General features: G+C 36.0%; 1 pseudogene; it reads left to right on the top strand.

Moving 5' to 3' along the window:
* The first annotated feature begins 49,994 nt into the window (after window positions 1-49,994).
* Window positions 49,995-50,908, top strand: LOC128626004 (peroxisomal membrane protein PMP34-like; annotated as a pseudogene).
* The last annotated feature ends 21,181 nt before the right edge of the window (window positions 50,909-72,089 follow it).

The raw sequence follows: 72,089 nt of genomic DNA, 5'->3' as shown, positions 1-72,089 counted from the left end.
GAGAGAGAGGGCCTTAGGAGTCCCAAGCATTCCCCAAGGGCTTACAAACATACTTACGCAGATTCACTTGCTTTGAGCTCAAGCACTGAGGCAGAAGCTCAAAAAGCACCAAGGAAGTATGGGAAGGAACTGAATTATCTGGCTTCAAAACAAAGGGTGAGGGGGCAGCTTTCTCCCAGACAGAAATGCTGACAGATGCCATTGTTCCTTTGGTGATACCACCAGCTGTGGAGCCAGCAGGCAGTTGTCATATGGGATTGATTCTCCATCAACCTGGCTAATACTATTCACTCCAATCTGATGATTCACTGAGACACTGCCCTACCCAAATTTTGGGCCCACTCAAATGATTTTCAGAGGTTTTTCTATACAAATGGCTTCCATTGACTCATGCTTTGAACTTCCCTAAAATCTCTCAAACAAGGACGACCTGGCCTCTGTGTACCCTTACTTCTTGCTAAGTGGCCCAGGGCCCCAAACTACAGGCAACCAACTTTGATTCACAGTATGGCCTCTCCCAGGCACTTCCAAGTCCAGCACAGCATTGGCCATCTGCAGATCACTCTGTAGTTCATGTTGGGTGGCTCTGAGCAGGGCCCAGGTCACCAAACCTAGAGGACTCAGAGCCAGTGAACCTGGTGGACAACTGCAGACCAAGTGAAAATACAACCTGACCACTTTCACAAGCAACATACTAAAGGGGAAGACTTGGCAGGTGCCAAAGCCCCACTGAACAAAAACATTCTCTATGGGCTCAGTCCCTATACAGCTGACCCTCTACTGTAGTTGTAGCCGATCCTTGTAGCCTGTCAAGCCCTCCCAGTGAGGTTTCAACAGCAATTAAGTCTCAATTACAAAAGGATACAGCCTGCTTATGGGGGGGGGGGCACCTGGAACAAGCTCCAGTGACTGAAGAATCTGTGCCATTGGGCCCTATAGGATACCTGCTGTATTAGGTCACTTTGCCAAGATTAGGAGTCATAGAATTCCTACCCAATACATAGAAATGAAAACTGGGAAGCAACCAAAATGAGGAGACCAAAGAAACAGATTTCAAGTGAAAGAACAGGAGAAATCTGCAGGAAAAAAATCTAAATTAAATAGAGGCAAGCAAATTACCCAATATGGGGTACAAAACAATGGTTATAAAGATGCTAAAGGAGCATACTGAGAACTTCAACAGTATAAAAAAGGACATGAAAACCATAAAAAAGGAACTAGTCAGAAATGAAGAATGCACTGAAATGGAGAATATGTTATAGGGAATCAAAAGCAGACTAAAGGAAGCAGAGGATCAAATCAGCATTCTAAAAATAACACAGCAGAAAATACCCAATAAAAATAGCAAAAAAAAAGTTTAAAAATGAGAATATTATAAGGAGTCTCTGTGACAACTTTAAGCATATTGACATACACATCATTGGGGTTTTGGAAAAAGAAGAGAGAACAAGAAATTGAAAACCCATTTGAAAAAAAATAATGAGGGGAAACTTCCCTAAACTGCTGAAGAAAATAGACATACAAGTCCAGGAAGCATAGAGAGTCCCATACAAAATCAGATCAAAGAGGCCCACACCAAGACGTACCATAATTAAAATGGCAAAGTTTACCTGGCTGGTGTAGCTCAGTGGATTGAGCTTGGGCCTGCAAACTAGACAATCGGGGTTCAATTCCCAGTCAGGGCATATGCCTGGGTTGCAGAGCACTTCTCTGCAGGCCAGTTCCCAGCAGGGGACGCACGAAAGGCAACCGGACATTGATGTTTCTCTCCCTCTCTCCTTCCCTTCCCCTCTAAAGATAAATAAATAAAAATATTTAAAAAATAAAATAAAATGGCAAAGTTTAAATACAAAGAGAGAATCTTAAAAGCAGAAAGAAAAAATCACTTAGTTACCTACAAGAGAGCTCCCGTAAGACTTTTAGTTGATTTCTCAAAAAAAACTTTGTAGACACAAAATGACTGGCATGAAACGTTAAAAGTGATGAACAGCAAGGACCAACAACAAAATTACTCTACCCAGCAAAACTATTGTTTAGATCTGAAGGAGAGATAAGAGCCCAACAGAAAAAGATAAAGGACTTTATTAGTACTAAACCAGTATTACCAGAAATGTTATAGGATCTTCATTAAGAAGAGGAAAAAAGATAAAAAATACAAGAACTAAGGGGGGTGGAAATGGGAGGGAGGTGGGGAGCACAGCGTGAGGTGGGCTGGGATGGGAGAAATAGACAGAAAACTGTACTTGAAAAATAACTAAATAATTTTTTTAAAGTTAAAAAAATAAAAATTTATACCTGAAAAAATATGAATAAAATCACAATAGATATACATCTACCAAAAGTTGTTATTTTTTAATTTTATTCAGTTATTTTTCAAGTACAGTTTTTTGTCTATTTCTCCCATCCCAGGCTCCCCCACACCATGTCCCCACCTCCCTCCCATTTCCTCCCCCCTTAGTTCTTGTGCCTGTGTCCTTCCTATTTGTTCCTCCAAATCCCTCCCCTTTTTCCCCCTTAAATTCCCTTCCCTCTCCCCTCTGGTCACTGTCCCCCTGTTCTCTATTTCAGGTATTTGTTTTTATTCTGCTTGCTTGTTTGTTTTGTTGTTTAGCTTCCTGTTAAAGGTGAGATCATATGGTATTTGTCTTTCAATGCCTGGACTATTTTACTCAGCATAATGCTTTCCAGTTCCACCCACGTTGTTGCAAAGGGTAGTAGCTCCTTCTTTCTCTCTGATGCGTAGAATTCCATTGTGTATATGTACCACAATATTTTGATCCATTCATTTACTGATGGGCACCTAGGTTGCTTCCAACTCTTGGCTATTGTAAATTGTGCTGCTATGAACATTGTGGTGCATAGGTTCTTTGAAATTGATGTTTTAGGATTCTTAGGATATAATCCTAGGAGTGGAATTGCTGGGTCAAAAGGCAGGTCGATTTTTATTTTTCTGAGAAAATTCCAGACTGCCATACCAAAAGTTATTTTGAAAGCAAATAGACAAACTAACACCATCAAAAGACATACAGTGTTTAAATGGATAACAAAACAACTCCCTTACATATGCTGTCTACAAGAGACTCACTTCAGATCAAATGACACACACACACTGAAAGTAAAGGGATGGAAAATGTTATTTTGTAACAACTGAAATGGGAAAAGCAGTTTGGGTAGCAAGTCTTATACCAGAAAAAGTCAAATTTAAAAGAAAATCTATAACAAGAGACAGTGAAGAACCCAGCTACTTCATTTCTGGGAATTTACTTGAAGAAAACCCAAACACTAAATTGAAAAAAACATATACATCCATATGTTTATTGCAACATTATTTGCAATAGCCAAGACATGGAAATGACCTAAGTGTCCATCAGTAAATGAAAGGATGAAGAAGTGTTTGCATATATCCAATGGAATATGAATCAGCCATTGAAAAGAATGAAATCTTGCCATCTGCAACAATATGATTAGATGTCGTGGACCCTGTCCAGCAGAGTCCGCCTGTTGTGGTATACGACGAGAATCAATGCACAGGTGACAACAACCCTGTGTGGAAAAAGGGAACAGGCAGGACTACTCTCTCTCAAGGGGAGAGTGCCTATGGTGCCTCGGCCACTCCCTCAAGAGGGGAGCGCCCCGACCCTTGCCTAGACAGGCTTTTATTGTTTTCCTGGGGATTACATCATAGAAAGATTTATTATCTATTACATATAATATTATTGTCTACATTCTAGGTACAATCAAGGAAATTAAAATAACATGCAAAGGGGAATGACGATGAGTTCATTAGCTCTGTCCTTGGGAGAACTCATACAGGCTTTGGAAATTACCTTGATGATAGACAATACACATTTGTTGTTTCACACCAGGGCAATGGAGATTTAGCAAGAGCAAGCCATAACAATCTGTATGCATTTTCTAGGCCTGATTCCCATGGGAAAACTCGGTTTGGAGGTCTGGCTCCTGCCCACCACCTTGCATCTGTAGGTTTTCCATACAGAGCTGAGTCACATTTGCCAGGCCAAGACAAACCAGTCCCCTACAGTTAGACATAGATAATATTTTGCTAAGAGAAATAAGTCAGAGGGAGACAAATCCTAGATTATTGGACTTATATGTGGAAACTAAAGAACAAAATAAACAAATAAGAAGAACTGAAACAGACTCATAGATACAGAGAACATTTTGGCCATTACCAGATATGAGGGGATTAGAGGGATAGACAGTGACCGAGACCATCAACAAAATAAAAATATAACCCATGGAATGAGAGAAAATACCTACTAATACATTTGATAAGGGATTAATATCCAAAATTTATGAAGAACTTAATAAAATTCAACACCAAAAAATAGTCCAACTAAAAATGGGCAATGGACCTGAATAGACACTTTTCCAAAGAGGACATACAGGTGGCTAATAGGCATTTGAAAAGATGCTCAACATCACTAACCATCAGAGAAATGCAAATTAAAACCACGACCTCAGAATGGCTATCATCAATAAATCAATGAACAACAAGTGCTGTTGAGGAAGTGAAGAAAGGGAACCCTTTGGCACCATTAGTGTGAATGCAGATTAGTGGAACCACTGTGGAAAGCAGTATGGAGATACCTCAAAAATTAATAATCTACGTGCCTTTTGACCTTAGTTCTGAGAATATATCCAAAGTAACCCAAAACAGTAATTTGAAAGAATATAAGCATCCCTATGTTCATTGCAGCATTATTTACAATCACAAGATATGAAAGCCGTGCAAATGTCCATTAGTAGACAAGTGGATAAAACAACTATGGGACATTTAAGCAATGGAATTTCACTCAGCTGTAAAAAAGAATAAAATTTTACCTTTTATGACAGCATGGATAGATGTGGAAAATGTTATGCCAAGTGAAATAGGCCAGTCAGAAAAAAACAAACACCATATTATTTCACTCTTACGTGGAATCTTGTTAAACCAACAAGCAAAACAGAGACAGACTCATAGAAAGCAGGCTGACAGCTAAAGGGAGGTTTAGGCAGTAGAAGGATTGAGCAAAAAGGAAAAAGGACTCATGAGCATGGACAGCAGTGTGTGATTGCATGGGAAATGGGAATATAAATGGTAAAATGGTAATGGGAAAATACAATAAAATTTTTTTATAAAGAAGTACAAATTGGCAGTTACAGAATAGCCACAGGAATATGGAGCACAGCATAGGGGATACAGTCAATAATATTGTAATAACTATATAGGGTATAAGATGTATATTAGATTTATGTGTGTGATCACTTCATAAGTTATACAGAGTGGAGAAAAAGCAGGTTTACAGTTACAAAGCAGAGTTTATTCTGCATTATTATTCTACAGCCCCTTGGTTCACATGCCAGTGCTCAATCAACTGAGCCACACCAACCAGGTCTATCCATCCTTCTTGATGTAGAAAGCATAGTTGGAAGTTTTTAACAGAACCATTCATTGTAAACACACACACCGCGAGCATGCGCACGTACACCTTAAAATGGGCCCAGCTTTAAATCAGACAGATCTAAAATGCAGTAGGCAACAATTAAAAGTCAAGTAAAAGTAGACCAGCTTTGTTAATCTTTTAGCACCCAAACATTTTCCATCAGTTGAGTTGGGCAGGATATGAGCAAGAAAGTGGTAACCTATTTTTTTAGGGACTTCTCTGATGACTACAGACCTGGCTGGGGCTAAGGAAAATAGCTAGAACTTTTAATTATATTGAAGTTTTTACTATTTCATTAGACTGGATATTAAGCAAATAATTGGTGAGGTGACAGAGTGACTATAAACCTTTATATCACTTAATAGTGACCAACAAGAAATGATGGCTCTGCTAGAGTTTTCATCAAAGATCAGAGGAACATTCCATCTGGCTAAAATTTAAAAGAACAATGAGAGAGTAAGGTTGCTTTGTGATTAGTCATTGTGAACCATATTAGATGCCAAAATATCTCAATTTGTGATACTTTTTAATGCAGTATTTGTACAACTAAGGATTTTTTATTCAACAAATTGCTGTGTATGTTATGTGGTCACTCTTCTAAGAATTGGAGAAACATCAGTTAACAGAAGTAATCTCTCATAGATTTTTAATGGATTTTTCTATCTAGTGTTATAGAAAAATGCATAGGCTCAAGAGTATTGCAAGATAGAACTATGGGGATACATAGCAGTTGAACCCAATTTGGACTTGGGGAATGAGAAAAGCACTCCCAAATAAAGTTGCATCTAGAGAGAGACTTGAAGAAAAAGGAGACATTGGCATAATGGGAAACCCGTGGAAGAATGTTCCAGGCAGAATGACTACTTCTGAGACTGAGAAAGAACATGGATCATAGAAGGATTAAAGTCAAGGGGTAGAGGGAATGTGAATCTTATAGAAAATAGAAAGAAGTTTGGAATGATTCTGGAGAGAATTAAAAAAGAACAGAAATTAATAAATAAATATTCCAGATGATAAAAAGTCATATAAAAGATGCTAGTCATATATGACTTCATTTAATGGGCAATTGGCAGTTATTGAAGAATTTTTAATAAGGAATGTAAATATTTTCATATGAACAAAGAATTTTCTGAAATAATAGTGGAAATTGTTTTTACACCTTCAGGCTATAAAGGAGCTGTTTTACATGGGCAAAGAGCTTTTGCCCACATACGTAAATAATTTAAACATACCAAATTAAAAATTTACTGTCAGAAGAATTACAGATATTTTATTTAATCTCTTATTTTGCCGGTATCTAATTCATCTTTTGTTATCTTCATCTTTATTGATAATAACACTAACTTACAGGGTGGCAAATGTGTAGCTCAGGATTATACAGCTCTAAAGTGGTGAAGCAAGAAATAAAAATCAATTCTTTAACTCCAAAATCTAGACTTCTCTCTTATCTACTGCCATGCTTCTAGCCAAATGTGAGGAGAAGCTGAATCATTTAACCCAAGGGTAATTGATTCAAATTTTAAATTCAACTAAATGCATGTCAGTTTAATAAAGCAAGGTGACTGCTTTTAGCATCTAAAGATTTTTGCATCATTTTCACTTTCATGAGCATGGATTTATAACCACAGCCTGCCTTTTCTCTTTGGTTGTAAAATTATTCCCGCTTACCTTTGACAATGCCCATGCATTTGTATGGTTACCAATCCACAGACTCCCTTCTTCCTAATGATATGTATTCTGGCAATCTTTGAGGCCTTTCATGCACAGTTCTAGTTCTGGGACCGACTGGTTTTATTGCATTACTCTAATAGTAACATTACACTGTAGACCTGTACATTCAAATGATGGATCATAGTAATTCTAATGCAGTTATTCTAGTATGATTTAGATTGTAATGCTAAAGCATTATCTAGATATAACACTAAAGCCATCTCTGAGGAAATTTTTTCCTTCCAGTCAGGGAAAAGAAAGTCCTATTCATACATAATTATTAAATATGTACTTAAAGGGGTAGAAGCCCTTTTAATTTGGCAAAGCTCATTGATTTAATTGGTAAAAGTGACAAATGACCTAAAGTTTACAGTATCCACAATCAAGAGAACAGAAGAAAAGGAAGCAAAGAACACAAACTTAGCTTAGAACTGAGTTGTGTCTCAAAAAGAGTAGTAAAAATTTCCAGCAATTGTTTGACAGAGCTGTCAGTTAGTATCCTACTCCATAGAAGAAATCATAAATTTTAAGGGATTTGTGCACAGTTAAGGGATATAAATGTAGGCATTTTTATAAACTGCAACTCAGAGAAAATAATGTGTCAGGCCCTTAGAAGTGACTGAATATGCTATTAAGGCAAATGAAAATCCCAGTGGAACAGTACTTGCTTGTATTAAGATTAGGAACACCTATGGTCCCAGATTTTAGTATTTCCAGTTTTATTTTGGTGGCATTTATTTTATCATAGTTTAACCAGATACTAGCAGAATACAGGACAAAGAGCAGCTTCTGTTCTATATGCTAATGCTTCTAAGTCTCTCCAATCATCTTCACAGCGTTCTAGCTCGATTTCTTCAGAATAGTAGGTGCAAAAAATAAAAAAATAACTATGGATAAATGTAAATAAACAACTTAGCACATTCAGAATTCCAAATATGCAACAATTCAGAGGGTGGTTTTCCTTTACTTTTGCTGTCCACACCCAGGCTGAAAATCTTAGCCAATGAAGTCATGGTGCCCACAAAATCTGGGCACCTATCAGGCACAGAGGAGAACCTACAGTATACTTTTTCCTATCTTTTTATTATAAAGTTTTTCAAACACTCAGAAAAGTTTAAAGAATATTATTTCTATACACCTCATTATAGATTTATACTATACACTATAGATATTCCTATACACCCCATATAAATTTAACAATAGTTAGAACTTTTAAATTTGTTTTATCTCAATGTGTGTAGAAATACACGAGCTATAGTTATTTTGGTTTCTGAACTATTTCTGAAGAATTTATATATATAACTACACTATATCCCTAAATATATCAGCATCCATATCCTAAGAAAGAGACTTTCTTCTACATAATATAATATGGAGTATATAATTATCACAGCCAAGAAAATTAACAACAGTTTTATACTGTAATCCAATATTTATATAACATTCAAATTTTCTCAATTGCCTTTGATTTATTTTCTAAACCAAAATTAATCAAGACCCATGTATTACATTGTTATTAATAAATTTTATTTTAGGACAGTTTTAGGTTCAAAATTAAATAGAAAGTAAAGTCTCCAACATATACATTTTTATGTTTCCTCTTGATATATTTTAATGTAAAACATCCTCTTTTTTTCCCTAATGACATTGTCTTTTGAAGGAAACTAGGTGTCTAGGATGCCCCACAGTCAAAATTAATATGGTTTCAGGTAATATGTAATTCTATCTTATTTCCTTTAAATAAAGAAATGGCTTTAAAGCCTTAATTATATTCAAGTTAAACTTTTTTTTAAGCAACAAAATTTTTAAGAGGAGAGGGGAAGAGAGAGAGAAAGAAAGGAAGAGAAACATCAATGTGAGAGAGAAACATTAATTGGTTGCCTCTCGTGGGCTCCCTGACAGCGAGCTAATCCATAACCTAGGCATGTGCCCTGACCAAGAATCAAACCAATGACCTTTTGTTTGGTGGAATGCCACCCAATCAACTAATACACACTAGCCAGGGCACCAACATGACTTTCTTTATTGGAGACACTTCATAAATGCATCACATTAGGAGTCACATATGTCAGATTGTCACAATATTAGTGATGTTGAGTTGGATCACTTAATTAAAGGATAGCTGCAGGTTTCCTCATTTTAAACATCTGATTTCTCCCTGTGCAACTTCTGGTTGATGCCATGGCACTGTTGGAAGATCCTTTCCCCCAAGAATTATTATTTTGTTTTATTTTTGTTCTTCAGTTACAATTGTCCTACCTTCTTACCTATTGCTAACCTTTGCCCTGCCCTCTCCCTACTCCCCACCTCCCTTCCACAGTCAATTCCCAACCCACTGTCCTCTATTCACATTTCTTGACTTGCCCCTTCCCCTTCTTTCCCATGTTATCTCCCTCATCCCTCACCTCTGATACCTGTCAGTTTGTTCTTTATTTCCATGTCTCTGTCTAACGGGTTTCAATTCACTGCTAAACCATGCCTGGAACAATGGTGAGAATTGAAAATTAGTAATTTAATATATCTATCATTTTTAAAGAATTTATTACCTGAAATTACTCTGCAGAGGGTCTTTCCTGATAAATACCTTGTCATTTTTAAATATAAATTATTTGCTTGCTTCTTTGAAAATCAGGGTGAGATAAACTCTTTTTCTGCAATACTTTTAAGGAGGTTATTTATTTTTGTTATAAAATTTTCAATGGTTTATAATAAGTTGAGTTCACAAAAATATTGTAATTACAATCATGAGATATTGAAATTTTATTTTTTCCTCCAACTTTAGGTATTATTTAATTTCTCGGTTTGGGAATAAAAATCTACATATTTTGAGCACTTAGTAGGTGCTGGTCAATTTGTAAATTAATAACTATCCTTGCAAGTAGAAATCACCATTTTGTAGAAGAGAAAGTATATAAGAAAAAGTATACAGTAAGCTTTTTGCCAAATATTTAGTTACCAAATAAGTTTCGGAGCCAAGATTAGAACCTAAACATTTCTCACTTCAAGAAAACTTTGCTTTCTGTAGTGTCCCTATTAGCTCTCTTCTACAGAGCCATAGGCTTCATATCATGCAGATCAAACTTTCCAATGCACAAAACTGAGGTAGCCTTGGAATCTACTGACAAAAGTGGATTTCATTAGAGTTTTAAAATATACCCAGGGTTTTGTGATTACTCAGGTCATTCAGGCCAACAGATGAGGAGACTAGTGCCGAAAAACAGTTACTCAGAGTTGTCCAGAGGAAAGGGTGAGCCACACCACTCAGGGCCTCATGGGGAACACCAGCATTGGTCCCCAGTTAGAAGGAGAAAAGATATAGCATGAACCAGAGGCTTTTTTGTGGTTTTTACAGAAAGGAACTGGCAAAGCAGAGTAGGCAAGATGAGCAGGTTTAGGATTGGACAGTTTGAATAACTACAATGGGATCTGGAATAGATGAGTAACTGGCCCTGTGGTGTGTTAGAGCAGAGGAATAATGTACTGGGATGACAGGAGCTTAATAAGGAGTCGTATGGGGAGAGGTTATGGATTTGGTGTTAGTTGGTGATATTTGGAAGGCTTGCTTCCTGGCAACTTGTGTGCAAAGTTCCCAAACATCAAGACATAATAAAATATGAATAATAAACAAATTAATAACAATGTACATTGTTCAAAAGCTAAGGAACTTTATATAAATGGGCTAGATTTCTCTATAAAGTTATTTAATATTATGAGATTCTGCCCTATGCTAACACTTAAACATAACCCATGCAAACTTATTATGTTATGCACCAATTAAGAAATTTAGACCACATTTCATATCAGATGATTAGTTTATATCAGGGACTGGATTTTGTTATTAATCCATACAGAAGTATAAAATATATTAGCAAAGAAGAAATATATTATAAAAACCTTGCCAATAATATAGCTAATTTTTTATGTTTAGGGAAACCTAAATATTATTTATGTGAAACTATCAGCAACTTTTATTGCAGTTCATTGTGCTGTATATTAGCATATAGGTTCTAGATGTTTCAATAGTTTTATTGAAAAAGACTAATGCTTATATATCTACTGACTGTATACTTTGTGTGTCATATGAACATATCATTTAGTTTACAATATTGGCATGATAGATCACATTTGTTCCAAAAAAAGTAAAAAAAATATTAAACTTCCCTACCAATGTATTTATTAATTTTAGTAGATATTCTGTTATTGGCATAGAGTGACAGTTATACATTTATCAGATGTCAGTGGCAACAATATAAGATTTACAAGATGTTAGGTGACTTCCATCTGGTTAACACTAGAGCATCTGCCAATGCACACGGTCAAGCAGAGGACACAGACATCAAGTGCTAAAAGGCAGCGATCTGACTCTCATGTTGTTGGATAACAGGGTATTTTTGGCTCCACCAATGTATCAGTGGAACTAAAATAAATCTCTGGCAATCAAATTCATTTCTATAAATAGTGACAACTTTATTTTAAACATCAAGGATATTAATATGGAAATTATAAGAAATCATTTCTCTGATATTTGTTACTGTTTATTGGATCTGTGAAAGCATCAGAATTTCTTCTGTTGTGAATAAGCACTTCTTTAGAAATCTGAAGCTGGCTCATGGTTCTGGGGTCAGGTTTCCCCATTCAGGTTTCTATATGCTGGTTATATAGTTAGGTTTTCTCTGTTTCTTTCATTTAACATTTAATGACATATGCCTTTCATACTCCGGCTTTTCAAAAAGAAGATTTAAAAAAAGCATAGATAGATGAGAAGAAATTCACCATTTCTGTTGTTTGTTAGGTTTATTGCTGTTCATTAATTAGACCTAACCTCACTCAGAATCAACAGTTGTGCTTGCTTTCAGAGATGCATAACTATAAAATAGTAAAAATACAGAGAAATAAGACAAGTGATATAAAGATAGTATTTTAATAAATAAGAAATCAAATTGAAGCCAATGGCAAGACTGATATGTAGAAATTTCAATTTTAGCCAGTATTTGACCACAAACTGAGATGGTGTGTTTTCCCAGGTTGAGAAAACTAGAGGACAACTGGCTTTGCTAAGAGAGGCATAAAAACCGTAACTGATGAATGGCAGACAGTCCCAAGTAAAGTTGACAAGGTGTGATAAAGTTAAGAGTAGAAAGATGGGTTTTTAGAGGCTCTATACCAATGTTATTTGATGATTTGTAACTGATGGCGTATATCTTGTTAAAAGTTTTTGAAAATGCTTTTCTAAAAATTATTAAATTACTAACCAACAGTGAAAGTAAGTATAAATGGCACACACACAACAAATTTATATTTTAAATATTGGGTAATTAGTCCAAAGTGATGAGTTGAGTTCGGGCAGCTTTCCTGTTCTGGTCATTAAACTCTGGGACACTGAGCCCTGGTCCAGTGGCTTAGTCAATTGGAGCATTGTCCCATAAACCCCAGGTTTCATTCCTAGTCAGGGTACATTCCTGGTTTCATTCCCAGTCAGGGTACATTCCTGGTTTCATTCCCAGTCAGGGTACATTACTAGGCTGCAGGTTCCATCCCCTGCTCTGGGAATGTATGGGAGGCAGCCAATTGATGTTTCCCTCTCACACCAATGTTTCTCTCTCTTTCTCTCTAAAATCAATTAACATATCCTTGGGTGAGGATTAAAGATGCAAAAAAAAAACTTTGAGACACTGAAACACAAGCTAGGGGAGATCTTTTGATAGAAAGCATTGTTCCCAGCCTACGTAAATGAAGAAGAAATAGGGTAATTAATAAATGATAGCTCTTTAGGAACTATATTTTTTTCTGTGGATTTTGTTTGTTTAAGGACAACATTCCATTAAAATGGCATAGTAAAGTTTAAGTGTAACCAAAATATAGAAATGGGTCAGGTTTATTGATGACATCTACAAACCCAAAAGTGACCCATGTCTCTTCTCATCATTGTCCTTCAGGGTTTCTCAATTTATTGTGGCACAAGGAAAAAGATGAAATAGGTTGAGTTAGAGCATGTGAATTTGAATCTCAGACCTCACCTGATATCATTCTTCCATTCTAGGCGAATAAATTTATTTCTTCCCCAAGGCTTCCAAAACTCTTTCTTGCACATGAGTTTTCTCTCTTATCATGGACAAAATTTGGGGAGCATTGTAGTTCAAGTAAATACACGGGCTTTGTGGCTAGCTAATTCTGCTCTTCACTTCCACCACTTTATAGTTACTTGGATTTAGGCAAAGTGTTGAATCTCTCTGAGCTTCCATTTTCTATTCTAGAAATGGAGGTAATGATCCCTACCTTTAAGATTGTGCAGAGTATTAAACATATTTAAAATGTATGGCGTATAGCAGGTATTTGTTGAATGTAAATAAACATTGAGACTATATCTGTCATTACTAATATTATTATTGCAGTTATATATATGTATTTGGTGATCTAATTTTTATTGTTTTTAATTTTAATTTAATTTAATTTGGGTGACACTCATTAATAAAATTATATAGGTTTCAGATGTACAATTGTATAATACATCATCTGCATATTTTATTGTATGTTTATTACCCCATCTCAAATCTCTTTCCACCACCATTTATCTGCCATTTGCCCTCTTCTACCTCTCCTCACCCCCATTCCCCTCTGGCCATCATCATACTCTTGTCTGTGTCCATGAGATTTTCTTTTTTTTTCCTTACTTAATCATTCCACCCTTATCACCCAGCCCCCACCTCCTCCCCCTGCTCTGACCACAATCAGTCTGTTCTCTGTATCCATGAGTTTGTGTCCACTTTGTTAGTTCACTTCATTCATTAGGTTCCACATATTAGTGAAATCATATGGTATTTGTTTTATTCAAGGTGTTACATACTTTCTTTCCTTAACCTTAGGCATATTAAATATTTCACAGTCCCTTGGAGATTTCACAGTTTAGTGGGAACACTTTAGGCAACAGAATTTACAGTACATAAAAGAAACATCAGAATAGTCCTTGATTGAAGCAGACAAAGGGCCGGGATCTCCACCTGGCTGGCTTACTCCTCATTAGGTACAGAAACCCCTGAAGCCATTCAACAGAACCCATAATATCTAAGTAATATATTTTGGAAAATTTTAGTCTAAAAGGTTTATTTTATAGATATAAAAATTGATTCAGAAAGGTAATGTGATTAACTCTAAATCCTGCAATTAACTGATATGAAACTGATGTCAGATACCAATTTTGCTAGCTTTTAGTCCAGGATACCTTCCTCATAGGGTCTCTCTACTGTGGACTTTTGTATTCATATTCACTGTCAGTATTTCACATGCTACCCCTTTATGCTAATTGAAATGTACATGTAAATTGGACCTTTTATTCCTTTTAACAAAAGAAACAAGTAAACAAAAATTAAGGCTTTGAACAAGATATAATATATAACTATTCTATCCAGAAATACTTAATTAAAAAAATAATGTAACATCAATTGATGTAAATGCATTGTCTTAATAAGGACATATGAATGAAAAGACAATGCATCTCCTACTTTATTTATAGGAAATATATAGAGAAATCATGAAACCAGAAAAGTCCCACACAACATAAACTTACATATCACACCACTATATTAGAAACCATATTCCAAGTTTTTAAGAAATGTAAATATGGTAGGAGAAGAAAGTGAAATTTTTTAAATCACTTAGACAAAAGTGATTTCTATCACTTTTTGGTATTTAATGTGTTCAAGTAATTTCTTAGAGCTTATTTCTTAGAGCTTTAGGCTCTAGTTCTGTAAAGCAGAGCAAATAATAAGTACTCATCAGCTATAATATAAGGAGTAATTGAGGTTTTGCAGCATGCTGAAATGGAGTATGCACTAAAACATTAGTTTCACTCATTGGTAGCTGAAAAGGACTGCATACTGCAAAATCCTGAAACAAAAAGACACATGATGAAGCTTACATGTACATGAGTCAATTCATGTAAGCAAAGTTCACAGGTATTTATATTACTTTACATAAAACAAAAACATATATATTCATATTTCTTTTAAAGTTTTTTTGTTTGTTTTAACATTCATTTTTACTCATTTAGGCTATTATTTTTGTCATAGATATATTTAGTGAACTTTTTTATATCTTAAAATGAATTAATTTTATGATAATGTAAAAGGTAAGAAAATGTGCTTAAGGCTTTATCATTCTATACTTATGTGTATTTTATTATGAAGATTTAAAATATATAAAAGACTTGAGAGTCAGACAAGGAATTTTCATTTAACCTACAATATAAACCAGATTTTTAAATTACCAAGATTGTGCTGCACTTAATTAATACCAATCTTTTACCTATTTATTAATTTCTGTTTGAGGGAATGTAAAAAGCAAATCCCCTATGCCATCAGAGCTACTTACATTTTTGTCATTAATAACATAAATACTCCCTTATATAGTCACAAAGACATTATTATATATAACAACATTAATGCTTAGTCCTGGTTTTCTTCTAGCTTTAAATGAATAAATGGCCTTCAAAGTAAAAGTAAACTTTAATGATGTTGGGTTCTATTCTACAATTAGACTGAATCATGTCATAGGCTCAAAAGATTACCTTACACTCATCTAAGTGAAAATAATTATTCATAGCCCTAAAGTATATAAAATATTCATAGCAGAAACAAATATGACTTTATATAACACAAGATTTAATGAGTCAACAGTCACCTTTAAAAAGTACATTTATAGAACAACCCATCATAAAATATTAGAATGCATAAACATTTTAGGGATAATTAAGAATAGAACATGGAGCCCTGGATAGTGTAGCTCAGTGGATTGAGCACAGGCCTGTGAACCAAAGGATCACAGTTCGATTCCTAGTCAGGGTACATGACTGGGTTGCAGGCCAATTCCCAGCAGGGGATACACAAGAGGCAACCATACATTTGATATTTCTCTCCCTGTCTCTTTCCCTCTAAAGATAAATAAATAAAATCTTTTAATAAAAAAGAATATAACATTGAGTTGATAATGCACATTTATAGACCTTTGGTCGAGGAGACTTACTTTTCACCCACCTTTGGTATATCTTCTTGAATATGAATTCCTTCTGATAATTTCTTGGATAAATAAGTAGTAGAGAGTAAATCAGAAATGGGGATTATATATTTTCCTCAGTTAAAAAAGTCAAAAGGTGACACAAGATAATGAAATAGCACTGAAGTTATGAGATGTGCTTTATCATTTAAGCACATGTGACCTTAAGTTAGTCACTTAACTTCTCTAAGGTTTGATATATTCATCTATTAATTGAGAATAATCAGATCTGCTTGCTATCACCTGTTACAGTGGGTTGCTTTATGAATAATGTAAGAAATATGTGTTTGTAGTATATATGGTATCATACGAGTGTCAGAGAAATGAATGACTCCCTTTCCAATGTTGCAAGGCATAACCAATATATACATTTAGAAAATTCTAAGACAATCAGCAATCAATCACATTGTCCAAAGCAATTTCTAACATTCAAAATGTTTCTATCCCCAGCTTCTGAAACACTGGCTTTTGATTATCTTTAAAACAACATAGTCATGTCAGAGATGTAAAAGGAGTAGGACTGTCAGAATACAATCTTTATTCTTCCTTCACCATGGATGGCTCATCCTAAACAAGATTGCAGGAAACACCTGCTTGGTCTCAGACTAGGCATGAACAACCACTTAGTCTTAATTTTATCATTCACTGAACAAACATGCATTGAGAAATGAGTCTCACTCAGTAAGTGAGAAACAGACTGAGGAATCAGCTACATGGTATATGAAAGGAAACATAAGCAGAGTATATAATGCGGAGTATTATTCGGAAAATCTAAGCTTGCATATAAAAGTGACTTCAGATACTTTCTATTGAAGTCTGTGATTTGAGGTGCAGTCTTCTGCCTGGGGTCTACCCCTCATGGATTCAACCACACTGCCACACTTCTTGAGGGGTCCCCAACTTCTTCCTGAGGTATCCTTTCCCATGTCCTCAGGGAACAGCCCACAAAAGTATGTGGGTTCTATTCTCTCTCACCTTTTATTTCCAACTCTTTAGTCTTGTAATAATTTCTTCCTGCAGTTTCCCGTTACTCATAAAGGTGTTTCTAAAAAAAATAATTTCAGTAATTGTAAGCTTTCATTGAAAAATCAGGTTTTAGCAATTTCTTCTTTTTGTTCTAAAATTAACTGAATTAATCAAATAAACAGCAAAGAGTTTTTTGAATGAAAAATACTTAGCTACGTACTTTGAATGGGGTCATAGGACGAGAGGAGGAAAAAAACATAGAATATAACATCTTGGTAAATGTTTCTACTATGCCTATGGAGTAGAAATTATGAGAGTTGGAGTTTCTGTGGAGGGATAATATAAAGAAGATAAAACAAAGGGGAAAGAGATAATTAGTACTTTTATAATAGAATCATCAACACATAGATGAATTGAAAAGGAGTGTAGGAAATGAGGGGGAGGAATCGATATGAAAATATGATGGGTTTTGTTTGAATGTGCTGAGTTTGGTTTTCCTTCTGTTAGAAAACATGCCTGGAAAATATATATTACCATGAACATATCTTTGAGTAAACAAATGCACAACCACTTTCTGAACCATGGTTCCTCTTGTATATTGGAACCATTTATGGAGTGAAAAAGCCAAATTCTGTCACAGTGAAGTATACACACACACACACACACACACACACACATACACATATGCCCCTTGTGGCCTAAGGTGTCAGAAATATTTTGAGGGCTACATTGCATTCCAGGGCACAAATTTGGGTTGCATTTCATACTATCACCAAATGTCCTTCATGGGAATTGGTGATTCTCAAAATTTTTATCCTTTTTTTTTTTTAGATTTTGAGGGCACAAAGACAAGGCAGTCTTAAATAATGCAACTAGTGCAATCTCCTAGACAAATGGTGAATTAATCAGCCTCGAAATCCTTGTTTTTTGAAGACTTGTGCATTTTTAAAGAACATGGAATAATTGTTTAGTGACTTGGTGCCATTGATTTTCATTATGGATGGTGTTGACTGGGTCTGTGTCAGGTCACCAGGGAGAGATAGTCTTTGCATAGCTAAACAAAATGGGGGGAAAAGATACTTCTGATTTCCTATTCACAAGAAGAAACTCTAATCTTTGAACAAGTTTTGCATGACCTTCCTTTAAGAAAAATATTTGCCCATTGCATGATTTTCAGGAAATGACAAAAATTAGCATAGATATCAATAAGATATCTTAGCTTCAATGGTGCAAAATTTTCCCCACCTGGGACAATTTTAGAAGATGGGTCTAAAACAATATGAACAAGATGATTTAAAAATTTTATTAAAATTCATAATGAATGTCATGGCTATGGTTGAACATGTTTAGAATAGAACAATCACATCAAATGAACATCACCTGCTTCAGCTGACAGAGCAGTGTTTTTATTTTCAGAAGTTCCATTTAACTTAGGTTTTCTGCTACTTTATGAAGGTGTAACCAAAAAATCTCGTCTACTGATCCTCAATTGTTAACAGTTAAAATGCTTCCTGTTTGTTCAGAGACAACAATCCTTTCCTATATTTTCTCAAAGGGATTCTCACATGTTTGGCTTTGACATGAACTTGTTTTTTTAATTTATGTTGAAATTTCTCTCATCCTTTCCCATTTTGCTGAAGGATGGGTTAAACTTTGTTCACTGCTGATTCAGTATTTCTTTAAAACATAACTAACCTTATTTATCTACCCCCCAATTCCTAATTTATTTAGTTTGGACTTTGGCATCAAATTTTTTATAAATAAAGTGTTTTCAGAGACTTCAATATTTTTGAAATAAAATCTATAATTTTTGTGCCGTCCAATGGCTGTTCCTTTTTTATGAGAAAACACACAGTTGCCATATTGAGACAATTTATTGAACTACTCCAGAGAAAAGTGTGACTCTGAAAGAATGTATGCCTTCATAGATATGTGTCACAGCAATCCCTCTTTTAATGATAACTAAATGATTTCAGTCAGTGAGTTGTTACACAGCTTAATAGAAATACAGGTGTTGTGCCTTGCTGGAATGGGATATTTATGAACTCCAAACCCTCTAATATTTGTGATAATTTTCTTCTAAATATAGTCATTGATAGCTATTAAATAAATATATGTAATAAAGATACATTAAAAGACTCTAAATAATGGCAAACAAATCTTATTAGGAGGGATGTTAATATTGCAGAAAACTTGACAGGTAATTTAAGAGTTTGCAAAGGTTTTTATAGGAACTTCCATGTAGGTAACAACCTGCTACTTCTTTCTACTTTTAAGATTATTAGTTTATCTTTAACCTGGGGCATTTTAATTATGATGTGTCTTGGGGTGGGACTCTTTGAATCCTTCTTGTTTGGGAATCTCTGTGTTTTCTGGATTTGTATGTGTATTTCCTTCAACAAATTAGTGAAGTTTCCTTTCATTATTTTTTCAAATAGATTTCTAATTTCTTGTTTTTTCTCTTGTCCTCTGGCACCCCCATGATGCAAATGTCAAAATGCTTGAAGTTTCCCCACAGGCTTCTTTTGCTATCCTCATTTTTTGGATTCTTTTTTCTCTTTGTTGTTCTGATTGTTTGTTTGTTTGTTTGTTTGTTTGTTTTTGGCTTCCTTACTCCAAGTCATTGATTTGATTCTTGAATTCATCCACTCTACCGTTGTTTTCCTGTTAATTGTTCTTTCATTTCAAGTTGTGTACCCTTTATTTGTGATTAGATCTATTTTATGCTTTTGAGGTCCTCATTAAATTCCTTGAATCCTTATAACCAGTGTTTTGAACTCTGCATCTGATAGATTGCTTATCTCTATTTTGGTTAGTTCTTTTTCTGGAGTTTTGATCTGTTCTTTCATTTGTACCATGTTTCTTTGTCTCTTCATTTTGGCAGCCTCCCTGTATTTGTTTCTATATATTAGGGAGAGCTGCTATGACTCCCTTGTCTTGGTAGCATGGCCTAATGCAGTTAGGTGTCCTGTAAGGTCTACTGGCACAGCCTCCCCTGTCATCCAAGCTGGGTACTTGAGGTGCATCCTTCGTATGGACTGAGTGCATTGTTCTTCTGTAGTTGACCCTGATTGTTGTTGGCAGGTCAATGGGAAAGATTTAACCAGACCAGTCAGATGCAAGGACCAGCTGTTACCAATGACTACCAACCAGCACCCTCTGTGGAGGATCAGCTGTGCTGGGGCAGGATAATGCTGCTCCAACATGATCTGTAGCTGTCTACTGTGTGTGCAGGCTCTGGGGTTTCTGAGGTGATGCAGGTCAAGGTCAGCCCCCACCTATATTCTGTTCAGGGCCACCCTGCATAAGCTATAATGCAATCTGGGATGTTTGCTACTCATGCTTGTCTTGGAGGTTCCCAGGCAAAGTGAAGCTGTGAACCTAGGCTGGCTGTTACTATTGCCTGGCCTGGGGCCACTTATATAAGAGCTAGGGGCTCACTGAAACAGGCCTTTGATTGTCTGATAGGTTTTGGAATTTGTTAAGCATGAGCCAAGACTAGCCATTCATATGGAAAAGCCATTGTTAACAACTTAGTGGTCCAATAAATTGGGTGGGAAGGAGTCTCAGGGAATCTCCAGGGTGAGGCAAACCTGGTGAGGCCAGGTTGATAGAGTCACAGACATGGTACCTGCCTGCTGGCTGTAGGTGATTTCTCAAAAGAATCTTTGCAGGCTGGAAGGTATTGGTAAGAAATATCCCAAGTCATGAAAAGCAGGGCACTACAGCCAAAGTTGCTCTACTCAGCAAAGCTATAATTTAGAATTGAAAGGCAGATGAAGAGCTTCCCAGACAAGAAATATCTGAAGGAGTTCAATAGCACCAAGCACTTATTATATGAAATGTTAAAGGGACTTATTTAAGAAGAAGAAGATCAATACCATGAACAAAAAAATGGCAACGAATGTATATCTATCAACAACTATATCTAAAAAATTAAGCAAACAAACCAAAGGGAGAGAATCATAGATATGGAAAGTATTTTAATAGTTGCCCGATAACAGGGATATGGGTGAAGAGGTGAGGGGATTAAGAAGTACAAATAGGTAGTTACAGAATAGCCATGGGGATGGATGTAAAGTATAGTATAGGAAAGGGAGTAGCCAAAGAATTTACAGTCATGACTCATGGACATAAAGAATGGTAGAGGGATTGATATGGGAAACTTTGAAAAACCTCTGTTTGACCTTTATTTGCCCAGACCCCAGGCGCCCTGGAGAGAATGATGGGGCCCTCTGGGAGGGCGGGTGGCTGGATAGTGAGGGCTGGAAATGAAGGGAGAGGTCCCAGGAGACCTTTGCTCACCCAAGACCCCAGGCGCCATAGGAGAACAATAAGGTCATCTAGGAAGAGCAGATAAAGCAGGTAGCCGGATAGTCACTAGGACTAGGGCTAGCACCCCCGCAGATAGAACCAATTTTCACATTTAGCCTTTGAACTCTGCTTCTGCCCCGAAGATAGAACTAATTACCGCCTTCTGCTTCTGTATCCTGCTTTGCCACGTAGATAGGAAGACCCCTAATCTATATATTCCCCAAGAATCTTTTGTTCGGGGCTCAGAATTTGGAGACTGACTCCTCTGAGCCCGTGCACGTAAGAAAAAGGAATAAACCTCGTACTCCAGAATCCCTCGGTGACTGGTCGCTTCATTTCCCGTAACAGGATTATCTGAGGGAGTGGCGGGTGTTGGGTATAAGAGGGGGCAAAAGGCATAAATCAGAACAACTATAATAGAATGTCCAATAAAATATAATTTTTAGAAACTCTGCAAAGGTTTTGATGCAAAGACCAAATATGCCTTATATAGAGTTTAATCAAAACCTCTGCAGAAGAGAGTTAACCTGCTTAATGCTATTCATATTGTTCATATGATAATAATAAAAGTTCCAAGATATCAAATAATGGTTGTATCATTTTCATCAGGTTAATTGAAGATGGAGGTTAGTATTATCCTGGTTATTCATTTTAATGTTATTCTCCAGAGAGAAAAATAAGCTTGTGATTTTTATCTGAATTGCCTAATCTCCAGTATGTTCTAAGCAGTACTAGATTTTCATGATAGAAGATCACTTTTTTTCCCATTTATCAATTACTTATTCAGGGAAGCCGTCAACTATGAGACCTTAGGCAACATTTACAGAGATGGGGGAAGGTAGACTGTAAGTTCACTTGTTTTTAAGTTATTTTGTATATTTATATTTTACCTTGTAGTTAACATTATAACTTATTTTGTCATCTCATTTGCAAATTTGGTCTTACATAATATGAAAAATAAGCAATAAGGAGTACCTCAGAAACTCATATAATTGCTATATCAAACACTTCATAATGCAATTTCTACTCTTTTTATTCTTGATAACAAATTGTAAATCTACTGCATTTTCTGAGCGAGAAAGAGAAAGAATTAGGAAAGGGAGGGGAAAAGAAAAGGGGGGATAATAGAGCAAATAGAAATTTGAGGGGACCCACTTTTCTATCTACTGCTTAACAACATGCAAGCATAGTCATTTTTTGATTAATGAATATATTAAGAATGGATTGACAACCTTAAAACCACATTGATAATAATGCAGTATATTGAGGTGTGTATTACTATCCTCAAAGTTAATTTGACTTTGGAATTCATTAATATACCTCCCTTAAACAACAAACAGATAAGATGCAAGAGAGGGTACTCTCTGCTCTATTGATGAAGATGTTCTATTTTATTGGGAATACATTAAAAGAAATATTTAATGAAAATGTTAATATAAATCATCACTTCACTTACACAATAAATGTTTCTTTTTTAGAAGATATATCTACATAGAAAACAGTGATAAAATTAAATGTTTGTAATTAATTATATAAATTATTTATTGGTAATTTATTGGTATTTAGAATAGCTATTTCTACATATTATATCTATAACACATATTCTATGTATGTAAAATTTTATAGATTATATGTTACATATATTTATATTTAGAGGTCTCAGTCGTCTACAGAAAATGGTACTGGGTAGGATATCTCAGAGGCTTTGTAATAAACCAAAAACTCAAAAGTTTGAGTCTTTCTGTATGTGAGAGAAAATTTACTAATTTACTGTGTAAAAAATCAAGAAGCATACTGAGGCCTAGATATCAGGAGTAAAGGCCAGTGAATAAGCATATTTTAAGGGCCAAACATGGTATCAAACTAAAGGAGAATTCCTGAAGCTGAGGTCTGCAAGATGAGCTCAAGAGCCCAAAATGTGAAAGTAATTGCTTGGTTAAATTATTGTGGATGTTAATAGTTTTTATAAGTTGCTATGACTTCAGGGCAAGGTTAGACAGTCAGATGTTTCAGGGCCAGAAGCCAATTGGAGAGGGAAAAACCGAAGAACAAGAGATGGATGTTTGGATATTCTGAGGTCATGTAAATCGTCTTAAACATATAATAAATAGTATATATATAAATTTACTGGAGAAAATATTACCAATTCACTGGTCTCAGCCTTGTCTTCAGATAGTCTATTCTTTTTATGTATGAATGAGAAAGTTGGACAATGGTGATAGGAAAAAATAAATACTTTTGAAATAAGGTGTTGGAGGAGAGCTCTATTGCCAGAAAGGCAAACAAGTGGATTCTATAGCAAATTAAGTCTGAAACATCATTGGACACAAAAATGACAAAACTGAAGCTGTCCTACTTCAGGCAAGTCATCAGAAGGCAGAGTTCTTTGGAAAAGACAATAATGTTTGGGAAAATAGAAGGCAGCAGAGAGAGAAGACCAAATATGAGATAGATTGACTCCATATACGAAGCTGCAGGCATGCGTTTGCAGGAGCTGAGCAGGACTGCCAATGACAGAATATTGTGGATGTCACTCATTCATAGAGTCGCCCAGAGTTGGAGCCAACTCAGTGGCATATAACATTCACTCTTTCTTATTCAATTTCAATTATGTGCTACTTGCTGTTCTCTATTTTTAGACCATATTCTCTTTGTAGATAATGTCTATTAATTATTTAATTGGTGCATGATAATAAGTGAGTTATCATGGTTTATTAATATGACTAAAAGTATTTGAGTCAAAGGAAATTGACTCAATTTCAATAGATTTCAAGCTCCAAAAAAGCCATTTATTAGTTGTGTGACTATAAGCAAGTTAGTTGATCTCTCTGAACATCATATTCTTCAGTTTACCTTGCAAAATGACTGAGTGTTAGAGTTAAAACACATAAAATGACTCTCATTGTGTTCATTTCAGAACAAGTGTTTAACATCTGGTGCATAAAGTGGACATCCACAGTGTCTGTCCCCTAGTAGGTATTCTATTTCTTCTTTTCTAAATACATTTATTTGATTCACTGAATATCTTAGTTTTGATTTTCCCCAAGTAGAGACAGAGGTAAGCAAGTGGTTGTACCTATCCCCCTCCTCATGGGATTTAACTCCCCTGAACTTTTGGAATAGGGAGGTTTCTGTGCTATTGAAAGAAGTCATGGGGCAGACATAAAACAGACTCAGGAAGAGCCTGTCAGTATGTCAATAAGTATTTGGAACTTTCCACTGCTACTGGGCTAGAACTGCAAGTGGGCTTAGTGGACACAGCACAGAAAGGGTCAGTGCAACAAACACATCTGAGGTTTGTGCTTAAAATTCAAGTGAATAAAATAAATATCTGTAGGGGGAGGACTTTTTCCTATTTTACATTTATATTCAGCATCTCTAGCACATTTCCTGGTATGCGTTAGATACTTTAAAAGAATTTGTTGTCTCAAAGTACATTAATCTACTGCTAGTGTCCTGCAGGACTGCTAACAAACTTTTGCCAAAATTATCAGGTAAAGGACTGCATGCTATTCTTAATTAGCTCAGCATATCAACATTGTTGCTTGGAGCAATCCTCACAACTCTTGATTTTAAGTACTCTCTTATTTTTGTGGATTGCCTAAATGTAATATTCTTAGTAGGTAATCAATGACAAAAACCCACAATATTATAAACTATAAAACATCTTTTGTGATGGTATAAATGCTATTTTATAGGAAAGTACTAATAGATTTACTTTTTATGAGAAGCTGAAACACAAAAATGCCATTTATCAGAAAGGGAACCAATTATGAAAACTCTCTTTTGAGAACAAGAGACATTTGTAGAACCTACTAGGTGATGTATCTTCATTTTAGAATGTAAGAAGCCCTCAGCAAGGGTATAGAAGAAGGATAACTTGATTTTAACTATGACACTAAGCTTGTTTAATTTTTAATGGTTATTTTTATCACCTTTGGGGATGAAAATATTAAATTGTTATTATCATTTACTATGAATTAAAATGACTTCTTTGAAATAGAATCATGTAAGCCTAGTGGCTCTGGGTGGTACCGATATTTCCAAACAAACACAGTTTTTAGGAGGGAATCATGCTCATTCCTGCACAATCAACCCTCCAACTGTGAGGAGAGAAGGCATCATCACCTGTCATCTTATAGGAAAAAATGGAGTTGTCAGAACACACGCCAAATGTATAGTGGCATTCTTAAATAACAGGGTTGAAGCATGGTGTTTGGAGAAATACTTCCCACAATAGTTCCCACAAGATAAATAACATTATCTCCTGCAAAGACATGTACAATTTCAGAAACAAGAGACTGGGAAGTTGATAACCTCTGACTGATCCTTAGAACTATTTGTGCCGTTTTCATTGTTGTTTCATTGATGTTTGATGTTTCCTTTTGTTTTATTTAAGAATCAAGTTACCATTTAAATTAACCTCAGGAATAAATATGAAATTAGAGTCAATGAAGATTTTTCAGGCCATTCAAAATCCCTCCCTGCAACATCTAGTAATAATTGTATCTAAGTTACAAAATATACCAAGGTAGAATATGTTAAAAAATTTCAAAGAGCTAAGTGTAGAATAATAAATATAGATGATACCTAATTTTCTCATTATCCTGTTATTTTAATATAATAGAGAACTGTTTTTATTTTTTTTTCAAATTTACCTCAGTAGAAATACAGAAATGCTGATACAAACATACAGGTTTATATAACAAAGATTGTTTGAGATATTTGAATGCTTCTTTGTAAACAAGCACTAATTTGTAATAAACATTCCATTGCGGTTTACTCAACAAGCTAGTAAGCTCATAGATGATGCACTTTTACTCTTGAAATGATTCTGGATACTATATAACAAACCGCTCAAATGACCTTCCTGTTTCTCTATTTATTGATCAGGCTAAAGGTAGTAAAAACACATTCTTGTGGTTCAGTTGTTTCCACTTAGTCCCATTAACAGGAAAGTCCTTCCAACTCAGGTTGAGGAGAGTGAATATAATTTCTAGCCACAGAATATCTGTGTATTGGCTAAAACTGTGTCTTAAAATCAGGAGGGGTTTAAAAAGGCAAGAGATGCTTTAGAGAATGACCAGCAGCATGTCCAGGTAGAAACTGCATAGAATGGAAAACAGGTTATATTGGATTCAGGAAAGATAAGCTTTCTCTCATACACTTCTAACTCCCTGCTTTGTGGTTACATTGCATGGCTTCAAAGCATTTATGTTTGATTTCCTTCTTAAATTTCTTTGGACCCAATGCCTTCCTTTCTTCTTCATCTTTATTTCTTAGCAGAATATCAAAATAAATAGAGGTGAACAAGTCTAGAAAGCATGCAGTTCATATGATTATTTTAGCAGGAATACCTATTCTGCAAGAAGTATAATAAAAAGAGCTAGTTTGTGTTGAGACTGTCTTTGGACACCTTCTACCTCTGCCATAGCAAAACTCTCTGAGGTCATTGGAAGCCCTCTCCAATGTCTCTTCCCTTGCTATCCAGGAAACACCCTTTGGCTCCTCTTTAGTTATTGCAGCAGTTACCATTTTCTTTCTACCTGTGATAAATGCTGATTCTACTTCTCCTGTAAGGTGGAGTAGAATCTAGGTCAGGACACTGGATTTGTCCAAACATGGTTCACATTTCAACAATAAATGGAAGTAATATTTATTGATCCCAGTGGCTCTCAGTCAGAGCTGTATCTTTGTTCAGAGATGATCAAAAAATTGAGAGAAAAGTTACTTAAATATTTTTGTTTATTTATTTATTTATTTTAAAATATATTTTATTGAATATACTATTACAGTTGTCCCATTTACCCCCCTTTATTCCCCTCCATCCTCTCCCACCTGCATTCCCCCACTTTAGCTCATGTTCATGGGTCATACATATAAGTTCTTTGGCTTCTCCATTTCCTATACTATTCTTAAACTGCCCCTATTGTCTACCTACCATTTATGCTACTTATTCTCTGTATCTTTTCCCCCTCTATCCTTCTCCCAATCCCTTGTTGATAACCCTCCATGTGATCTCCATTTTTGTGGTTCTCTTCCTGTTCTAGTTGTTTGCTTAGTTTGTTTTTTTTTTGTTTTAGGTTCAGTTGTTAATAACTGTCAGTTTGTTGTCATTTTACTGTTCATATTTTTATCTTCTTTTTCTTAGATAAGTCCCTTTAACATTTCATATAATAAAGGCTTGGTGATAATGAACTCCTTTAACTTGACCTTATCTGGGAAGCACTTTATCTGCCCTTCCATTGTAAATGATAGCTTTGCTGCATAGAGTACTCTTGGATGTAGGTTCTTTCCTTTCATGACAGAATACCTCTTTCCAGCCCCTTCTTGCCCTCAAGGTTTCTTGTGAGAAATTAGCTGACAGTCTTATGGGCACTCCTTTGTAGGTAACTGTTTCTTTTTCTCTTGCTGCTTTTATAATTCTCTCCTTAAATTTAATCATGGCTAAGGTAATTATGATTTGCCTTGGTGTGTTCCTCCTTGGGTCCAACTTCTTTAGGACTCTCTGAGCTTCTCGGGCTTCCTGGAGGTCTATATCTTTCACCAGATTGGGGAAGTTTTCCTTCATTATTTGTTCGAATATGTTTTCAATTTATTGCTCTTCCTCTTCTCCTTTTAACATGCCTGCCAAAATGAACAAAGAGGGTAAATATATCTTTTAATATGCAAGTAACTTATTTTTGCTTAAGTTTTTTATTTTACTCATTTCTTTAAGTCTTTTCTTTATTTTTATTTATTTCATTGTAATTGTTGTTCAAGTACAGTTTTCTGTTTTTTACAGAAAAGACAGCCCACCAGCCAAGCCCTCTCTGCCTCCCTCCCATTTCCACCCTCCTAGTTTTGGTCCATGTGTCTTTTATACTTATTCTTGTAAGCCCTTCCCCTTTTCCCCTGAAATTTTCTTAAAGTGTTTGATTAGTCATGCTAGAGTCCTTGAACACAGGTAGAAAGATTCTTGCAAAATAATTTTAATTGATTTTTTTCTAACTTTACCCAGTGACAAAAATGGCCCACAATATTTATTGAGATTGGGAATATTGGTAGATTCCTTTTCTCTTTTTTTACTTTTGCTTTTCTTTTTTGTCCCTTTTTAACAGGTATTTATTCACTCCTGGGTTTCTTCTCTCTCTTTTTTTCTTTTATTGTAATTGTTGTTCAAGTACAGTTTTCTCTCTTTTATTCCTATCCCACCCACCCATCCTTCACCCTCCCTTCCATTACTACCCCTCCCAATTTTTGTCCATGTGTCTTTTATACTTGTTTCTGTAAACTCTTGCCCTTTCCCCCTGAAATTCCCTCCTTCTCCCCTCTAGACACTGTCAGCCTGTTCTCTATTTCATTGTATTTGGTTATATTTTGCTTGGTTGATTGTTTTGTTGTTTAGCTTCCTGTTAAAGGTGAGATCGTGTGGTATTTGTCTTTCACCACCTGGCTTATTTTCCTTAGTATAATGCTTTCCAGTTCCATCCATGCTGTCACAAAGGGTAGGAGCTCTTTCTTTCTTTCTGCTTCATAGCAGTCCATTGTGTAAATATAGCAGTTTTTTGATCCATTCATTTACTGATGGGCACCTAAGTTGCTTCCAACTCTTGGCTGTTATAAATTGTGCTGCTATGAACATTGGGGTGCATAGGTTCTTTTGGATTGGTGTTTCAGTGTTCTTAGGGTATAATCCTAGCAGTGGAATTGCTGGGTCAGAAGGTAGGTCCATTTTTAGTTGTTTTTTTTTTTAGAAAATTTCATACTGTTTTCCATGGTGGTTGTACCAGTCTGCAATCCCACCAACAATGGATTAAGGTCCCCTCTTCTCCACAACCTCTCCAACACTTGTTGTTTGCTGCTTTGCTTATGATGGCCATTCTGACTGGTGTGAAGTGGTATCTCACTGTGGTTTTAATTTGCATCTCTCTGATAGCTAGCAATATTGAGCATCTTTCCATGTGTCTCTGGATCCTCTGCATACCCTCCTTGGAGAAGTGTCTGTTCAAGTCCTTTTCCCACTTTTTAATTGAGTTGCTTGTCTTCTTAGAGTTCAGTCATTTAAGTTCTTTATATATTTTGGAGATTAAACTCTTGTCTGAGGTGTCATTGGCTAATATGCTTTCCCACACGGTTGGTTCTCTTTTTATTTTAATACTGTTTTCTTTAGCCATGCAGAAGCTTTGTATTTTGATGAAATCCAGTTTCTTTATTCTTTCCTTTACATCCCTTGCCCTAGGGGATGTATCAGTAAAAATGTTGCTGCATGAAATATCTGAGATTTTCCTGCCAATCTTCTCCTCTAGGACTTTAATGGTGTTATGGCTTATATTTAAGTCTTTTATCCACCTTGAATTTTTGTGCATGGTGCACGTTGGTGCTCGAGTTTCTTTTTTTTTGTACATAGCTGTCCAGTTGTCCCAACGCCAGTTATTGAAGAGGCTATTGTTACTCCATCTTATGTTGCTGCCCCCTTTATCAAATATTAATTGACCATAGAGACTTGGGTTTATTTCTGAGCTATCTGTTCTGTTCCACTGATCCATGTGTCTGTTTTTACACCAGCACCAGGTGGTTTTGATTACAGTGGCCTTGTAATACAGTTTGTTATCAGGTATCGTGATCCCTCCTACTTTGCTCTTCTCTCTAAAAATTGCATTTGCTATTTGGGCTCATTTGTGGTCCCATATAAATTTTTGAAGTGTTTGTTCTATGTGAAATATGGCATTGGTACTTTAATAGGTATTGCGTTGAATCTGTAAATTGCTTTGGGTAGTATGGACATTTTGATGATGTTAATTCTTCCAATCCATGAACACAATATATGTTTCCATTTGCTTGTGTCTTTCTCAATTTCTTTCTTCAGTCTTGTGTAGTTTTCTGTATACAGGTCTTTTACCTTTTGGGATAGGTTTATTCCTAGGTATTTTATTTTTCTTTTTGCTATATCGAATGAGATTTTTTCTGTATTTCTGCTTCTGTGGTTTCATTGTTGGTATACGAAAATGTCTCTGATTCCTGGATATTGACTTTGTATCCCACTGTTTTGCCGAATTCATTTATTAGTTCCAGCAGTTTTTGGGTGGAGGCTATAGGATTTTCTATGTACACTATCATGTCATCTGCAAACAATGACAGTTTCCAAATCTTCGATTTGGGTGCCTTTTATTTTTTTCCTCATCTGATTGCTGTGGCTAGGACTTTCAATAGTATATTGAACAGAAGTGGTGAAAGTGGACAACCTTGTCTTGTTCCTGATCTTAGTGGAAAAGCTCTTAGTTTTTACCTATTGAGTATGATGTTGGCTTTAGATCTCTCATATATGGCCTTTATTATGTTGAGGAATGCTCCCTCTATTCCCACTTTGCTCAGTGCTCAGTGTTTTTATCATAAATGGTTGCTGTACCTTGTCAAATGCTATTTCCACATCTATTGATACAATTGTGGTTTTTGTCTTTGCTTTTGTTTTTATGGTGTATTACATTTATTGATTTGCAAATGTTGAACCATCCTTGCATTCCTGGAGTGAATCCCACTTGGTCATTGTGTATGATCATTATAATGTATTTTGTTGAGGATTTTAGCATCTATGTTCATTAGCAATATTGGCCTGAAGTTTTCTTTCTTTGTTGTGTCTTTATATAGTTTTGGAATTAGGATGATGCTGGCTTCATAAAATGAGTTTTGGAGTCTTCCATAATTTTGGATTTTTTGGAGTAGTCTGTGAAGCTCTTCCTTAAATGTTTTGTAGAATACTCCTTTGAAACCATCTTGTCCAAGGCTTCACAGACTTCTGTTTGTCAGAAGTTTTTTGATCACTGCTTTAATTTCTTCTGCTGTTATAAGTCTGTTTAGGCTTTCCACTTTTTCTTCATTGAGTTTTGGAAGATTATATTTTTCTAGAAATGTGTCCATTTCACCTAGGTTTTCAAATTTCTTGGTATACATTCCTTCATAGTAATTTCTTAAAATCCCCTGTATTTCCATGGTGTCACTTGTAATCTCTCCTCTTTCATTTCTGATTGTATTTATTTGGGTCCTCTCCCTTTTTTTCTTGATAATTCTGCTTAAAGGTTTGTCAATTTTGTTTATCTTTTCAAAGAACCAGCTCCTGGATTCTTAGAATCCTTAGAATTTTGCTTTTTGTGTTTATGTCATTTAATTTTGTTCTGATCTTGGTTATTTTCTTCCTTCTACTAGCTCTGGGCTTTCTTTGTTGTTGAGTTTTTGTAGGCATAGGATAAGGTTGTTTGTTTGAAATATTTCTATCTTTTTTATGTAGGCCTGTATCTCTATGAACTTCCCTCTCAGGACTGCCTTCTCCATGTCCCATAAATTATGAGTTGTTGTGAATTCATTTTCATTTGTTTCCAGAAACTTTTTTATTTCTTCCCTAATTTTATTCTTGACTCATTAATTGTTTAATGGCTTGCTGTTCAAACTCCATGATTTTGAGTGTTTGGATTTTTTTTCCTTGGGGTTGTTTTCTACTTTTAGTCTCTTGTGGTCAGAGAAAATGCTTGGTATGATTTCAATTTTCTTGAATTTGTTGAGGCTTGTTTCAAGTCCTATCATGTGGTTTATCTTTGAAAATGTTTCATGTATATTTGAATAGAATGTATATTTAGCTTCTTTGGAATGAAGGACTCTTTATATATCAGTTAAGTCCATTTCATCTAGAGCTTTGTTCAATGACACAATATCTTTATTGATATTTTGTTAGGAAGATCTATCCATTTTTGACAGTGGGTGTTAAAATCCCCTGCTATAATTGTGTTGCTGTCAATATCTTTCATGAACTCCTCTAAGATTTTCTTTATATATTTGGGTGCTCCTACATTGGGTGCATATATATTTACAGTGTTTATGTCTTCTTGGTGGATTCTTCCCTTGAGTATTATGAAGTGACCTTCTGGGTCTCTCTTTATGGACCTTTTCTTGAAGTCTATTTTGTCTGATATGAGTCTTGCTACCTCAGCTTTTTTTTAAGTGGATATAATATATTTATTTTTGAATCAGATACAATTATCTTTCTAGCTAATAGGCTTAGAAACAAGTATATATTTGATTCTGTTAATTTATAACTCTACAAAATTATCTTATTCTTCTAAGTAATATTTTTTTAATTTTATTTAGTTATTTTTCAAATACAGTTTCTGTCTATTTCTCCCATCCCAGCCCACCCCGCCCCGTGCTCCCCACCTCCCTCCCATTTCCACCCCCCTTAATTCTTGTCCCTGTGTCCTTCAAGTATGAAGGACCTCAGCTTTTTTTTCCTGACCGTTTTCTTAGAAAATTTGTTTCTAGCTCTTTACTTTCAACCTGTGTAGGTCTTTTGTCCTGAGGTGTCTCTCTTGTAGGCAGCATATGTGTGGGTCATGCTTTGTTATTCATTCAGCTATTCTACGTCTTTTAATTGGGACATTTAATACATTTACATTTAAGGTTATTATTGATAGGTACTTTTCATTGTCATTTTTGTACCTGTGTTGTTCTCTCTCTAACTCTTTTTTCCTCCTTTCCTTAAAGCAGTCCCTTTAGCATGTCTTGCAGAGCTGGTTTGATGAAGGTGTTCTTTTAGACTTCTTTTGTCTGGAAAGCTCTTTATTCAGCCTTTTATATTGATTGAGAGCCTTGCTGGGTAAAGTAGCCTTGGTTATATTCCTCTGGTTCTCATTACTTGGAATACTTCTTGCCATTCTCTTCTGTCTTGAGTGTTTCCATTGAGAAGTCAGTTGCTAACCTTATCAGGGCTCCCTTGTATGTTATTTCATTTTTCTCCATTGCTGCCTTTAAGATTCTCTCTTTGTCTTGGAAATTTGCCATTTTTATTATGATGTGTCTTGAAGTGGGCCTCTTTGGGTTCCTCTTGATTGGAACTCTTTGTGTTTCCTGGATTTATACAACCTTTTCTCTCATCAAATTAGTGAAGTTTTATATCATTATTTTTTCAAATAGGTTTTCTGTCTCTTTCTCTTCATCTTCTCCTTCTGTTATCCCTATTATTTGGATATTATTGTTTCATATTGCCTTGTATTTCTTTTAATTTCTCTTCTTATTTTCTGAGCCTCTTTTCCTTTTCTAGCTCTTTCTGGGTGTTTTTTTCCTACTTTGTCCTCAAACCCACTGACCCAATCTTCTTCTTCATCTGTCCTGCTCTTGATTCTTTCTACTGTGTTCTTCAGTTCAGATATTATATTCTTCATTTCCTCTTGGCCCTTGTTGATAGTTTCTATTTCCTTTTTCATGTTGATATAGTTTGTGGCGAGTTCATTATAGTTTCCCTGTAGTTTCTGGTAATCTGCTGTGAGCTCATGGAGCTTCCTGATAACCATTGCTTTGAATTCAATATCTGATAGTTGAGTTGCCTCTATTTCACTTAGCATTCTTTCTGAAGTCTCCTTCTTTCCTATCATTTGGGAATTGTTTCTTTGTCTTCCCATTGTTTGTGAGACTCTTCCTGGTAGCCTTAGCTTCTTAAATTGATTTGCTCTGACTCCCTGGGTTTATGGTGTGAACTTCTGTGGCAGACTACCTGTGAGATTCAGTGATGCAATCTCCTTCCAGTATCCTGGTGTTCACTGCTTCTACCTACTCTTTTTTGTGATCAGTTGGAAGGGTAAGGTAAAATGGCTTAAGACAGCAAACATTCTATACTATTTACAGTAGCAGCCAGTAAGGAAATGATAGGAGATCTTTTGGCTGTATATAGTGTTAACCGTGATATTTCACAGAACTAGCCACTTTTTAGAAAGGATGGAAAGAAGATAAGGCTCTTGTTGGGATGGGAAGGATTGTAAGTTTTATCTAGAAAACAGTGAGGTTGTGGGAGGTCAGATTCTGAGGTAAGGTGAAAATGAAAGATGGTAAATAGGTATAGTGTGTTAAAGAATAGAGTTAACCACTACAGTAATAGAGTTCAGGAAACAGTGAAGTGGGCTAAGATCTCGGAAGGGTGTTGTGTAGTATTTACAATAGTATGGAACAGCTATTTACAATAATATTAGAGCAACAATCATATGACAGAATCTATGAGATCTAGATACCAAGAATAGGTAGTATCAGACTTTCAGTAGTGTGCTAATGGAACGTGGCTGAAGTGAAGGACAGTAAATTAGCAATACACTATGAATGAGAACACAGGGGAAAAGTGTCAAATGATACAATATAACCAGCCAAACAAAGAAGACTAAACAGATAGAAGAGAAATACAAAAATATTATTCAAATAAAAGATGTAAGAATAATAAAAATAATAATACAAATATGCAATATCTTGCAGGTTCTCTGTAATAACAAAGTGAAATTTGTCTCTCTGTCTCAGCTGTTGGGATGCCCCCTCTTTGGGTCTAGCTGTGGTCTTTTCACAGTTCCAGGTTTTTTTGTCTCATTTGCAAGTATTTCAAAAAAAAAAAAGCAGACTAAGGTATAAGAGATAAAATTGGAAAGAAAGGAAGATGGATTAAAATAAGAAAGAAAGAAAGAAAAAAGAAAGAGAAGCAAAAGGAATCGAGAGATAAAAATAATAAAAATTAAAAATTACTTAAAACAAACAAACAAAACAGACACACACACGCACACACACACACTCTCTCTCTTGCTGGTTTCAAATTGGCCAAACTGGTTTTTCTGTTCTTGCTGGCTGCAGCGGGCTGAGGGGCAGGTTTACCAATGTGGTCTCCAGATCTCTGGGGGTGCTCACTGTAGGTTTACTGGTGCAGGCTCCGGGTCTCCTGAGGGAGTGCATGCTCTCTCTGGGTCCACAGATGTAGTTCCTGGGTGTGGTCCCTGGGTGTTCCACAAAGCTCTCTCTCCCGGGGCTGTGGGTGTGTGCAGCTGGCCAGGCTGCCTCCACTTGCATGGGCTCAGGCACACACTACTCTCAGGGCTATGGTGGGTGCTCACAGCCCCCCTGTGTTTGCCATTCAGTCCTTACTCCCCTCTCTGCACCTTCAAGCAACCAGATCTCTTCCAGTGCCGCTCAAACCCTGCTTGGCTAGGGAGGGAGCCACCAACCAAGCTCTCTCCCAAGAGCCCTGTGGCCAGCCCAGCAAACCCCCTGCCTTGAACTGCAGTCTCCCTGGTCCCCAAGCTGATCCCTGGGCCCTTATTGTCCTGAAGCACTCTCCTTACTGTCTGTTTTTTTCAATGTCTGCTACAGTTTTTGATCTCCTATTTTCATATATGCTGTGGTACTGGTGGCTGTCTGCTCTGTTCCTCCATGGATGGCCAGGTGTCTCTCCCATGTGTAGGGGGAAGTGGAATCTTCTCTCTCTTACCTAGCCGCCATCTTCTCTCCTTTTTCTTTTTTTTTTTTTTGTACTTGATGTCAATTAGTTTTTTTGTGGGTTTATGTACAAATACATTTGTGTTTTTCTCCATAAGTAGTGGCACTGATACTTCAACTAACTGGAGAATGTGCAGAAGGTCTTCTGATTGTCATACTATCTGGGGCTATAACTGACATTGAGATTCCAGGGTCCCAGCCATCTTGTACTACATATGCCTCTCTTGCACATTGAAGCATCCCACTCTCCAAAAATGCCAACAGCACCTCCTTAAATCATCTAAAAGATCTTGAAATGGTATAAACTTTAATGCCTATCTATATTGTTCAAGTCATTGCATTTGAACTGTGGGGATGGAGGAGGGGGCAAGAAAGTTTTCAAGTGCTACTTTTTCTTGGGGGTTTAAAATCCAGTTAGGAGATTACAGAGAAAAAGGTAGCTACAAAATTTATAATCAGTACGTTTAGATGATTTATCATTAATTCCATTATGTAGCTCACTCCACATTATAAATTTTCCCAGCCAATGAGTCAGTGTAAGTGATGTGTGACAAAGGTGTATAGCAAGAGGCACATGCTTTGAGGAACATTGAATCAATCACTAATATCATAGAAGATTTATTCAGAGTGTAGGAGCATTTTACTTTTGTAAAGCTCTGCTGATTTCAAATTAGGTATGCTCAGATATATTAGGTCCTATGTTGCTGGCACTGGACAGTATGACAATGTAGATAAGTCTTTCCTAGCTTTTTGGGTTATCAGTTTCACTAGAAAGCAACCTTAAGAAAATTTTATGTTAAACTTATACCTTGTAACCAGTTAGCCTACAAAATTTATATAAATTTTAAATATAAAGAAAGCAACTATGAAGACATTTAATTCTTATGACAGGGTGCCTGAAGTTATACTCTGGACTCAAGGTTTTATATGTTTGTTCTTCTCTGTGGTAAAGGAGCATTAGGTGGAAAAGTTTAAGAACACTAGACTTAGTCAGCAGCCTTCTAATGAAGCAATTCACTGCCCATAATAAATGTCTACTCAAGACTGGAAAAATGGTATAGTGAGTGGCAATGAGGCTTTTTAATATTTGTCAACACAATCCAAACTCTTTCATTAGTTACATTCACTGTTCTCACTAAAGGAGTGTTGACAAATGGGTTAGAAAAAATAGATGAGATATAACTATGTCCCTAAGATTCATAGGCCTTCTCTGATTAGTCAGGGGAGCTTTGAAATAAACAATAATTTCCCGTCCCCAAAATCACTTTTCCAAAGGGAATAAGCTTTCATTTCAGTATAGAAACTTAAACTATTCAAAACTGGTATAAAGGAGTGCCTTTATTTCTGAGTTCTCTATTTTGTTCCATTGATCTGTATGTCTATTTTTGTGCCAGTACCTTGCCATTTTGATGACTACGGCCTTGTAGTTTGATGTCAAGTAGCATAATTCTCCAAATTTTACATTCTTGGTTAAATTTATTCCTAGATATATTTGATGCAATTTTAAATGGAATTTCTTAGTTTCTCTTTCTGAGAGTCAATTATTGATGTATAAAAATGTAACTGATTTCTGGATATTTATGTTTTATCTTGATACTTTATGGAATTTATTTATTACTTCTAGTAGTTTTGTGTGTTTGTGGAATCTTTAGGGTTCTGTTTATTTAGTATCATGTCATCGACAAATAATTACAGTTTTACTTCTTCCTTTCCAATTTGGATACCTTTAATGTTTGCTTCTTGTCTGATTGCTGTGGCTATGTCTTTCAAAACTATGTTGAATAAGAATGATGAAAGCACACATCCCTGTTTTGCTCCTGCTTTTGAGAGAAATGCTTTTAGTTTTTAATCCATCGAACATGTTGTTGGCAGTGGGTTTTTCATATACAGACTTTATTATGTTGAAGTATATTCTGTCCATTACTATTTTCTGAGAGTTTTAATCAGAAATGAGTGCTGTATTTTATAAAATGCTTTTTCTATATCTATCAATATGATCATGTGATTTTTATCTTTCATCTTGTTTATGTGGTGCATCACATTTATTGATTTGCTGCTATTGCACCAAATTTGCATCTCTAGAATAAATTTTACTTTGTCATGGTGTATGATCTTTTTAATGCATTGTTGGGTTTACTTTCCTAATATTTTCTTGAGGATTTTATCATCTATTTTCATCAGAAATACTGGACAATAATTTTCTTTTTTTGTAGTGTCTTTATCTGGCTATGAAATTAGAATCATGCTAACCTGGTAAAATAAGCTTGAGAGTCTTCCCTTCTCTTTATTTTTTTTGGAATAGTTTATAAAGGACAGGTTTTAGTTATTCCTTCAGTGTTTGGTAAAGTTTGCCTGCAAAGCCATTTGGACTAGGGCTTTGGTTAAAGCTTTTTGATTAATGATTAAATTTTATTAGTTGTAATCAGTTTTTTCAGGTTTTCATTCCCTCCTAATTTAGTTTTGGGAAATTTTATGTTTCTATATATTTATTCATTTTGTCCAGATTGTCCAATTTGTTGGCATGTAGTTGTTTGTAGTTTATTATAATTTTTTGTATTATTCTGGTGTTAGTTGTTACTTGTCCTCTTCCATTTCTGATTTTATTTATCATGTCCTCTCTTTTTTCTTTTTTTAAAATTTTATTTAGTTATTTTTCAAGTACAGTTTTTTGTCTATTTTTCCCATCCTAGCCTCCCCCGCCCCTTGCTCCCCATCTCCCTCGCATTTCCACCCCCCCTTAGTTCTCGTCCCTGTGTCCTTCCTATTTGTTCCTCCAAATGCCCTCCCCCTTTTTCCCCTTAACTTCCCTTCCTTCTCCCCTCTGGTCACTATCCCGTTGTTTTCTATTTCAGTGTCTTTGTTTTTTTTTTCTCCTTGCTTGTTTGTTTTGTTGTTTAGCTTCCTGTTAAAGGTGAGATCATATGGTATTTGTCTTTTTTCTTGAGGAGTCTGGTTAAAGGTTCATCAATCTTGTCAATCTTTTTAAAAAACAAACTTCTGGATTTATTGCTCTTTTGAATTGAAATTTTTGGCTCTATATCATTTATTTCTGCTCTGCTCCCTATTATTTCTCTTGTACTCACTTTGGGATTTGTTTGTTGTTGTTTTTTTAGTTACTTTATGTGTAAAGTTATATTGTTTCTTTGAGATACTTTTGATTTTTGAGGTAGGCCTGTAATGCTATGAATTCTATAAATTCTCCCTTAGGACTTTTACTGTGTCCCTTAGATTTTGGGTGGTTGTGTTTTCATTTTTATTTATTCCAAGGTATTTTTCAATTTTCTTAAGGTCTGAGTGTTAATTCACTTATTTTTTAGTGACATGTTATTTAGCCCCTAAGTCTTTGTGTATTTTTCAGGCTTTTTTTTTACTGTGATTGGTTTCTATTTTCATATCATTATGATCAGAAAAGATGCTTTATATGATTTCAATCTGTTTAAATTTATTGTGAACTTGTTTTGTGTCTTAATGTGTGATCTATCCTAGGATATGTTCCATGTGCAATTGAAAAGAATGTATATTCTGCTGCTATGGGGTTAAATGTTCAATTAAATCCATTTGATCCAGTGTATCACATAAGACTGCTGTTTCCTTGTTGATTGTTTGTCTGGAAGATCTATGCATTTATGTCAGCAGGGTGTTAAAATCCCCAGCTATGACTGATTACTGTGGATCTCTCACTTAATGTCCACCAAGATTTACTTTATATGCTTAGGTGCTCCTATGTAGGATGCACAAATGTTTATAAGGGTCATGTCCTGTCATCCCTTGATCACCATGTTGTGCTATTTTTGTCTCTTATTCTAAGCTTTATTTAAAGTCTTTTGCGTGATATAAGTATTGCTACTGAAGCTGTTTTTTCATTTATTTGCAAGAAATATTTTTCCATCCTTTTGCATTTATTCTGTGTGTATCTTTCATTCTGAGGGGAATTTCTTGTAGACAGCATATACATGGGCCTTTTTTTCTCAACCATTCAGCTACCCTATGTCTTTTGATTAGGCCATTTAAGCCATTTACTTTTAAGTGATTATTAATAAGTATGTATTTATTCTCATTTTATTCTTCAAAACTCTGTTTCTCTGTTCTTCTTCCTCTCCTCCTCTTCTTCCTTCCTTCCTTCCTTTCTTCTCTTCCCCCTCCCCTCCCCCCTCCCCTCCCCCCCTCCTCCTCCTCCTCCTCCTCCTCCTCCTCCTCCTCCTCCTTCTTCTTCTTCTTCTTCTTCTTCTTCTTCTTCTTCTTCTTCTTCTTCTTCTTCTTCTTCTTCTTCTCTTCTTCTTCTTCTTCTTCTTCTTCTCCTCCTTCTCCAAATCCTTTTAAGACTTTTTGTAATACTTGTTTGGTGGTGATGAACCTCTGTAGTGTCTTCTTTTCTGGAAAGCTCTTTATCTGACCATCAATTTTAAATGATAATTTTGCTGTGTAGAGTACTCTTGGTTGTAGGTTCTTGCTTTTCATCTCTTTGAATAGTCCATGCCAATCCCTTTGGTGTCCAATGTTTCTGTTGAAAAATCAGTTGGAAGTCCTATGGGACCTCCCTTGTAGGTAACTAAGTGTCTTTCTTTTGCTTTTTTAAAGATTACCTCTTTGTCTTTAACCTTTGGCATCTTAACTATACCTTGGTGTGAAGCTCTTTTGATTCAACTTCTTTGGGACTCTCTCTGCTTCCTGGACTTCTGTGTCTTTTTTCCTTCTCCCTGTTATGGAAGTTTTTCATTAATTATTTCTTCAAATAAGTTCTTGATCCCTTGTTCTCTCTTTTTTCCTTCTTGTAGCCCTATGATGCAGTTGTTGTTACACTTCATGTAGTTTCAAAGTTCCCTTAAACTATCTTCATTCTTAACTATTTTGTTTGTTTGTTTGTTCTTTGCTGCTCTGACTGGGTGTGTTTTGTTACCTTGTTTTCCAAATTGCCGATTTGATTCTCTACACCATCCAACTGTTTATTCCTTCTGGTGTATTCTTCTTTAGAGATATTATATTCTTCATTTCTGACTGCTTTTTTTACATGATTTTGATGTATTTTTTTCTGATTTTGATGCTATTGAAGTCCTCACTAAGTTCTTTGAGCATCCTTATAATCATTTTTCTTTAACTCTGTATCTGGTAAATTTATTATTTCCATTTCATTTAGTTCTTTCTCTGGATATTTCACTTGTTTTTAATTTAGAGAATATCTCTTTTTCCTCCCATTTTGGCTGCTTTTTTGTGGAGGGTTTTTTTTTTGGTATGTATTAGGTAGATCTTCTCTGTCTCCCAGTCTTGGTTAGTTGGCCTTGTAGGTGTTCTGTGGGACACTGGGGTTCATCTTGATCATCTTGGCTGGGTATTCTAGGAATATTCCTCACTTGAGTAATGTGAGCCTTTCTGTTGTGACTGAGTTTTGATTACATTGCCCCATTTGTGTCTGAGGTGAAGCCTCAGGCTCACTGACTGTTAGTATTGACCCAAACCACAGTATATGAGCCTCTATATAGGTGCTGACCACATGAAGCAGAAATTTTCTCAGCAGTACCTTGTGCCTGCTGAGACCTCCCTTTGAATATGCCACTTGTTAAACTAATTGGATATTGCTATAATTTTGTTTAAAGCTGGCCACTGGGTGTATCTGTTTTGTGGCCTCTTGGGGGAGATTCTAGTATGGGTCAGTGTCAGACGGTGCCTGTTACTGGCCCTGAGCAACCTGTTTTGCATTACAAAACAATTCACAGTTTGTGGCTGCCTCTGCTGGGCCTTGGTGTGCATAGGAAGGACTAAGCTACACACCAAGGCTAGCTTTTACTAGCACTGAGCCTAGAGGCAGGTCGGCAAATGGCTCAAGTTACCACAAGATATACCTCCAACTGTCTCTACCTACTGACTGCCTGTCAGGCTTAGTCCATGGAAGAGCCTCTGGCAGTACTCAAGTTGCGTGAGATAGGTTCTCAGTGTGTCACCAGGTAGGGATGAGTGGTGATTACCTGACTTACATAGATTCAAAATTGGTGTCAGTGCTGGGTCTAAGGTCACTCAGCAAAAGTCACAGGTCACACCAAATCTAGCTGCACCCCACTGGGTAGCCACAGGTCTTTGGGGTGGGACAGAGTCTCAGGGAGTCACCAGCGTGAGGTCAGCAGAGTTTATCAGGGCCGCATGAAGGGAAAGCTTTGTAGTAGTCAAGGGCATGGAAGGTAAAAATGACGCTTATCCTAGAGCCACAAAAGTGAATCTGTTGTCAGGTTCTTCCAGAGCCCAAGCTCAGTGGGGCTCAGAGTGATCAGAGTGGGGCTAGTGGATCTCCTGCAAGGGAGAGTCATCATTCAAGTTTGGGGGAAGATGGTGGGAATGTTCCCTGCCCCACAACCACACAACTCAATCCATCTCTATTTCTACCCAGACCTCCCAGGGAGACTGTCCTGGGCAGGGTAGTGCTGCCTGAAATCAAGAGTTCAGAGGGTGGGGTAAGTGAATTCCCTTCCTGGGAAGGGAAGACACCAATCATTTTTGTGGAGAAGATGGCCCCTGCATCTAAGCCACACCAAAGTGACTGACACCTCTGAATCTGCTCGGATCTTTACACCAGCCCAGGCAGCTGACTCCTTAGCAGGGCGTGAAGTTCACATGGAGAGGGTGATAGAGAGTACAGAAGGTCGAACTATTGCATTCCCCCATGCTGATGCTTAAGAAGGGGAGTCCTTCACCCATGAAAGATGGCATCTGAGGTGTGGGAGAGTGATTAAGCACACAAATCCTGGTGGCTGTCTTTGCACTTCTCTTCCTAGAGCCACAAACTCCAGTCCTTCTTTATCTGACTCTAGTTTGATCTGTCCTCCCTCTGCTAAAGGCCAAGGTGAATGGCTACAAATAAGATTTTGTGTGTTGGTCCTTTAAGAGCATGTGTGTGTCTCTAGCAGACTCTGGTCTCTCCTTGGCAGATAGAATCCCTGATGATTTTTACCTCTGGATGTTACAGGGACACCTCTTCCCAGCTTTGGTGTTTTGGGCTGAGGAGTTGTTATGGGATTGAAACCCCACACTCCTTGGGGGGAAACTTTGCACATGAGATATCTTCTAGAATCTCAGCTGCCATCCTTGAGAGTGGCGTCAGCCCTTTTCACATCTCTGTCCTTTGTACCAATCTCAGTGTGGCTTCTTCTATAAATCTTTGGTTATAAGACTTCTGTTCAGTCTGCAGTTGGTTATTTATGTCAGTAGATGAGTACATCTCTCATGTACTCCACCACCTCATGCTAGATCTCTAGATGTGTGCATTTTGATTCTTCAAGTTTTATCATTTCAGTTAGGGCTGGCCTAGCTCAAATGTATCTTTGAGTATGGTTTTAGAAGTTTACAAAAGAGTTTGAGACCTTTCATCCATCTGTCCTCATTCCCATATGGGAAAGTATTCCCTTTCAAATGAAACTAGGGAGGTTGGCAAATAGTGTCTCTATGTATCAGTTTAGTACACCAGACAGATGGCAAATTTAGTCTGGCTGTCTAAATTTACTTTGTTCTTAACAAAGATGCCTCCTTTCTGCCAAGAAGGTACCTAAACACTTGTAGATATGGCAAAGTAATGGCATAATCTGTAGTTTTTGAAAGAGGCTCTGGGTAGTGTGGCTCAGTGGATCAGTTGGTTAGAGCATCATTCATAAACTGAAGGGTTGAGGGTTTGATTCCCAGTCAGGGCACATGCTTGGGTTGTGGATCTGGTCCCAATCAGAGTATGTGCCAGAAGTTACCAATTGATGTGTCTCTCTCACCTCAATGTTTCTCTGGCTCTCTCTCTCCCACCCTTCCTCTCTCTCTAAAATCAATAAGCATGTCCTTGGGTGAGGATAAAAACAAGTTAACTAATTAATTAATTGATTAAAAATAATTAGTTGACCTCTAAACATCAGTGGCTTTTATTTAAACAAGTAGTGATGTTTCACTTCTCTTGAAAAATTGAACATTGTAGTATTTAGGTGTTGTTGTCTTATGGTTCCACATCTAAGTCTTCCTAACACTTTATTGTCTTCCCAGCCTTAAATACTTTGGCCAGTTCCCATTTATCATTACACTGTTTTTCTCTATACTAGAGTTTAGATGAAAATAAAATTTAGCTTGTACTCATGCCTCTACCAAATGTGGGAAAATAAAAAAATAGATCATGGCAGCTATAATTTACACAGGGTGTGGTAATTGATGTTGTGACTTAAAAAATACATTATTTTGTGTGTGTGTATTATGATGCATCAATTTTTCCTATCACTATATTCACCACAAGGGCAGAAACTGTTTTTTTTTTCATTTTTGTTGCTCCAATATCTATTCTAGTGCTGGGTATTAATTAAACACCAGATTAAGTTTAATGAGTGAATACTCAGTAATTGTGAAATTAGAGCACGAGGGGAATGATTTTCAAGGGCTTATCATCTTAAGTTAAGTTTCATTGCAATGTTTTCTACTGACTTTAGGACTTCTTTCAAGTAGATATTAAATATTTATCCTTGGGATAGTAGTAGTGGAAGAACACTAATTTATTTAATATTTTTATTTTCTATATCATAGTTTCTATCACCAACCATTTTTTAATGTCAAACTATTTCTTTAGAGCAAAGGACAATGCTCTCAAGTAACTTGTATGTATGAATCTGAGCAGAGCTGAAACATGGTGATGAATAACAATTTAGCCCAGTATCCCAGTGATGGGAGGGAGGTCACTAAGAGATACAGAGTCAATTAAGAAAAACAGAGTACAAAAAGGAAGTGAAAATATTGGGGGAAATGATTTACAGTTGCTTTCCAGTAGACTAGGCCCTAGAAAAATTTTAAGGTCCAACTCAGAGGGGGATTTTTTTGGTCTAGGTTTAGTTATAACTGTGCCATATAAAAGGTATGTCTGAAAAAAAGTCTAACCATTGTTAATATTGTGAGAATGGTTTGCACAGCATTGATGTGACCTGCCAGCCAAGGAGAGTGGACTGGAATGTGCATCTGTGAACAATGATGACTTCACTGTACTAGTCAGTGGGGCCAGTAGAGGCTGTTGAGTGAGCATGTGTACTGTGTGGTCCGTGCATTCAAAATGACTGAGAGAGTAAAGCAATGAATTTTCATCACCAGTTTTTGCATTAAGCTTAAACATTCCTCCACAGAAATTATTCAGATGATTCAGAAGGCCATAGCTATGGGTAACTAGTTATTTGCAGCTTCATCATGACAACCTGCCTGCTCATGCATTATATCTCCTGAGAGCTTTTTTATAAACTATCAAAGCACCCAGGTGACTCAGCCCCACTATAGCCCAGATTTGGTACCCTGCAACTTCTGGCTTTTCCCAAAACTAAAATCACCTTTGAAAGTATAGAGATTTAAAATGGTCAGTGAGACTCAAGAAAATATGACTGGACCAGCTGATGGCAATTGGGAGAACCGTGTGAGGTACCAAAATGCCTATTTTAAAAGGCACCAAGGTATCATTGTCCTGTGTACTATGTTTTTTCTATCTTGCATCTCCTTCAACTAATGTCTCTATTTTTCATAATACATGGCTAAATATCTTTTGGACAGACATCATATATGTGTACAAAATTTTAAAAGTATTTCTCTAATATACACAATCTAGAAAATTAAATGTAAGTAAATTTAAGTCATATTTTTCATGGTATAACTTCAGTAGAATGGTATAGAAAAGATTTTTTTCTGAACTTATGAAAAATACTGATTTCTGTTAGAGTGAAAGATATTCCGATTTGATCAGGCACATAATTTATTAAATATAGTGTATGGTAATGCTTACAAATAACTAATATTGCCCAGATTATATTTATTCATATTACTTTTTATTATTAATGAATATGCTTCTCCACATATTCATGAAGTATCTTGTTGTAAAGGGTTTTTATGTATCTCTTATTTAATAATATTTACTTTAATTTCAGAAATTTTATATTAGGGCATAGTGATATGCACACTTTTTAAGATCTGCCATTAATTAATGATCTTGTTTTCAACTATAAGAAGAAAATACAGAATTCTATGTTGCGCTTCAGTTCCTTTATAGCAGCCCTCATTCACAAACAGTCCAGTACCTTCACTTGAACAATGTCCTGCTTCTGCAGAACTGACAGAAACCTCAGGTAATGAAGTGTACAAACAAAAACATTCACTGACACAAACAACCTGTTTAGAAATACCATAAATAGAAGTGTCACAAAATGAGAGTATGTGTAAGTAAATGCCTTATACATGCATGCATAAAGTTTTTTAAAACAAATTATATTTTATGACAATTAATTATGAAAAATTATATATTTATTTTATAGCCCAGTGGTAAAATGGGAGCTTCTGAGTTAGAAAGCCTGGTTAGTAATGGATCTGCCATTTGCTAAGAACTCTGGGAAGATTACATTGTTTTGTGAGCCCCCAAAGTATAGGCATGAAACTAAATCTTTTTAAAAAAATTGTGGCAAGGAACCTGTGATCTGGTGTTGCAAATGCATGTAGTAGTTTATTTAGCTATTTGAGTTTTTAGTACATAAAATCTACTTAAGACCAAAATTCCACCTGATTTTAAAGATTTCCAGTTTCTTAAATGCACTTTATAAAGGCCATTGTACCTTTGCAAAAATAAAAGCTTTTTTTAAAAACTCACTCTTAATTCATAGTTTCAAAGATCAGCTGCGATGCTAAAATGTTTCTAACTTTATATTATGTTAGTGCTGAACTGGAGCTTACCAGCTATTTCTGTGAATTGATTCCTTCTTTTAATATAGCATCCTGACATGAAGGATGTTTATGGTTCCTAATTTTTTGTATTTATATCTCACCTGAAAAATTAAGGAGGCCATAATATGTTCATGTATAGGAGACCGTTCCGAGTGGTGTGGGTCCAGACAGGACCCACACCCATGGATACATTCTTCTGTGGGGAATCAGGCCTGCAGTGTACCTAGGCTGCTTTGAGACTTGCTTTTGCTAAATTTCCTCACCTTGAACTTAGGCAGCAAGTGCTTACTATAACTTCCTAAAGTCTGTGCTAAACCTCCCGAGTATGGAGTGTAACCAGTTCATCCACTTATTCTCTTGTATTTGCAAACATCCTTCTTTTTGAAGTAATTAGCAGCATCCTCCCCTTTGTTTTCTGTGAAAGGTAACCACCTACAGGGAACCAGTGCAGTAGATGAGGACCATCATGTAATGTGCCCAGAAAAACAATAAAAGGTTGTCAAGGCAAGGATTGAGGCTTTTTCTCCTCTTGAGAGAGAAGCCACGCCATCCCTTTTCCTCCACAGGATTCAGTAGTCCATATGAATTTCTGGAATCTCATCCACAATGTCTCAGATCCCATGAGCTGGGGTCCCGCAACATTCATAGACATTCTCTTCATGTCAAGAAGACCAATAGGCAATACTCACTTGTCCTCCATTAATGAGAATTAAATTGGAATATAGCCTTCAATACATCTGAAACCAAAATCTATGAGTTACACATACTAGTATAGGACTATAAAGTGTGTGTTATATAATTATAAATACACATGTGTATCTGTGGGTATAAATACATAACTATAAATGCTATATATAGCTCTAATAACAGACATTTTAGGTACCTAGATATTGGTCAAATTGAGACAAAACTAATGTAAGTCTATGTTGAAATATTTTATGTAATAAATTTAATTTTTAACATAACTGTGATGTAATTATATATAAATTATATACAAATATTTTAAATAATTATATATTCAATCATTTAGGAAAGTATAAGTTAATAATGAGGTTCCCTGGGTATTTCAGTTGTTTACTGTACTAAAACATCATTAAATACACCAAAGATAAAAAATCCCAATTGATTTTTAGCTGAAACTATATTTTAATAGCAAATTACTTAAAATCTTTGACATAACATTTTTATCTGTTAAAATGGGCATATTTCATTTTTCAGAGAGTTGTTGAAAGGATTAAATTAGATTACCTAAGTATAAAGCTAGTCAAATTACCTCTTTTAGGATGAAATAACACCAACAAAATAAAAAAATGTGTTAGAAAATATGTACAAATGTGTTGAGAATCTCTTACTCTAAACCATTGCCTTCAGTTAATTTTGTGAAATAAAATATCTGAAAAATTTCCACTGTAAGCTAACACAAAACCTGAAATTAATTTAGTTACCTTTTTTTAAAATTTCTGAGTTGATAGCTAATTAATTCATATGATTAAGGCAACTAGTCATGTGCCCATAGTTTATTTTTCAGTCTGTGCTGAAAAATAGTAAAAAAAAATTATTTTACATCTGATCATAAATTGGTAGATCCTGCAATTATCTTGCTTTTTAAATCTGTAACATAACAGATGTTTTATTAGAATATCAAATATTTAATAAATGTAATATATTTTGATGTTGTTAAAATATTATATTATCCATTATATTCAATTACAAAAGAATTTGGCTCTTACAAAATATATGCGTCCTTGTAGGATGTGATTAATGCCTGCTATTTCTAGGGGTGTAATTTTGGGAGCAATTTTCCATACAACTGCTTAAACTTTTACCTTTAAAATTGAAATAATTTGGCATAATATCATTGAACCAAATTAGTATGCTAATAGCAATCCTTCCTCCTAAACAGTGTTCAAAGATATAGTGGCTATGTGCCTCTCACCTGTCTCTAGTATTTATGCCTTAACCTATGACTCTCTTTCTGGGCAGAGGGCCTGCGATGCAACACCTTCTGGTACTGGCCTGCTGCAATGGCCCCAAGAGCTGCTAACATGAATGGAAACCTAATGACAGGCAATTTCCCCAAGGAGAAGGACAACTCTTAAGGGTTATTATTCAATTCTTTTAACCAACATATGCAAATAAAATGAACAAGTCATTTGTTTTTCCATTAAAAATTATTAGGAGGATGCTATGTGTAAGATACTAACAGGTGAATCATATTCAAGTACTCAGTGTTAAAACTATCTTCAAGCCAAGTGGATTAGGGTGGCAAGCGTGGGAAAAAGTATTATGAGCACCAGAGTCAGGGAAATTAAGGAACTGTTGACAGAGGGAATGATATTAAAACTAAGCACCTAAGCAAAGTCATAAGTCTGAGACAATTGTGAATGATTCTAATAGAAAATGTTTCAGGAAGTCATGAAATTACTTGAATTCAATGAGAGAACTTGGAGAAATAAAAGCAATTGAGGAATCATTTATGGGAAAAGATAATTAGGTGTTCAGAAGAATAAAATGAAACCGAAAATTAGCACAACAGAGACTTAGGATATTTGAGAGAGAACATATTTTCTCAAAAATAAAATGAGGAAGAAAAGAAGAGTGCTGGTTCTGAGAAGTAAGCAGAGCGAAAGGAAGGGACAGAATGCTTGTCTCTTTGCATTCAGAGACAAAAATCTAAATATTGCTGGGGAGAGTACAATCTCATTGAGAATCTCTTGAAAGTTTGACTTTCTCCCTAGAAAAATACAAATGATTTGTACAAAAACTTCTACATCTTATCTCAAATGATTCATGAATTTTGTAAAGTTTATCCAGAGACTCTATCTAGGTTAAGACAACCTCGAAAGAAAAAACGACTATATTCAATAGCAGCTTCAACAATATTCAAGGATTAAGCGTGTGTAAGCTTAGATGATGGAATACCAACCTCTCTCTTCTGATCTTGCTTCATCCACAATAACTTATTTTGTGTTTTCTCCATATGATTAACTTTTTTAACTTCAATACAATGTTTATTGTCAAAAAAATTCAGCCTCCTCCAAGAGTTTGCAAAAGGATATAATATCCACAGCCTAAAAGAGATATTACCTCTCTTTCCCTTTTTTGTGATTTTTTTACTAGCTAGTTGAAATGCAATGTAGTAGCTTAATAAAGGGCATATTCTTGGTGCTGACAATTTATTGGTACTTGAATTGATTGGGGCTAGTGTGGCTGAACATAAAACTTCAAGACTTTTGTAATAAAAGAATTGATTCAAAATAAGTATTTAAAAAATGTCATATACTAATGCATAAGTAACATTTACAAATAGTTTATGAGGTAATCATTTGTTATTAATAATTTTCATTTCTCCTCCCAAATAAATAGCTTATGTAATAAAGAGGACACCTTTTCTTAAAAAGAAAAATAAAGCCCAGTAAAAATAAAATCATGCTCCTATGGCATAGTCATAATATTATTTTTAGTGAAGAAAATACCAAAATTATTTCTCAGTCATTGGCCGCAGCTCCTGTGCGAAAAGTGTGACAAAGTCTGTGAGAAACCACACCAATGGCTTCCATGCTGTCCTAGGAAAGCTTGGTCAATGCTGTGGTTGTGGCTGCAGCTGTGGGCAGCGTGACAGCAGTGTCAGCTGTCTTTCCTTTGGATACTGCTTGACTTCTCTTTCAAGTTGATGATAAAAGCAAGTCCAAAACTACACGTATGGTGCTCCTGCAGATTCTTAAATAAGAAGGCCTTGTGGCCCCCTATCAAGGGTGATTTCCAGTTATCTCCAGTCTCTGAGGCTTCAATTTTGTCCACTTTTACACTTTTAATAGCTTCAAAGCTGTCTGGGTCAAAGGTCACATTCTACTCCTGAAAAAGTTGTGGTAACTGGATTTGTTGCAGGAGTGATGAATGTGTTGCTGACAACTCTAATCTGGGTGGCAAAAACCAGAATGAAGCTGCAAGGGGCAAAATTTAAGACTGAAGGCATTGTACCAGCCAACCACAAAGGTATTAATTGATGCTTTTAACCAGATCACTGGGGACGAAAAAATCTTTTCTTAATGGAATGACACATTTCCCTCCTTGCTGTTGGTCTTCAATCCTAACATTTAATTTATGCTCTGTTAAGATTTGAAATGGCAGCTTTTAAAGAAACAAATGAAGCTTCCTTCTTTGGATGTGTTCATCATTGGCACAGCAGCCAAAGCAATGGCTACCACGGTCATCTATCCCATGCAGACAGTACAGTCAATTCTAAAGTTTGGATGTCACAGATTCAACCCAGAAAACAGAACAGTGGGAAGTATTCACAGTGTTCTCTCTCTTCATCAGCAAGTAAAGTGATTTGGAATAATGGGACTGGCTCTACAAAGGCCTTGAAGCCAAACTGCATGCAGCAAACAGTCCTCACTGCTACTCTCATGCTCCTTGTGGATGAGAAGCTGACAGCGGCTACCTTTGCAGTTGTGGGCTGAAGAGTGCACCCAAGCATTGAGATGCTGTACCTGCAGAGGGAGGAAAAGTGCTCAAGATGGGAGTTCCCTTCTGTGTGAAGAGAAATGATTCTTTTTTAACTCTTGCTCTTTCCACAGTGAATTTTTACCCTCATTGGCTTCAAAAGCATTGAAGGGTAAACATGGAGCATAGCCAGCTAAACCTGTCACCAACTTAATTTTTATGGTGGTTTGTTGAATTTTGTGAGGGAAGTTGAACTAATGGTCATATGAAGATAAAGCATTGTTGAAAACCTAAAATTGAAAATTTGTGGAGGTTAGTTTTCTTAAGGAGAATGGGCTATTGCTCTCACATGTAATCTTTTCCAGTTAAAATCTTTCTTAAATTTACCAGCTGTTCTCTCTCCCTGAACCTTCTCCCAGGTTCTAGGACAAATTGCATACCATGAGATTCTCCTCATATACTTTTTATGTATTATTTACTATTAATCTCAAGACTGACTATATGTATGGAAATTCATAAGTGCAGAATGGCCAGTAGTTCTTGTTTAGAACACTAATCCCAGGAATGCCTGTTTTCTTAACCAATAACTACATCTTTAAAATAGAAGGCATTAAGAACACTATTTTAAATGGAAATAGGGTACAATATTGTATAGATAGTCATAAAAACCATTGGAATTTACATCTTTGACAACATTTAAAACTACTTCTATTTTTTTTCTTTTCTTCTCAACATTGCCCTCTTCTAGGGAGAGTTTATTTATGATGACAGTCTTTATCATTTATCTTAAGGCAGTTTCCAAAAAGCAAAACCCTGAGAGAAGGATTTGTGTGTGTGCAAATGATTTATTAAGAGGTGCTTCCAAATGAACCCTGTAATGGCGTAAGGAAAGCAAGATAGAAAGGGGAAGATGCCAAGAAGTGATTTCAAGCCCAGTTTCAGACTCAGCCTGAGTCATAGGGGTGCTCTGAACTATACATTAAACTTCAAAGTATGTCCCAACTTGAGGCAATGGCGTAGGACTGTAATACTCCTGTTTCTGCATGGGTCATTCATTTTCTACAACCCATGATCGGGAGGTGGATGTTGATAAACTCCAAGGCGTTTAGAGGTATTATCCACCCCCATAAAACATTTATAGTAGTCCTTGTGCAGACCTAGAAATACTGTTGTAAGCGAGATAATAATATGCAAAGAATATTATACCTGGTAACATTTTTTACTCTAAAGTAAAGTATGTTAATATAGTCACTGTAGATTTCTTTTATGTAAGCGTTAGATAGGCTAATCTTTTTCATTCTTTTAATTTTTTATTGTTTACAACTTTAATCTTTATTGCATTTTTTGAATTATCAATTAGTCCCCTTCTACGCTCTCTCCCCATCAGTCATCACACTGTTGCCCATGTCCATGAGTCCTTTTTCCTTTTCCTCAATCCCTCCACCCTCTAACCTGCCCTCCCCACTAGCTGTCATCTGCTCTCCATCTATGAGTTTGTCTCTATTTGATCTTTTTCTTTTCTTCCTTCCTTCCTTCCTTCCTTCCTTCCTTCCTTCCTTCCTTCCTTCCTTCCTTCCTTCCTTCCTTCCTTTCTCTCTCTCCCTCTCTCTCTTTCTTCTGTTTTAAATTGAGGTGTAATTGGCACACAATGTTATGTCAGTTTCAAGTATCCAATGTAATGATTCAATATTTCTACATACTGTGAAATGATCACCACAATAAGTCTAGTTAACATATGTCAATGTAAAGTTACAGATTTCTTTTCTTGTGATGAGAACTTTTAAGATGTACTTTCTTATATGCAGTATGTATGGTGAACTATAGTCACCATTCTGTACATTACATCTTCATGACTTATTTATTTTATAATTGGAATTTTTTACTCCTTTCACTCATTTTGCCTTCTCCTGGCTTCTGGCCACCACCAGGGAGTTCTCTCAGTGTATGAGTTTGGTTTCTTTGTTTTATTTCATTTTTTTAGATTCCATATACAGTTGTAATAATACAATATTTGTCTTTTTCTATCTGACTCATGTCATTAAGAGTCATGTGCTCAAGGTCCACTGTGGTGTCTCAAATGACAAGATTTCATTCTTTTCATTTAATGCTGAATGATATTGCATTGTGTATATATAAATACCACATTTTCTTATATTTATTAAAATATGCATTTCTTGTTAGTTACATATAGTTGGATCTAGTGTGTGTTTTACTAGGCTGGCAGTATCTGTTTTTAATTAGGGCAATTAAATGAATTGCTTTCAGTATGCTTATTGATATGGTTAGGTAAATATAATATTTTGTTAAATGTTTGTTGTTTATATCTTCTGTTCTCTGTTACCTTTTCTACTCTGTGGACTTCTTTTGAATTAAATTAATATTTTTAAAGTTTTCATTTTAACTCCTTCATTAAATTATTAGTTATAACTTCATTGTTTTATTTCAGTGGTTGCTATGGGATTTTGGTATACATATTTAATTCATCACAGTCTACTTTTAAATGATTTATAGTAGTTCAATATAGAGTGAATTTTAACTTTGGAATATTAGATATATTTTCACTTTTTTAAAAATATTTTTGAGCTTTTCCTAGGGATGCAGGTTAGTTATTTGGAAACAATGACCTATTTTGGGGTTCCTGATTTTTAAAATGTTGTGAGGCAGAAATGGAACGGTGTCAATCTGGGTCTAATTATCTTATCTTTAGAATATTGTGCTTTTCCAGTATTACTGTTGGGAAAATGTGCTATTTCTAGTCCCATGTGAATGCTGGACACTTTCATTTAAACTATTTGTTAGGATTTTTTCTGAAGACTCTAAAATATTCATCTTTTAAAATTGAGTTGTATTAAAAATTGAGTTTTATTTTATAGCATATATTCATCTCAGTGGATGCTTCACATGCATTTGGACAGTGATTATATTCTGCAGCTGTTGATTGTAGTGTGCTATAAATGGTGGGTTAGTAAAGATGGTAGGCAATAATGTTAATTAATTTTTTATATTCTTGCTTGTTTTTTCTCTGAACATTAACTGAGATGGAGTGTTAAAAACTCCAACTATGATTGCATAGTAAGTCACCTAATTTTTAGTATGTTCAGTTTTAACTTGAAAATGGTATTAGGAACAGAAAATTTGGATTTTTATGCCATCATAATAAATTGCTCACATTATTATTATCATCCAATTTTCTTTATAATACTAGCTAATACTTAATGTTTCGAACTCATGTTCTTTTTGTCTCATACTGATATAGTTACACCAAATGCATGTTTAATTGTATACATTATTTTATTCTTCTATATTTACCTACATTCAGCTATCTTCTCTGTATTTAATGTCTATCATTCAGTGGCAGCACAGAATTAAGACTTGTTATTTAATTCATATTGAAATATGCCTTTTAATTATAGCATATAGTTCATTTACATTTAATATAGTTATTGATTGATGTGATTGGTTTAAGTCCACTGCTTTATATTTATTTTTACTTGGTCTTTTGTCTTCTGTCCCCACTTTCCTGAATTTTCATATACTTTTAGTAATATGCTGTGTTAATATTTTAGTATTACATTTTATTCCCTTTATTGCCTATATTGTTAGTGATATTATAATTTTCACTAACAAGAAATTATAATTATATTTATTTTAATCTATGTCCTTGTCTGTGTTCCTAAATTCAGTTTCTGACTCTACCACTCAGGTGTCACATTTTTGGATTTTCCTTTTAGCTCACCTTTAGTCAGGTACCAACTCTATTTTAATCATCTCAAATGTCTAAAATCCAACATCTCTTCTTTAAAAGGAATTGATATAGCTGCAATAGTTTGAGATGGCACTGCCTCTTACCTGGTGAAGTGTTGTTGAGTTTGTACTAGTTTGTCTTCTTTTTTGCTCATTCCTAGTGTATAAATTTTAGATTAATGTTGAGATTCAAGGTCTGTATGTAAATCCATGGAAGATCATGTGATGTGTGAAGATCAAAGTATTTTAAGGACATGGTGTTAAATGGATCTGTTTGCCCCATGGGGCTCCTTGTATAATGAAGAAACTACTGCAAGAAAATAAGAATGAAGAAGTGGAAAGATAAATTGGTAGGAAAAAGATAGAATATTAAAGACTAGTTTTAGTGAGTATAGAAATTTATATATAAGAATTATGCATAATTTCAACACAGATGAGGGAAACAAAAGCTAATGAGTGGGCTAGAAGGACTCCTGATTCCTATGGGGAAAGAAGATGCCACCTGAAGAAAATCACCTTAAATATTATGACCTGTTTTTGCAGGTGTTCAATTTCATGGTGTTTTGCATATAGCAAATGCTCAAATGGTTTAAATAGAAAGATAAGTAAATGATTAAAGATGGGTGAATAAGTAGGTAACTCATCATTTAAGTGAGATATTTTTGTTTGTGTCTCATTTCACTGGGGCCAAGATCTATCATTTTTCCCTCTTAGTGCGATAGAGAATCAAGGTTCTCAATGGAAAGCATTTCTAGAATGGGCTTGTTGAAAAATTAAGATCTTTACCATGAAGTGAAGGAGACCAATTATGCATAAATTGAAAACTGACAGGAAAAAATATTGAAATGGCTGAAGACATCTTAAGTAACATGACATTTACACAGTGGCAGTGTAAATTTAAGTGGCATGTCATAGGACTCATTTAAGTTGGAACATTTATTTCCAAAATGTTTTCATTTGAATATTATTTGCCTATTATGATAATTGTAGAAATGAAAAGGTGATATTAGCAAATCTATTTTAATCAGAATTAATATACGGTATCCTTAAAATAAATCTTCAAATTAAATTCAGAAATATTCATGCTCTCCGAAGATTGCAGTAGCCTTATGATCTGATGACTTTCTAAAATTTTGGATATGTTATCACAATTTTTGTTGTTGTTATTGTTTAATCCTCACCTGAGAACATATTTATTGATTTTAAAGAGAGGGAAAGGGGTAGAGAGAAGGAAAGAGAGAGAAACATTGATGTAAAAGAGAAACATCATCAGTCGGTTGACTTTTGTACAAGCCCCAACTGGGGACTGAACACTCAACCTAGGCATGCCCTGACCATGAATCAAACCCACAATTCAGTTTACTGGACTACACTCCAACCAACTGAGCTACACTGGGCAGGGCAGTCACACGTTTTTATTCATATAAAATCAATTAGAGTATTAAAACAATTACCAATTGGATACTGAATAAGAAATACCACCTAGAATTTCCAGTTAAAGTAAAAAGATCCTTTTCCCTTAACTTACCTAACATAAGTAAACATTCTCCAATCCATCATCCACATATGAGGTAGGTTTCTCTTTGCTTAAGTTGTTTTTCAGCCTTTGAAGGGAAATTGTCCTTGAATAGCTTTGGGAAGCTACATCTCTTTTTTTCTGAAATTTACTTCTTTTCTTTCCTGTCATGCCAAAACCTCCAGTCTTAAAGATTAAACTCAGCAATGACGTCTTCATAACCCATTTCTTCCTTGAAACCCTGGTAAAATTAATCACCATTTCTTTGCTGCCCTGTTGTATCCTCTGAGAACATTTTTCATAGTAATGTTTTCAGCCTTTAGGTTCTTGCCTTGAGGACGGAAGCATTCATTCATGGCTCAGCTGCCTGCAGTGTTGCCTGCTAAAACTCAGAGCTGGGTCACACTCTGTGAACTGTCCTCAGCTATATCACCCAAAGTTACACCCTTATTCAATTACATCTTCTAATGACTTGTCAATGTGGTGGTATAGAAACTTAGACACTGCCTTAATTGAAAGAAAAAAAAAGTCTAAAAAGACATCCCAGCCAAGAACTTTTCATGGAAGCCACTGAATCCTCTGTTGCAACTGCCTCCCAGTGAGAGTTCTCCTTCTGACCAGTGTGGCTCCCTTTATCCCTTCCGGGTTCATATCCAGGTACTGCCCAATGAACTTCCTGCTTGCAAATGTTGGAGTCTCAGAGGCAGTTTTCCAGGGAACCCAATCTGAGACATTCTGTTTCTCAAACTCCAAAATCTAGTGATCTCAGGCTGCCCACAGTGTGAGCAAGGGATTTATATTTATCTATAGATTATGGTAGATGATTTACATCCCACATTTCCTCTAATTCTGTTAATAAATCTGAGGTACAGGCTCTTTCAAAAAGTTGCTTTTATATTCAATTGATTGAGCATGGTTTAGGCTTCCAGGCTGCAAATTCACATCCAAAATATAGGTTTTATGTCATTCTTTAAGCTTTTAAAACTTAGGCATACTCTTCTCCATTTTTTTAAATTTTATTTTGTTAATTACAGTCTATTCAACATTATTCAACATTATCAGAATACTATTCCCTGTGTTTTAGTTTAAATCTCTATGACTATTTTGTGACTACTAATATGTACATCTTAACTCCTTCACCATTGTCACCCAGTCCACAAAATACCCCTCCCCTCTGGCACTCATCAGTCTGTTCTCTGTATTTATAAGTCTGTTGGTATTTTGTTGATTTTCCTTCTTTTAACAACCACAATTTATAGAGTGGTGTCTTTTTCTTCCAAGTAGATTTCCTTGATGATGTCATCAAATTTCTCATTGTGTTCATCTCTGTAGACACTGCTAAGCACAGTCAAGTAGACCTTAGTTTAATAAATCACAATTTTGTTTTTCTACTGATGTTTCATCAAGAGCACGCCTACCATACGTTAGCTTTACATTCTTGAATATACCTCTAGCCTTCTATCCTTTTTTTTTGGCTGTCCAATCAGACTTTATTATTTTTATTTTTAATAAAAATAAATTTGATTAAATCAAGTAATAAATGCATATTGATATAAAGATGCAAACAGTATTAGTCATTTTCTTCTACATGTTTGGTTCAACTTACAATAAAGGCAGAATTAAAATCTACATAGAGTTTTAGGAAAAATTTCAGGTGTTCTTGTTAGGTGAGTTTTGGTAAGTTTCTCTTTCTTCTGTATTTATAATTTGTGAATTTAAAAAACTGATCTCACAGCATTAATAGTCATGCAAATACATAAGCAAACAGGACCAACTACTAAACATGCTGCAGCCAGGCCTTCTCTTGAACTCACTTTAGACACATAGATATCCAACATTTATGCCAATATTTTAGTCATAGTATTAAGCCTTTACAATAAAAAAAATTGAAATATGCTGCCACCACTACATGTTACTGAATGTGTAATGTCTTCTTTGGTATGAATTAAAATTATATATTCATATAGCACATTCATGTATGACATGGTTAATATTTTGTTATTTGAAGAGATTGCCAATATTGAGTAAGTTATAGATACAAGTATGCCACATGCACTGCTTATTCATGTCCAGTTTTCTTCATTATCTTAAGTTTTATCATCATACGCCATTTCTACCACCAGGAATAATTGTTACAGGAGAAACTCCCAGACACTTGGTTCTACTCACTAAGCCAGCAAAGAATTAAAGATCAGTGGATCTATTAGTGTGTAAGTAGGATTTATTGGTGAGCTTTTCTCATGGAGAAAATGGGCCTAGTTAAGGTAGTGGCAGGGGGCTGAAAGACATAGGTTCAATGTGAAGCAGGGTAAGGGTGTCAAAAGTCCAGGCAGCAAAAGGGCAGAGTGGCAAGCAGGTGGCCAGAGGCCAGATGGCATGAGGCTGGGTATCCAGAGAGCCAAGAGAGCCAAGCTCACCAAGACTTTTTTCTGAGGATTATATAATTGTCTGGAGGAGGGGAGAGGGGAAGAAGTTACATATTGATTGACAGGTAAAGGTGGTGCTAGCTTTCCAGGATGGGGTGTGAATACTCAAAGGTGTTAACAGCTTCTTCCTTTAGGCACTATGGGCCCTTTGGGCCTTTCAGGCCTTGGAATGAAAGCACAGTTTCAAACTCTTTCTTTCCCAGATAGTGGGAAAGATACATAGAAATTTCAAAGATTGCTGAGTCAGTGAGCGGGACTTGTATCCCTTCTGCTCCTTGCCTTTGTTTGCTGTCTATCCCACATATAACTGCCACTGAATTTGTCAGTTACAATTATATTAATATCATTTCTAAAACTTCTCTAAACTAAGCACATACCATAAAACTCTAAATATTTACATTATTGTCACAAGACTGTGAATCACAGTTATATCATGTGTGGAAGCAAAATGGGATGTACTTTGCTGTATAGACTTATTTTCATTACCCTTAAATCAAAAATTGGATTTTTGAAGTAAAAAAACTTGTGTAGGGAGTCTGCAACTTCCAGTCTGATTGTGTAAGGACCTCTGGGGAACTACTCTCCAGTGAAACTGGTGAAAACTATTAAAAACTAAATATACAGCCCTGGCTGGTGTAGCTCAGTGGATTGAGCATGGGCCTGTGAAGCGAAGGGTCGCTGGTTCGATTCTCGGTCAGGGCACATGCCTGAGTTGCAAGGCCAGGTCCCCAGTAGAGGGCACATGAGAGGCAACCACACATTGATATTTCTCTCCCCCTCTTTCTCCTTTTCTTCCCTCTCTCTAAAAATAAATAAATAAAATATTTTTAAAAAGAAATATACACCCATTTAAAGTCTCTGAAAATGGCCCTGCAGCTGTACAGCAAATGATGAAACACTTCTTTTAAAAATCTTCTAAAATTTGTTATGAGCTGAGATTCTAGTATTTGAACCAACAACCTTGCTGACTCTTCACCATTCTAGCTCAGTAATGTTTACTTAAGAAATGTCCAAATCTCTAAGAATTTTTATTAGTTTATTTGAGTCAAACTGACAACATTTGCCAAGAAGCAAAATGTCAATGTATTGAGAAAAATGCTCCATCCAGAAAATGGCAGTTTTGCAAGGGGTTACCTGAAATCCACTGCTGATAGATTTAGGGAGGTGGGGGAAAGAAGAGAAAGGAAATCACGGGGATTGTATAAAAAATAAAACAAATAGACACATTCCTTTTTTACATTTGTGGTATAGGATAATTAACAGTTGACAATTAACATGATGACAATAACAATGATGGGTTTTGTAGTCTCTGCTCTGGTGAGAAATTGTGCCCTGAGGGGTCTGGGAAAGAGAAATTAACTTGACATTCTAAAAGATACGTTTTTGTAGTTGCAAAAAGACTATAGAGCAGCTCAGTTAAGGTAAACATTGACTTTTGTCAAAGAGGATACAAGCCTAGGACATGACTACCCACCATGCCTTGCTTTTAGTTATGAAGTCTTAATTTCAGACCATCCTGTGTGGTTACTTGAGGTCTCTTGGTTTGTAGGGCTCACTTATGTAGGCTTCCTCTGAGCTTTTCAGGTTTGGTATGTGTCCTCTTTTTTTGTCCACAGTCAGATGGAAATTCCAGTCCAGGATGGTACAGGCACAACCCAGGGCATTCTCTCACTGTAGCTCCCATCAAGAGGGCTATCTTCCTGATGTTGGTAGGATGTCTGCAGTTTACTTCCTTCCCCAGCTGAATGCTGTTGGGGCTGAGTGTCAAATGAAGAAGCCTGAGATATGGTAGGGACTGCTGTCTTTTACCCAGCCACCAGCAGTGGGACTGAGAAGCTGCCTGGGGAAGGGCACTGCTGAGAATATTTGGGTCCAGTTGCCTTTGCCTAGGCACATGGGGCAGAGATGTTAGCTGCAGAAAAATGGCACCAGGTATTAGACATCCATCCATCAACCTCTTTCCTTGAGTTCCTGTAAGAGAAGAATTGAGAGCCAGACCTCAAATTATAAGAAAAAGTTTATTTAAGCCCTGGCTGGCATAGCTCAATGGATTGAGCACGGGCCTGCAAACCACATGATTGAGGTTTGATTCCCAGTCAGGGCACATGCCTGGGTTATAGGCCAGTTCCCAGGACTCACGAGAGGCAACCACACATTGATACTTCTCTCCTTCTCTCCTTCCCTTCCTCTCTAAAGATAAATAAATAAAATATTTTTTTAAAAAAGAAAAAGTTTATTTAGAAAGTCACAAAGGTAGAAGAAGTAAATGTGGAAGAAATGGGCTTAGGAAACCAGTTACAGCAAAAGAAGGGCTCTTGGAGCTTAATGGGGAAATGGGGGTGTTGGGGAGAGAGAGACAGAGAGAGAGAGAACACGAACCAGATAACCCTGGGTAAAGAAGGGTGTGGGGAAAGGTACTGGCATTCTCCACATAGAGAGCCAGGCTGGATCATCCAAGCCTTGAGACACAATATCTGTGTCTTAATGTAGGATAACAATAGAAAAAGCATCAGTGTTCTAGGCTTGTCTCCTCAAAGTCGTAGTCTCTACCGATTGGATAGTATCAGGGGAGGGACTCATTAGCCATTGCAGCTCATCCTGATGTCAGCCATGGCTATGCTCTGCCTCATTTTGTTGCTTTTCTGGGCCTGGAGCTAAAACACAGCTGAGGTGGGGTTAATGCTCAAAGGAGGGTTCATGAAAAGGCTTATAGTTTTGCCTGTTACTAGGCACCAGAGACTCCATCCTGGTGACCTCTGCACCTGGCCCATTGTTACTGCTCTGCTCACACCTATCTAACTGCCTTCTACAGGGGTTGAAGACCGAGAAAGGTAAATGATGGGGATCTGGTTTTTCTTCCTGGTATTGAGTTATATGAGTTCTTTATATATTTTGAAGATCAAACCCTTGTCCAATATATCATTGGTCAGTATGTTTTCCCATACAAGTGGTTCCCCTTTCATCTTGATGATAGTTTCTTTAGCTATATAGAAGCTTTTTAATCTGAGGTAGTCCCACTTGTTTATTTTTTTCCTTTATTTCCCTTGCCCTAGGAGATATACCAGCAAAAATATTGCTAAGCAGGATGTCTGAAATTTTACTGCCTATGTTTTCCACCAGGACTTTTATGGTGTCACGACTTATATTTAAATCTTTCATCCATTTTGAGTTTATTCTGTTGTATGGTGTAAGAAGGTGGTCTAGTTTTTTTTTTTTTTTTGTATGTACCAGTTCAGTTCTCCCAATACCATTTATTGAATAGGCTATTTTTACTCCATTGTATGGCCATACCTACTTTGTCAAATACTAATTGACCATAGACACATGGGTTTATTTCTGGGCTCTCTATTTTGTATCATTGATTTGTGTGTCTGTTCTTCTGCCAGTGCCAGACTGTGTTGATTATAATGGCCTTGTAATATATTTTGATGTCAGGTATTGTGCTCCCTCCAACATTGTTCTTCTTTCTCATGATTGCTGTGGCTTCAAGGTCAAAAAGAAAGACCCTGAACACCTACATATGTTGAAGGATTCAAGCCAAAGTGTGCTCTCTGAAACAGTGGAGATCGTAGTAAAGGCCTATAGGAAGAGATTGGTAAAATCATTGACAAAATGGTAGGCCAGCTAATTTTCCAGACAGGAAAAGGGAAGGAGACTGCTGGAAAGAACCCTCCTGGAGTTAGAACAAATCTCAAACGCCTACCCTGGTGTTCATTTTTAAAGAAATTTGAATTTGATTGGGTTAGTCTGTGAAGCAGTTTATAGCCTAGGGCATTCTTGAAAACAATGTAGCAATTAGCTGGCAAATACTGGAGAATGATAAAGTGTGTGGTCAGTGAAAACACCAGTCAAGGAAACCTTATGCCAGCTACATTCATCCTGGGGTAACAGCAGGATCTGCAACCTGAGTGGCAACACCAGAGGCTTCAGAGGGAACACACATCACTAAATTATCCAGCAAATCACTAAATAAATAAACGAGAAAATAACAAGTCCAGATGAGGAGACAGTAGCCAGAGGAAGTTACTTTTTGATCAAAAATGTGTTATAATTTTGGGACTGGAAAAGCCCTTACTGGGGGAGAGCCCCAAGTCTAAATTCAGGATCAATTATGATGAACTGAAAGGTAGACTTACTCAAATTCATAAGAGCTTCAATAGAAGAAACTTACATACACCAGAAAAGCAGCTGCTCCCAGTGGTGGTGGGCTGGGAAAAAAATGCATACCCCTCGCAGGACAGGATCCTTTTTATAGGAGGGTTATAGTAAAACCATATAGTGGCAAGTGGTGCAAACCAACAGAACGAACAATGCATTCCTAAATTAATAGATAACACAAAGCAGTTATAATCTATGCATTCATTAACCTCCTTCCCTGGAAGCATGACATTTACTTTGGGCAGCATTCTGATTTTCTGAGTTGTCAGCCAAGCCTGAGGCTACACAAAGTTAAACAGAGTCCAACAAGTCCCAGCTGCCTTTGCTGCTAGAGCTATATAGCGTCTGAAGTGAGTTGCCCTACAGCCCCCTTACAAACAGTGAAGATTTCCAGTTTCATCAGGCTGATTTGAAGCCGGACCCTCTTGTAGCAGCTGGCTATATATGCAACTGAAGACCTTTTGGGAAAAAACTAGGAGATGGGCATTTTTTGCCTGTTCCCTCTGCACTGCACTCAGGTAGAAGGCTTGAGGAGTGTGCTCCTGTGACCATTTCAACACTGCTTCTTTCCTTGCCATGGTCAGATGCATGCACATCCTGCTGACTATCAGAGCCAGGAAATCTGGGGCCAACATCAATATTGGCTCACCAATTTTAACAAATGTATCACATGAACATAAGCTATCAGGGGAAACTGGCTGTGAGGTATATGAAAACACTTGGTACCATTTGGAAAATTTTTGGTAAATCTAAAACTACATATTTTTAATTATTTTAAGAAAACATAAAAACAGCTTTGGGTGGAAAGATGTTGGTTATTTATTCATGTGTTCGTGTGTTGATTTAATATTTCAGAAATGGATTACACCCATATGCATGTCTTATTCACATTTGAGTCATATTAATAACAGAGTACTTTTGGTGTTTTATGTTTTTAATTGAATTATTTTAGGAGTGAGTGCCAAGGTGTGTCAGTACTGGGAGGTAAATGCTAATGCCGGAGGAAAGTAGTTTAAGACCACACTTACTTTTCTTTATGATTTAGTGAGAGAAGCAAAATTCAAGCCCCATCTCAGACCTATTTAATCAGAATCTTTATTGTACCAAGATCCCCAGGGAATCTGTGTGCCTGTTAAAGTTTGAGAGCTAAGTGGTTGCTGCTTCACTTTGAAATTTGCACTACTATCCCTTCATTTGTGATAGTGCTTGCCTTCCCCTACCAGTTAGGTCTGACCTGACGGCACAAAAGATGGCGGGAATAATGTAGAAATAGCCAAATTCTAAGGAGTCTCAGTTGCTAATTTTTCTACTTCTTAACCAATCAACTTAATCCTAGTCCTCTCTGCTTTTTAAATGGATCCCAATGGAGCCAAAGTTCAATACTTTCAAAGACTCATCATCATTAATAAGGACATCAGTAGATGGTCAGAAACTTGAGTGAAGCAAAACCAGCAAGCCCCAGTGCCTATTTGAGTCAGCAAAACTAAATGAGAAAAAAATAGACAAATAGACATAGGTGGTAAATAATCAGTGTAATAAAACACATCTAAATATATTCAACTTAAGAACATTATTATTCATTTAACAGAATATAGCCACACACATTCAATTTGTTCTAAGTTTTCTGCTCTACACTTGTGGCTGCTCCAGCACATGTGGCATTAGCTCCAGACCTTTTCTTCTTTTCAACTAAGCCAGCCCAGGTTTTGCATAACAATCAAATGGTAGATTCCTACTGATGCTGCTGCTACCAACCAGTGTTGAATCCTCTGCTCTGAATTTGCTGTTTGATAACAACTGCTGTTTTGTCCTTTATGTTGCTAGTGTTTTAATCTTTAGTTCAACATTCATATTTCATCTCCAAATAGGGAGGAGACTTTCCTTCCCAGTGGGGTGGTTTAGAGCAGCCTGCCTTATTTATGCCTTATTAGGAACAGTACCCCCATATTACAGTGCAAATTGTGTCTTCACATGTCTGTCTCTCAATTTTGGAAGTTACCAATTAACCTATACACTATCTAGTTTCCAACTGTAACTTTAAGTCAACGTGATTTTATTAAATACATATTCTTAGACCAGCACCATTTTAGTATTAAGAAGATGGCTATAAAATGTTTTCATGGTTGACATTTTAATGCATAGTTATCTAGGAATAGTTTAGAAAAATACTTATATTTGTAAAAATCAGCAAATTAGACATTATTAACCTTTTAAAAAACTACCATCTTTGTCACCTTTGCATTATATCCATCACCTTGTAATAATATCAAAGCATGATGTTTGATTTTTGCAGGTAGAGGCACTAAAGTTTAAAAAATCCATCTGAGCAGATGTTAAAATGCAGATAATATAGTTCTGTTTTACAGCATAGTGATTATTTGATCACATCCTAATTGTGTATTTAATCTTGTATTCTCTGAATATCTGAGAAACAAATATATAATAATACCGATAACATCATCCTATCTAAGGAAAAGGAAATATACAAGTCCTTTAACCAGGGCTTTGCTTGTCTTGATTAGCTCTCGGTAATAGCAACTTCACCCCATCTACCAATACCTCCTGATGTTTTTGCTGAACAGTCTTCTGGAGCTTCTTTGAAATGTCTAATTAGTTGTCTTTCACTTAAATCTTCCTGTCGTGCCTGGTGGAGCATATATTAAGAAAAGTTCTTGGCTGACTGGAGGTTATAGGGTTTTTTTGAGGAGTAATAATTTAACTAACATTTACAGAGATTCAACTATGTGCAAAGCACTCTCCTAAGACCTTGGAATAAAAAAGTAGTGAGGGTTTAGCTCCAGTAGTCAAAGAATTTATTGAAGAAAATAAGAGAATACATGTGTGTAAGCAGACACTGTTAGTGCTCTAGGTCACTAAAAATATGCAGGACTTTTTACCCAAATCATTAGGGGACTGGTGCAGGAACACTCAGGGAAGTTGCCCAGATACTCAATTGGTAAATTACTGCAATTGGTAAATTTGGAAGCTTTCCAATATAGAACAAACCTGAAACAAATGATGTCTTTCAAATGGAGCTGAATGAAATGAATGAACAAGCTGCCCCCACCACCGCCCCCACTCCACCCTGAGATTTACACCTTTATGCACAAGTCAGAAAGTGGTCTAAATAGTGGGTGAAATAATGCTACGTGGTTCAGGCTCATAGGCCCCCGTTTTCATAAATGTTTATGCTTTATCTCAGTAACATTAGACACACTGTGACAGGCTCTAGAACCCCAAAACTGTCTGCCTGGAAACAGTACTTTCTCTTTTATGAAGAAGTAGTTTGTTTGGGGAGAGTCATGTAATTACTAAGAGAATAAACAATCTTTGAAGTAAAGATACAGGGACTCTTCCTTTTTCCTTAGCTTGCCTCCCTGCGGGTATAGTCACCTAGTTGGCCAGCCAGAGTGCTTCTTTCTTTGCCATATTTATTTTTGAATCATTTGATATGACAAAAAATTGTCACTAGTAATAGAATACTGAGACAGGATAATGGTTTGCCACTTTGAAAGGAAATGTCTACAGAGCTTTACCTGTGGGAGATCAGAGTTCTGTCAAAACATTCTATTCTGTAGGATTAATCTCTTAAATATGTTAGAATACTTTCATTTATAGAACTCTCTTGTGACTTATAAGCAGTGATACTCAGGTACTGACAAATGGATTGATAAAAATCTTTCTGTAGCTTAATGATTAAAATAGAGCAAGCCGAGCCAGATCTTCTTCTATGCACAAGTTATGCAAGCACATGTCGGGTTTAGGGAGGGCAGACACTTCTCCCTTGACTTTCCCTGTGTCCCATGATTCTGAATGAATTTTTAAAATGTTAAGAAATGCTTTTTTGGGATTATGAGTATTTATTTTTTAAAAAATATTGATGAGATTGTGTTTATTATATGCCTAGGATAATTAGCATCTAGAGACACACCTTGTTATCTGCCATTTGAAAATCACTGCACCAGGTGCTATGAAAAATAACACACTTCATAATTCCATGTAACATCCAGAAATTCCCTAGACACATCTTGATTCGCAAACTTGTTTTGTAACGAATGTAAGTAGTACTCCTTTTCTCAGAAGACATTTCTCAAACACTGTGGCACACAATTGTATTAATTTTTTTCATTTAAAATGGCAGTCTGTGCAAAGACATAGGCTAAGCCTTGTGATAAACTTATTAAAATTATAATAGAGTGATAAAAACAGTAAAGAGATTGGGAGGACAATAAATTTAAAATCTTCCAATTTTCTGAAAAATAGAAGAAACCTTCACTTCTATTACCATGCTTTAATTGATAAAGGAATTGGCTTCCATTGAAAACAAGTTGAAATATTTTAAAATATATATGAAATATATTTAGATATTGGAAAAAAGCAAAGAATAAAAATAGAATAGGCAATCCTGATTATTATAGTGGCTTTCTATCTGGGGGCATTTTCAGAAACCTGCCATAGAGGAAAAAAAAACCAGAATTAAGTAGCTATCCTGAGTTTAAGAGATTGAGATCAAAGTTTAGCAACTCTGGGGCACTTAAAGAATTAAGGAGAAGAAGTATCTATGCAAAATAAGAACTTCAGAAATCTGCATAGCGGTCTATTGTTGCTCAACTGTACAATCGTAGGTAAAACTCTGAAAGACAAACAAAGAAGTATCAGGTGCAATAAGATCAAATTACTCAAGAATTCACAATGTTAGAAAAAGTCCAAGTTCTACTCAGTCAGAGGAGACAGACTTTGTTGAAACCTGGGCATTCAGGCAAAGTACCTGTGCCACTGAAGAGGGAGGGGGTGTGCAATTTCCTCCCACACAGGGCACCCCACCACTGATCAATCAAATGGGGACAACAGGGGCTCAGAGAGTAGCAGTGCCTAGAGACACTTAATTCTGGAGGGGAACTTAATTGCCCTGAAGGGATTTGCTCCACTCAGTGCACCTCATAGACTTATAAGGCTGTACAAGGAGTTGGATTAGAAGTGCCAGCCTTCCCATGTACGCAGTGGACAGTGCCGGCCACACAGCGCTCTGAGGGCATGAGCCTGGAACTGGGCACCCATGAATACTGTAGACCAGACTGAGCCCCCATCCTCAAGAGCTACAGGAAAGGAGAAAAAAGAGGCCTGACCCCCTCCCCCACTACCTGCAGCATCCAGGAAGAACAGCAAACCCCCCTTGGCAAGTTTGAAGTCAGCAGGAGGCTTTCTTTTCTTTTCTTTTTTTCCAAGTGTAAGAAAATAAAACCTGGAGCTGTGAGAAGAACAAAGATCCAGAAAGAAGTCAGAAGGAGAACAACAGCTGAGACAAATTTCACTTTGCTCTCCTTCAAAACATGCATTTTAGATTATTTTTGTTATTTTTCTCTCTTAATTATTTTCTTTTTTTTATTTGTTTGATGGTTTTCTTTACTCTTCCTTTCATACTGCATTTTAATTTTTCTTCTTTTACTTCACTCATATTCTAATAATACTCTATTTTTGATCTTCTACTTTTTATTATTTTATTCAGATTATATATTTCTCATCATATTATTGTTATACCAAATCCCACACAGCTCCCTTTTCTGGTCTTAACCCAATTTCACCAACTTCCTGAGCTTTATTAGTGTTGTGGGTAACTTTATACTCTCACACACTATACCAAACTTTTGTCACTCACTCTCACTGTATCTCACCATCTAAACTTGCATAAGTGCTCTGTTTTCTAAAGTTATCTCGCGTTCTTTTTTCCCTCCATCAAGCGTCTTATTTCTTTTTCACCTTTTAAAAAAAGTGGCGAGTTGGGTGAAATATCATGGTTATTGCAGTACTTTTCCAAAGGACCTTCTATGTGTTCTCTACTTGTTAGTACTTCAAATCCCATAGAATACCCTCCCACTGTCTTATTCCATTTTGCCTTCACCCTGCCCCTGATCACATACAAGACGAAGTGGGAGTTGTGAGCACCAGTAAACCCGCTGGAGGAGAGAACACACCAACAAAGAAGCCACCAACAGGTAAAGCCCAAGTACAACAAGAGAGCCCACACAAACATAAGAAAGGATAACCCTATAGCATCCCGACAAAGAGATCAAAGAGACCACACCAATGAATCCCACAGAATTTCTATGACAGAAGTTCACCCTACAAAGACAGCTGGCAAAGTAGCAAAGTACAGCATCAGGAATCACAAACAAAAAGAGTCAATTAAAATGGGAAGACAAAGAAAGAAAGCACAATCAAAAGAATTGAAGACTACCTAGGAATGGTGATAAGGATGCTCAAGTAATTCACAGACAGCTACAAGGAACTGAGTAGGAACTACAACAGTATAGAAAATGAAATAGAAACTATAAAGAAGAACAAGGAAATAATGAAGAATGTGATATCTGAAATTTAAAAAATGCACGAGAAGGAATTACAAGCAGGCTGGGTGAAGCAGAGGACCAAATTAGTGAGCTGGAAGACAAGGTAGAAAGAAACACCCAGCCAGAGTAGTGGCATGAAAAAAACTAAGAAAATATGAAGAGAGATTAAAGGAAATGCAAGACAACATGAAATGCAGCAACATTTAAGTCAGGAATACCAGAAGGAGACGAAAATACGCAAGGGATAGAAACCCTGTTTGAAAAAATACTGAAAGAAAACTTCTCAAACCTGGAGAGGGCAAAGCCATTCTATTTCAGAAAATACAGAGAGTCCCAATCAAGATGAACTCAAAAAGGTCCATTCCAAGACACATCATAATAAAAATGCCACGTTTTAAAGACAAAGAGAATCTTACAAGCAGCAAGGGAGAAACAAGAAGTAGCATACAGAGGAGATGATATAAGGCTAGCAGCTAAATAGAAATACTATAAGACAGAAGGGAGTGGCAAGAAATGTTCCAAATAATGAAAGGCAAAGAACTGCAACAAAGACTACTCTACCCAGTAAAGCTCTCATTTAAAATGGAAGGTGAAATAAGGAGTTTCCCAAATATAAGGATCCTAAAAGAATACATCTTTATGAGATAAGCATTAAAGGACAAACTAAAGAGACTGTTTTAAGATGATGAAGGAACAAAGTGAGAGAGAGATGGGTACAAAGGGAAAAATAGAAATGAATAAATACATATCAATAATAACTTTAATTGTAAATAGATTAAATGCTCCAATCAAAAGACACAGGGCATCTGAATGGCTAAGAAAACATGACCTGCACTTATGCTGCCTAAAAAAGACCCACCTCAGAAAAAAAGACTCATATAGTCTGAAAGTAAAGGGTTGGAAAAAATATTCCAGGAAAATGGGCAGGAAAAAAAAAGCCTTAGTGTAGCAAGGGCTTTATATCAGATAAAATGGACTTCAAAACAAAGGACATAAAATGAGACACAGAGAGACACTTCATAATACACAATGGAAGAATTTATCAAGGAGATACAAACATTATAAACAAATATGAATCCAACATAGGAGCAACCAAATATATAAGGAAAATCTTGGAGGACTTCAAGAAAGATATAGACAGCCACACACTTATACTACAGGATTTTAAAACCCCATTGTCAAAAATGTATAGATCTTCCAAACAAAATATCAATAAGGATATTGTGGCATTGAACAATGCACTAGATCAAATGGACTTAACTGATATATATATAAAACTTTTTATCCCAAAGCAGCAAAATATACATTCTTTTCAAATGCACATGGAACATTTTCAAAGATAAACCACATGATAGGACACAAAATAAGCCTCAACAAATTCAAGAAAATTGAAATCATATCAAGTATTTTCAGCTTACAAGGGCCAGAAATTAGAAACCAGCCTCATGGAAAACACTTAAAAACACTCAAACTCATGGAGATCGAATAGCATGCTATTAAACAATAAATGGGTTAATAATGATATCAAGACAGAAGTCAGAAAGTTTCTAGAAACATATGAAGATGAACTCACAGTCATCCAAAATTAATGAGACACAGAAAAGGTGGTTCTGAGAGGGAAGTTCATAGTAATATAGGCCTACCTAAAAAAATAGAAACATTTCAAATAAAAAATCTAACCCTACATCTACAAGAGCTGGAGGAACAACAACAAACAAAGCCTAGAGTGAGTAGAAGGAAGGAAATAATCAAGATCAGAGCAGAATTAAATGACATGGAGATTAGAAGAACAATTCTAAAATCAATGCATCCAGGAACTGGTTCTTTGAAAAGATATAGAAAATCAACAAGCCTTTAAGGAAACTCATCAAGGAAAAAAGAGAGAGGACCCAAATAAACACAATCAGAAATGGAAGAGGAGAGATTACAACTGGTACCTCAGAGATACAGATGATTGTAAGAAACTACTATGAAGAACTACATGCCAAGAAATTTGAAAACCTGGGTGAGATGGACAAATTTCTAGAAAAATATCTTCCAAAACTCAGTGAAAAAGAAGCAGAAAGTTTGAACATGCCAATAACAGCTGATAAAATCAAAGCAGTAATAAAAAAAAAAAACCTCCCAGCAAACAAAAGCCCTGGACTGGACAGTTTCACAGCAGATTTTTATAAAACATTTAAGGAAGAGATAACCCCTATTCTTCACAGACTATTCCAAAATCTCCAAGAAGATGGAAGACTCCCAAACTCTTTTTATGAAGCCAGCATCACCCTAATCCCAAGACCAGATAAAGACACAACAAAGAAAGAAAACTACAGGCCAATATTGCTGATGAACATAGACACAAAATTCTTCAATAAAATGTTAGAAAACAGCAGTGAGCAATACATTAAAAAGATCATACACCATGATTAAGTGGGATTCATCCAAGAGATGCAAGGATGGTACAATATTTGCAAATCAATAAATATAATACATCACATAAACAAACAAAAAATATTATATGATCATATCAATAGATGGAGAAAAAGCATTTGATAAGGTACAGCACCCATTTATGATAAAAAACACTCATTGTAGGAGATGGAGAAGTGAAAGAACTTATATATATGACCTATGGACGTGAACTAAGGTCAGGGAATGATTTTCAGAGGAGGCATATAGGGCAGAGGGGAAAATAGGACAACTGTAATAGCATAATCAATAAAATATATTTAAAAACACAGCAAATTGGGAGTAGAGGGAGCATATTTCAACATAATAAAGGCTCTATATATGAGAAAACTATAGGCAACATCATTCTCAATGAGAAAAACTAAAAGCTTTCCCACTGAGATCAAGAACAAGAAAAGGATGTCTACTTTCATCTCTCATGTTCAGTATATTATTGGAAGTCCTAGCCACAGCAATAAGACAAGAAAAAGAAATAAGACACCCAAATTGAAAAGAAGGAAATAAAAATGTCACTGTATGCAGAAGATATGACAGTGTACATAGAAAACCCTAT

The sequence above is a fragment of the Artibeus jamaicensis genome, unplaced genomic scaffold (assembly GCF_021234435.1).
Source record: "Artibeus jamaicensis isolate MK-2021 breed Jamaican fruit bat unplaced genomic scaffold, CSHL_Jam_final scaffold_1964, whole genome shotgun sequence".
NCBI classification, from domain to species: Eukaryota; Metazoa; Chordata; class Mammalia; order Chiroptera; family Phyllostomidae; genus Artibeus; species Artibeus jamaicensis.
This window is presented reverse-complemented; position numbering and strand designations above follow the sequence as displayed.